The sequence below is a fragment of the Phacochoerus africanus genome, chromosome 11, assembly GCF_016906955.1.
Source record: "Phacochoerus africanus isolate WHEZ1 chromosome 11, ROS_Pafr_v1, whole genome shotgun sequence".
In the NCBI taxonomy this organism is placed as follows: Eukaryota; Metazoa; Chordata; class Mammalia; order Artiodactyla; family Suidae; genus Phacochoerus; species Phacochoerus africanus.
The window spans coordinates 45904527-45967826 of record NC_062554.1 but is presented as its reverse complement, the minus strand read 5'-3'; the positions used below and the strand labels follow the sequence as shown (position 1 = coordinate 45967826).

The following is a 63300-nucleotide window of genomic DNA, read 5'->3' as shown; positions in this document are numbered from 1 at the left end:
CCCAGATTTCACTGTAAGGAATGGGGTGGGGGTAATGGGGTAACCTTGCTTCGGTCCTGTCCATGCATCATCACTGGATTCCAAAAACTAGAGGAGATACCTGGCGTGTGGAGTTTTATTTTTATTTTTATTTTTTTGTCTTTTTAGGGCCCCATCTGTGGCATACGGAGGTTCCCAGGCTTGGGTTTGAATTGGAGCCACAGTTGCTGGCCTACACCTGTGGGAGCTGCAGAGCTTTGGGATCTGATCTGCATCTGCGACTTACACCACAGCCCACGGCAATGCCGAATCCTTAACCCACTGATCGAGGCCAGGGATCAAACTCGCATCCTCATGCATACTAGTCAGGTTCATTACCGCTAAGCCACAGCGGAAAGTCCATGGAGTTTTCATCTTGAGGGGAGAAGACATGAAATGAAGGGAACAGAGAACTCAGGGATGCAGAAGGAAGCTTTGAGTGGGCAGAGCCGCTAGAGCTAGGGGAGCAGGTTATGTGGGAAGGTGTCCAGCTACAAGTTCACTATGAAGGCCCTCTTCCCCCAAGAACCCTTCTTCAAAGTTCATCTCAGTTCTCTGAGTTCCTGAGTTTCCTTCAGCTTCTCCACTGAGCACTTGGTCCTGTGCTGCCAGATACTACTTCACAATTCAGTCTTGCATGAGTCTCCTAGCTAGTCCTCCTAATCTCCCATCCACGTGTTACTCATTTCATTCTGCCTTATAGTCTAGATGGTTGTTTATGTGTCTGTTTCTCTCACTTAAAAGGAAGCTGCTTAAGAGTAGGGACCCTGTCTTATTCATCTCTCTACCCTCATTTAATCAAGATTTAATGTGATGAAGTAGACTCCTTGGGGGGAAACCATTGCATTTATATCACTTAACTTAAAAGTTTCCCATGCACATAGTAGGGATTAGCAAATTCTTTGGAACTTTAAGAAGTCTAACAGAAAATATTCCAATATACATGTAAACACTGAGAATTTCTGTATTGTTTCCATCTTTTCAAAACCCATTCCTGTCACCCCAATGGGATGGGAGATCTTGGGGCTTGCTTTCAGCTAACAACTTTTGATAAACTGATGGGGAAGAGGCAGGAGGAAATGGAAAAAGGGTAACTCAGATGCCTGGAAAGAGCCACAGTCCTGCAAGGGTCATAGCTTCAGATTCTCCAAAGCTGTCTCTCGGACTTTTTAGGAACTGTGAAACATTTCTGAGACAGGCTTTGCCACGAAATTAGACTTAATAGTGCATTGGCCTTGCTCACTGGGAGACCCTCAAGGCTCTCTAATAGGAGATATGCATCTCAGACTTTGTCTGCTCAGCTCAAGAAACCAGCTGAAGCCACTGACAATTCACCTGGTCTGTGCGTCCTAGGACCAGCTTCAGCATTTAAGCAAATGCTTTTCTTTTTCTTTTTCTCTTTGGCTGCAACTGCTGCATGCAGAAGTTGCTGAGTCAAGGATCAAACTGGCGCCATAGCAGAGACCCAAGACACAGAAGTGACAATGCTGGATCCCAAATCCACCACACCATCAGGGAACTCCTAGGCAAAGGCTTTGAATTTGTACCAGGACAGGCACAAAATTTCAAGTGCGACCACCTCATGTGTTTGTTTCTCCTGGTGAAGTCTGATAATCAGCTGGGCATTTGCCATCATGAGAACAAAAATATTCAGATTATATGACAAGTATCCAAGTAACCATGTTCTGATGGTAACACGTCTGTGCAGATGATGAATCCCCAGTGTCTTTTTTCTGAACGAGTCCCCCACCCTCTTCCAGTGGGGGTTGCAGGGGAAGGCTAATGATCTCTGGAGAAGAAAGAGACAAAGGTTTTTTCCTGGGAAGGCTTATTTGGATTGGCCTCCTAATAAAACAGGAAATAGATACAGACTGTCCCCCAGACCTCCAGGGAGTCTCAGCCTGCTCCTGATCAACAAGATAACTGAATGCTGCCTCCTCTGGGGCTCCCACAAGCTCCTCCTTTCCACCTGCTCCTGCTGTCTCACTTTCCCTGTTCATAAGGCCCTTCCACTCCTGCCACCTGCTGAATTCTTTAGAGATACTCCTCTTCCTCAAGCTCATCTCACTTTCCCGGTCACAACTAATTGCTCTCTCATGCTCCTTTTGCCCTCCGTACCTCTTTCAGATCCAGACTGATTATGAGTGATGATGCCTTGTATACAGAAATCTGTGTGTCCTTAGCCCTGTGAGGACACCCTGTGGGACAGAAAACACTTGCTTCTAGGGAATTCCAGTCTAAGAGGCACAGATGCGCACTCGTGTACCCATGTGTGGGTGCATGTACACACACAGACAGAAAAACAATGCCAGTGGGATAATAAGTACCAAAAACTTGGTGGAATAGTACTATCAAGAAAGTTCTGGGATTACTATACATATATAGTATACTATATATAGTACATGTTATGCATATATGATTTTATGTTGCTAATTAGAGCCACATTCTAGTAGAAGGGACATTTCACACCTGGCTTTGAGAGACAGGCGGGACCATCTTTGCCTTAAAAAGGGTCAACCCCACACTGGCTGCTGGAGTTTATTCAAAAAAATGAACAATGAGTCTTCTCCCTAACTCCCTGGTGACGATTTCTTCTCTGAAGAATAGAAATCATTTGCCATCTAAGAACCTAGATGAGTGAAAGAGAATGAAGATGATAGTGAACCATTATTTGCAGGGAAACAGGTACCAAGGAAAAGGCACCTAACCTGGAGAAAAAAAAAACCTGCCTGGGAATTCCTCAGGCTTACAGGAAGATACTTGTGGGTTTTGTTCTCCTACTTGCTTAGTTCCTTCCAGAGTCTCAGTCTCACCTTCTCGGATTGGGAGCTTGGCACAGTGCAATGATGCAGGACCAAGGAAAGTCAAATACAGGACCTGAGGGCACACCCAGCCCCATCAGCTGTGAGGTCCCCCGCTGTGTTGCCAGGCAACCAACTGCTACAGCCGGAGCAGAAGGTGGGTGGGATGAGGAAGGAAAAGTACCTGGATCAAGGACACGGAAAAACATTGAGTGGGCGGGGCTTTTCAAGTGTCTACGCTTTAAAATTTACATCATCTTCAAAACTGTAGGTGTGTTTCGGAGACCTGAGTTGTGTTTACCTTGGCTTCCTTCCCAAAGTTGACTACGTTGGCAACAGGTTTTCTACAAGGAGCTGGCGCTGCTCCACATCTCCATCCCTTCTGCCCTCCCCTCTGCTTCCAGTAGCCATCTTCCCGGTTTCGGGGGCGTCCTGGAATAAACTCAGGGTAATGGCCCTTTAAACATGACCTGCGGAGGCCTACGAAGCTAAACCTGACGTGGAATCAAATAAGCGGCGTCAGACACGTGGTACAAGGAGGCGTTCATCTTGGAACCGGGCAAGGGGTTTTTCCGCTTTGGTCTATACATTTTTAATATGATGTTATGAAAGTATCCGCTTTTGTTTGCCCTTTGTAAATTCCTTTTCCAATCCCCTCGTGAAGACTCTGCTCTCGAATAAGGATGCAGTTCAAAACCACACTTCTGTCCGCAACTCTTATGCCCATATTAAAAATGGCCGCGCCGTCCACAGCGATAGTTGCTCTGCTAACTACACCCGGGCGGAAACAGTAGGTAGGTAGATGCAGTGAGGCAGAACCTAGGTTGACTTTACTGAGGCTCCGGAGAGTTCCCAGGGCGGCTCAGGTTGGAGTTGTTGGTTTTGCTCAGGCCAGTGTCCGAAGACTCAGCCTGTGGGGAGCGGCCACTTCTTACTGCTAGGGGCCGTTAGCTAAGGAGGCGGCCGAGAGGGCCGCCTGGCCAGTTACCATGTGGGCCTTCCCGGAGTTGCCGATGCCGCTGTTGGTGAATTTGATCGGCTCGCTGCTGGGATTTGTGGCCACACTCACCCTCATCCCTGCCTTCCGTGGCCACTTCATCGCCGCGCGTCTCTGCGGCCAGGATCTCAACAAATCCAACCGGCAGCAAATGTGAGGGGCCGCGCGCTAGTCTGGGGACGGGAGCTGGGGAAGGGTTGGGTAGGGCAGAGGTGCCGAGTGGAATGCTTGCTTGCGCGCGGAGAAGCGCGAAGCGCGATCCCAGGAGCCGCCTTGGGACTCTGGGAGGTGGAGGACAGTTCTTGTTACCTCGGAGGACTGAGACTCCAGCAATGGGACTTGGGTACCCTTTTCCACCCCCAAGTTAGCTTACTGTAGTGTTCGCACTAGTGAGTGACCACGCCCCCTTTCCTCTTCCCCCTCCCTCCACCCCGCTTGCTGATGGGCCACAGCCCAGAATCCCAGGGAGTGATCAGCGGTGCTGTTTTCCTTATCATCCTCTTCTGCTTCATCCCTTTCCCTTTCCTGAACTGCTTTGTGGAGGAGCATTGTAAAGCCTTCCCCCACCATGAAGTAAGTGGGTTAGTGAGGGCGGCTGCCTGGGGCTGGGAGCTACCTGGGAGAGTTGGGGTTATTTGGGTTGGGGAGGGTGTGCTGAGAACAAAGGAAAGATGGGAGTTCTTGAAAGGAAAAGCGAAGTGGGAGTAGGTTGGAGCCATGACCTTCCCGAGCCTCCCCCAGTTTGTGGCCCTGATAGGTGCGCTCCTTGCCATCTGCTGCATGATTTTCCTGGGCTTCGCGGATGATGTTCTCAATCTGCGCTGGCGCCATAAGCTGCTGCTGCCCACAGCTGCCTCACTACCTCTCCTCATGGTCTATTTCACCAACTTTGGCAACACGACCATCGTGGTACCCAAGCCCTTCCGTCCAATTCTTGGCCTGCATCTGGACTTGGGTGAGTCCCACCACTACCACCTCTATGCTTCTACTTCAGGGCACCCTTGCCCCATGAGATATCCAGCAGAGCATCCTTCCTGGTGTTCCACATTCTCCTCCAAGTATCCCTGTTTTGTCCCTACGTCTCCTTTGGTCCCTTCCGTTGGCCCTTCATCCTATCTTCTGTCCTCACCACTTTTCTCAGAATATCCTTAAGTCCTCGTTCTATAGATGACACTGCTTATTTTCTTACGGTCTTCCTTCCCCAGGAATCCTGTACTATGTCTACATGGGGCTGCTGGCAGTGTTCTGTACCAATGCCATCAATATTCTAGCAGGAATTAATGGCCTAGAGGCTGGCCAGTCGCTAGTCATTTCTGCTTCCATCATTGTCTTCAACCTGGTAGAGCTGGAAGGTAGGTGGGATTGGAGGTCAGAAGAGAAGTCTGTTGCCCATTTGTGGCTTTAGGGAATTCAGGAAAAAAGAAGTGAGTAGTTATAGGAAATAAGATAAGCAATAGCAAGTAAGACATTAAATGTGAGAAAGAAAAGTAGCAGCTTTGTGATTTATAAAGGGATTGCCACTAATTGGTAGGCCATTTCTTCCTATTGAACAAAAACAGTTTTATAGACTTCCAAAATCAGACAGGCTCACTCTGTGACCATGATAGAGTAGGACAAAAACCAGACCCTTTTATAACCATGTCTGAGAAGCACAGATAAAACACCTCCACAAAAACACGGTGCATGTCACAAAAATGACCAAGATTCCCTCTCTTTTGGCTAACATGAATAATTTTTATTTGCTTTTTAGGGCTGCACATATGGCCCATGGAAGTTCCCAGGTTAGGGGTCAAATAGGAGCTGCAGCTGTTGGCCTACACTACAGCCACAGCAATGCAGGTTCCTAGCCGCATCTGCAACCTGCACCTCGACTCACCAGATCCTTAACCCACTGAGTGAGGCCAGGGATCAAACCTTCATCCTCATTTTTACTAGTCAGGTTCATTACCACTGAGCTACAACGGGAACTCTCTACTTTTTTTTTGTCTTTTTGCCTTTTCTAGGGCCACTCTCGCCGCATATGTAACTTCCCAGGCTAGGGGTCTAATCGGAGCTGTAGCCACTGGCCTACGCCAGAGCTACATCAATGCAGGATCCAAGCTGTGTCTGCGACCCACACCACAGCTCATGGCAACGCCAGATCCTTAACCCACTGAGCAAGGCTAGTGATTCAACCCACAACCTCATGGTTCCTAGTCGGATTCGTTAACCACTGTGACACAACGGAAAGTCCGGGAACTCTCTACTTCTTAGATACAAAGATGCTCAGGAGTTCCCTCATGTCTCACTGATTTAAGGATCCAGCATTGTCATTGGCTCTGGTTACAGCTGTGGTGCAGGTTTGACCTCTGGCCTGGGAACTTCTGCATACTAGGGGTGTGGCCAAAAAAACCAAACCAAACAAAAAATTAAGATGCTCAGTTATAGCATTACCCCTGCTGATAGCACCTAGCCCAAGGTAAAACTCAGGTTCCTTGCATCATCCCTAGAATTAAATAAAACAAATTCTATAACAAGTCCTCCTAACACCTCCTTGGTGTGTGGGTTCCAAAGTCCCCCTTGTTACCCAGCTTTGAGTATAGATATAGTTCTGGTGATCTTTGGCTGATGGACATTAGTAAGTGCTTACTAAAGCTCAGCACTTGAGAAGGGTTATCCTACTTTACACTTGTAACAGCTCTATGTGGCAGGTATTTTTTCTTTTCTTTCTTTCCTTTTTTTTTTCATGCCTGCACCTGTGGCATATGTAAGTTTCCCAGGCCAGGGATTGAATCCCAGCCACAGCTGCAACCTGTGCCCAGATGTGACAACACCGGATCCTTTAACCCACTGCTCCAGGCCTGGGGTTGAACACTCGCCCCTATAGCGACCTGAGCACTGCAGTCGGTTGTTGTTTGTTTGTTTGTTTTTGTTTTTTTCAGGGCCACATCTGTGGTATATGGAAGTTCCCAGGCTAGAGGTTGAATCGGAGCTGCAGCTGCCTGCCTTTGCAACATGAGATCTAAGCCGCATCTGCAACCTACGCCACAGCTGACCACAATGCCAGATCCTTAACTCAGTGAGCGAGGCCAGGAATTAAACCTGCCTCCTCATGAATACTATTTGGGTTCGTAACCCACTAAGCCATGATGGGAACTCCCTGCAGTCAGATTCTTTACCCACTGCATCACAGCAAGAACTCCGTGGCAGGTGTTTTCATCAAGTTTTTTTTCACAGATAGGAAATTGAGGCTCCAAGAAGTTAAAAGTGTTATGACCAAGGTCACACAGTTTGGAAGTAAAGCTGGTGTTCAGGAGTTCCCATCGTGGCTCAGCAGTTAACAAGCCCGACTAGTATCCATGAGGATGTGGGTTCAATCCCTGCCCTCACTCAGTGGGTTAAGGATCTGGTGTTCCTGTGAGCTGTGGTGTAGGTCACAGATGTGGCTTAGATCTGACATTGCTGTGGCTGTGATGTAGGCCGGCGGCTCCAGCTCCAGTTGCACCCCTAGTCCGGAAACCTCCATATGCCTCGGGTGTGGCCCTAAAAAGCCAAAAAAAACCCCAAAAAAACCAAAAGCTGGTATTCAAACCGAGGTCGGAATGGTCTAAACCAAACGTATACAATAACAAGTTTAGGAAGCGTTCATGAAAGAGTTACAATATTACAAATTGCCTGGGTGACAAAAAAGGGGTAGTGAGTTCTTCAGACTTGGAAGAGGTGGACAGTACAGCTTAGGCCAGAATTTAGGGGCAGACAAAAACAGGAGCCAGCTGTGCAGACGAAGTGGCTATCAACGTTTCCTTCTTTTCCCCCTGCTTCTAAAGGTGATTATCGGGATGATCACATCTTTTCCCTCTACTTCATGATACCTTTTTTCTTCACCACTTTGGGATTGCTCTACCATAACTGGTAAGTAGCCCTGTGGATAGGGTGACAGCTGTTTGAACAAGTGGCCAGTATGGTCCTGATTGTGGCCTGTCTTCTGATGGAGAGGCTAAACTTGTGCATCCCTGTATTGAGTGTTTTCTGGGTTGTCAGTTGGTAATATTCTTAAACCTTATTCTCTCCCCAGCAATAGCTGGGGCCAGGTGCTCTGGGGCCCCAAGAATAGTTGGAGTCAGAACCTTGGGTCCTGGAATTGCTGCTGGGAGAGCTAGCATCTCTTCTAAGCCAGAACTAGGGTCAGGGTTAACCCAGAGCCCAGGGTGTGCAATGTGAGAGAAAGGATTAGTTCTGCTTCTGGCCACTGGCTAAGATCCCCTCCCCCCCACAGGTACCCATCCCGGGTGTTTGTGGGAGATACCTTCTGTTACTTTGCTGGCATGACCTTTGCCGTGGTGGGCATCTTGGGACACTTCAGCAAGACCATGCTACTCTTCTTCATGCCTCAGGTGTTCAACTTCCTCTACTCACTGCCTCAGCTCCTGCATATCATCCCCTGCCCGCGCCACCGTATGCCCAGGTAACCGCTTTGGGACTTGAAAGGCTATTTCACTTGGGATGCCTTAGACATTTGCTGTGCAAAGGGAGTGGGCCTAAAGGAGGGCTAATGCCGTCCACGTGGTCAGCCTTTTATACATTACAGAGCACATTTAGTTACATGATCTCATTTGATGTTCACAGCAGCTCTGATTACAGGGAGCTAACGAGGAGAGCCAGAAATAGATCTCAGGGTGTTTGACTCCACTTTCAGTGCTCTTTTTATTAATTAACCACAGTGAGGAGAGTTCGTTGAGTAGTGGCCCAGTCACATGAAGGTCTCTTCCCCTGCAGACTCAATACCAAGACAGGCAAACTGGAGATGAGCTATTCCAAGTTCAAGACCAAGAGCCTCTCTTTCTTGGGCACGTTTATTCTAAAGGTAACAGGGTAACAAGGAGGTAAGGCTCTAGGCTGCCATTCTGAATTCAGGGAATGGGGAACCTAGGCCTTCATCAGCTCCATGGGGAGCTTGGAAGCATTAAGCAGATCCCCATTCCTGAAGCATGCGTATTAGCTGAAATCCTCTCCACTTCTGGTCCCTCCAGGTAGCAGAGAGCCTCCGGCTAGTGACCGTTCGCCAGAGTGAGAATGAGGATGGTGCCTTCACAGAGTGTAACAACATGACCCTCATCAACTTGCTACTCAAAGTCTTTGGGCCCATGCATGAGAGAAATCTCACCCTGTTCCTGCTACTGCTGCAGGTGCAGTGCTGTTGGGAGTGGGGTTTACACCTCCTTCTCTCCCTTTCTCCATGGTTCTGATTCTAGTTTGTTTCTCCTTGCAGGTCGTGGGCAGTGCTGTCACCTTCTCCATTCGTTACCAGCTTGTCCGACTCTTCTATGATGTCTGAGTCGCCTAATCATTGCCTTTTGCTTCATAACCACTAGGGTCCCTGACTCAGGCTCAACTCTTCTGGACCAAGACTGCCTCCTGGTCCAAGCCTCTCCCACCCTTCATTCTCCAGATTTTGTCCTCAGCATTTCCTTTCCCCTATGATTATTGACATCCTTGGGCCTTTCTTGCCCTCTAGGGCTGTTGATTGAACTTTGCTTATGGCTTTCTTCAACTTGCCACTCTCCCTCTCCATCCCACTTTTGCAGCCACCTAAGCGGGGAATACTGTAGCTTTTATGCAGTTACCCACAACTCTGACACTCAAGGAATATGCTGGGCCTGGGGATAGAACCCTGGCTGCGGATAGGGTCACAGGCTTGAGGATGACTTGACATTTGACTATAATTAAGTATTCTGATGATTCAGAGCAGACTGGGGGGCCAGGTGCTCCCAGTGGCGACAATAAAAAGTTGTCTTTTTCTTGTTGTTTCTGTAGGTGTATTTCCTATGTGGGCATTTTAAGGTAGATTGGGAGTGTTGGTGGAGGCATTTCCTCTAAGAGTTTGCCTATCTCTCTGCCTCATCCTTTTTCTTTCAGTACCTCAGGCCACTTCTAGCAAGAAGTGAACACAAAGAACAAACCAGGTAGAACATGTTGAGTAAATATTGAAATCCTGCTGCTCCGTGGCGTAGAGAGCCATAAGATTGGCATTATCTGGTATGGGGTCAAACTTGCAGAGGGTCTCTAATTCCTTCCCTTTTTCATGCCCCTTTTGCCAGATAGGAGGGCGTGGCCAGACCTGGGAAGTGAGGCAGAGTGGTCAATAGTGCTGACCCCTTTTCTTTAAAAACCATAAGTCCCACACACATTTCCCTGAGATGGCTTCAGACCTCACTCTCTCTGTCTTCCGGTTCTGGAGTCTGGCTGTAGTGTTTAAATCTGGCGCGCTTCACATGGATTGGCTACACCGGAGAGTGGTTTGCTGTCGGCTCGCCGCAGCTCCTCCTCTCCTCTTTCCCCGGGCAGAAGGTTTTCAAATTCTACCAATCGGAGGGCGCGTTCTCTCAGCCGGGGCGCGCCACCGATTGGTTAACTGCAGCCAACCGGAGGCGGGTATTAAAGAAAAGAGCCAATCAGGAGGGCGCGGGGGTGTGCCCTGGGGGGCTTATAAGGGCGGCTTCTGGGCGCGCGCGGCACCAGTTGGACTGCGGCGGCGGCTGTTTTTCGTCCTTGCGACAGGCGTTCTCCTCAACGTTCATCTACCTCACGCAGCATGTCGGGCCGCGGCAAGACCGGCGGCAAGGCCCGCGCCAAGGCCAAGTCTCGCTCATCACGCGCCGGCCTCCAGTTCCCGGTGGGCCGCGTGCACCGCCTGCTGCGCAAGGGCCACTATGCCGAGCGAGTGGGCGCCGGCGCGCCAGTCTACCTGGCGGCGGTGCTCGAGTACCTCACCGCCGAGATCCTGGAGCTGGCGGGCAACGCGGCCCGCGACAACAAGAAGACGCGGATCATCCCTCGCCACCTGCAGTTAGCCATCCGCAACGACGAGGAGCTCAACAAGCTGCTGGGCGGTGTGACGATCGCCCAGGGAGGCGTCCTTCCCAACATCCAGGCCGTGCTGCTGCCCAAGAAGACCAGCGCCACCGTGGGGCCGAAGGCGCCCGCCGGCGGCAAGAAGGCCACCCAGGCCTCGCAGGAGTACTGAGGCCGCCCGCGCCGCCACGGCCGCCGCCCGGTCTTCCCTTCGCCACCACAAAGGCCCTTTTAAGGGCCACCACAGCCCTCACGGAAAGAGCTGGGCCACGACGGGCTCCCGGCCGCGCGCTCGCCCCCTCCCCAGCCTCGCCGCCGCCTGCCCGCCCCTCCCCCGCGCGGCCCGCTCCCGCTGTGGCTCCGCCGAGGACGGCCGTTTGAAAGCCGCTCGGCCCCGGGGTCCAGCTCGTGACTGCTGGCCTGGCCGCAGACGCTGATGGGCTGCGGGGAGGACGCGGCGCCTAATGGAAGGCTGGGCCGGCCGTGCTGACGCAGGGCCGGGGAGCGCGGCGGGAAGGTGAGTGGGTGCGGAGGCCGCCGGCGGGGCCGCGCGCGTTACTCTCCAGCCCGTTGCTCTGGCCGCGACTTCTGACGGAACTCGATTTCGGGCGGCGGCGGAGTCGGTCACTTAATTTGTTCCGGGGCCCCTTTGCTGCCGGGTCCCGGGCCTTGCACGTCCGCGCTCCATCCATCTCCGCTCGAAGGCCCGTGCGCGTCCGGGACGAGACACTTGGCGGTGTGAGCGTCTCCCGCGGTGGCCGGTTCGGGCGGGGTGGGGGCCGCGCCCCCAGGCCCGCTCCCCTCCCGGAGGGTCCACTGGGCAAGCCAAGCACCTAGATACCAGCACTACTAGTCCATTAACCCCCGTCTGGACTGAGCCGCCGTTGGCTTCGGAACTGGAATTTTGCAGCTAACCCATCCGAGACTAGTACTTTAGGTATTGGGGAGTTTCAGATGGACTAATTTTGTTTATTAAAGGATTGGTTTTTATATATATGTATATGTATGAGATGTCTCTTCATTTTACAAAAGGGTTGTAGGATCGCTGACCTGTAGACTTCTAAAGGCAGTGGGGGAGGGGGGATATGAGGCAAGGCTGCACCGTAAACGGGACAAGTCACAGATTACTACAAGATTACGATGTTTCCTGGGAGACAATTTATTCCGTTGGAAAATGAGAAGTATCGAGACTGAAACAGCATGTTCCAGAAGAACCTGGACAGGGGTCCCAGCCTCTGAGGTATGGAATAAAGGGTTTTGTGTGTGTTACCTTTCCTGCAACCCCGCTAGAATCAAAATCTAGTTCAAATCTGGTTTATTAGTAGAGGTGGTTACATTCAAAGACTGTGGCTTAGAGGATTTTCTCTAGAAGTGAAGCCCCAACGTACTGAGGAGGCAAGGCAGTCACCAAGGCCCCAAAGTGAGACAAGATTCTGGAAGTGTCTGCCCCTGCAGTTCAATCTCCTGGGGTAATCACTCCCTGAATAGCAGTGAGAATGGGGCACTGAGGCCCTGGGCAGCCCTGTGCCCCGCAGACCAGTTAGTGGGCATCATTGAGTTGCCGTGCAACATCCAGGATGTTCTTGGCACCTTTGTTCAGCAGCAAGGTGGCCAGGCTGATGCCCAGGTTCTCAGCAGCCAGTTGGGCTTCTCGAGGAATATTCCGGGCAGTGATGCCCACAAGCTGTGGGTCATCCTCAGGGCCATCTTCGTGCTGTGTGAGGGAAGGAGGTAGGATTTGGTGAGCACGAAACTGGAGGTAACGAAAGTGTTTCTTACCCTCTCCCTCACTCTCTAGCCCTGGCACCTGAGCAGGGACATGGATGGTGGCCTGCATAGTCTCTTGCATGCTCTCTGCACCATTCAGACTCCAGACTCCTCCAGTCAGGTAGAGCTGGAAAAGAAAAGTTACCTCAGCGTATGGTGAGAGGGAACTATTTTGAAACCTCGGCTCTTGCTGGCAGCTCAGAATGCACAGGAGAAATGCCAGAGTCCCGTCCCATCCTGTCCTGCCCCTCCCACCCATCTTCCCCTGCTTACTTGCCCATCCTTCATAGCTGTATGCACTGCTACTGGCACACTGCAGCCTCCTTCCTGCAATGAAAAGTTCTCCCTGTGAGCGCCAAAGATCCTTAACATCCCCCTGTAGCCAGAGCCCTCAGAGATACACAGATCCCTCTGAGGACGTAACTGAAAAAGGCAGGGTCCCAGACCTGGGTCCTGTCCATACATTCAATAATAAGTTACCACTAAATACAAGGCATTAGTTTGAGAAATCTCCCCACAACCCTTCCAGATCCCCAGATCCCCACCCCTCCACAAGAGCACAGGCCCTACCAGGTGCCTCAGGAAGGCGCGTTCAGCAATGCAGCGAAGCAGAGTCTCAGGATCATGCAACACACCCACCAGATCCAGGATGTCCTGGTCCTTGGCTCGGACTTCCACGCCCAGGGCCCCCTGATGGAAAAACAGCCGAAGATGTCAGGCCTCATCTTTTCCCCAGCAATGCAGCTAAGGATGGGAACCAGCCTACCTCCACCTGCTCCCAAGGCCTTTTGGGCCAGGAGCCTTCTAAGGCCTGCCCCTCCCTGGGAGTGTTGTTCTTGGTTGAGAACAAAGGAAAGGAACACATCAATACTCAGCTTCCCTGGTCAAGCATACCTGACCCACAGCATACATACACTCCTCAGGGTGCAGGATCTGTGGGGGCAGAAGAGGCAGTCAGAAGGGTAGTGGTGGGGGTGGCTAAAAGCACATGGCGGTGAGATGGGGCTTCCCTAGCATATAGAAAGCCTGGGTAGGCAAGAGTGGGAGTCAGGCCTCTGATCCCCAGTCTTCCCAAACTGGGACTCTTCCAGCTTGCAATGTTAGAGGTAGGTGTTCAAAAAGAGAATACAGGCAGGAAGGAGACGAAGACCAACTGGGGAGGGAAGAGGGGCAGGCCCTACCTGTCCCACCCGGTTCTGCCACCCCATGCGCTGCAGGCCAGCTGCAGCCAGGATGATGGCACTGAACTCTTGCAGCTCATCCAGCTTCCGAAGCCGTGTGTTGAGGTTTCCCCGCTGAGGAGAGATGCTGAGGACCACAAGCGCTGGACAGCATAGAGCTTCATGCTTTCCCTCTGCCCGAGGCCCTCTATCTGCTAACTTCTCACCTTTCAGTTCTCACCTTAATAGCAACAGCTAACTCATCTCATACTTACTACATGCCAGACACTGCTCTCAAGTGTTTTCTATATGTCAATTCATTTAACTTTCACAACCCTATGAGGTAGGTAGTACTACTGTTATCTCCATTTCACAAATGAGGAAAATGATAGGTTTTTTGGAGTTTGGTTTTTTTTTGGTCTTTCCAGGGTGACACCTGCAGCATCTGGAGGTTCCCAGGCTACGGGTCCAATCAGAGCTGTGCCACAGCCACAGCCACATCAGATCCAAGCCTCATCTGCAACCTACACCACAGCTTGCAGCAACGCTGGATCCTTAACCCACTGAGGCCAGGGATCAAACCCATGTCCTCATGGATACTAGCTGGCTTTATTACCACTGAGCTACAATGGGAACTCCCTAGAGAGGTTTTAAGTTATTTAATAACTTGCCCAATGTTGTAAGACCTCAGAGTCTTCCCTGACCACCAAATGTGGTTGGGCTTTTTTGGGTTTTTTTTTTTTAAGCCACACCCACTGCATGTGGAAGTTCTGGGCCAGGAATCCAACCAGTGCCACAGCAGTAACCAGAGCCGCAGCAGTGACTAACACCAGATCCTGAACCCACTGAGCCACGAGGGAATTCCCAAGCCTGCGTTTAGATGTTCCAGCTAGAAGCTTCCAGAGAACTCCCTACTTGCGCATTGGACACTTAGCAAATGCTATTTTGAAAATTAATTTTAACATTATAAAAGTTAAAACAATAGGAGTTCCCATCGTGGCACAGTGGTTAACGAATCCGACTAGGAACCATGAGGTTGCGGGTTCGGTCCCTGCCCTTGCTCAGTGGGTTAACGATCCGACGTTGCCGTGAGCTGTGGTGTAGGTTGCAGACGCGGCTCGGATCCTGCATTGCTGTGGCTCTTCGTAGGCCAGTGGCTACAGCTCCGATTGGACCCCTAGCCTGGGAACCTCCATATGCTGCGGGAGCAGCCCAAAGAAATAGCAAAGAGACAAAAAAAATAAATTAAAAAAAAAAACAATATAGTGGAGTATAAAGTAAAAATGGGGAGTTCCTGTCGTGGCTCAGTGGTTAAGGAACCTGACTAGGAACCATGAGGTTTCAGTTCGATCCCTGGCCTTGCTCAGTGGGTTAAGGATCTGGTGTTGCCGTGGGCAGTGGTATAGGTCAAAGACGTGGCTCGGATCCCACATTGCTGTGGCTCTGGTGTAGGCTGGAGGCTACAGCTCCAATTAGACCCCTGGCCTGGGAACCTCTATATGCCGCAGGAGCAGCCCCAGAAAAGGCAAAAAGACAAAAAAAAAAAATGGAAGTACCCTCCAACACTCCTGCCCCAAAGTAATCATTGTTCACTCTCACTCTGTGTTATCAAGGTCTGGTTATCTTTCTCCAGAACTAAAATGTAAACTCTGTATAAGCAGGGGCAATACTGATCTTGCTCATCATTAGCCCCAGCACCAGGCACTTCCCTGGGGCTAAGAAAACATGAAAGGATTACGAATGGATGGATGGAAGGGAGGACAGGGAGTCCACTGCCATCCATGGTCTACTTCCTCTGGAAGCCCCTTCCACTCTCACAACTCTCAGGGCCTTCTGGACCTCATCTTCCTTCTGGGCTGCTGCCTCCTCTCTCCTCTAAAAGGATACAATACTCTTGAACTCCAGATGTGGGAACTTTCTCTGAAGCTGGGCCGCTCTCCGCAGGGAGCTGGTTCCTACCACACTGCTCAGAGAAATGATTTAAAATGAGATTTAACCCTAGGCAGGCACTGTTCCTTTCCTCCTCCCACCCCTCCAGCTTCTGTGCATTTCTCACCAAGATGCCTACCAAGGCCCCACTCACCTCTTCTCTGGCAAGGTTTCTAGGGTCTTCCCGACAAATTTGGGGTGAAAGACAACAGCATCATAGGGGCACTCTCGCCTGGGGGTGGAGGAAGGGTCACAGAATGGGGGCGAGATCTCAGTTGAGGTCACTTCAAGGCTCTCTCAGTAGTCAATTAACTGGCATTTTCTGAATTTTCTATCATTCTTGACATTCTTCAGGGTAGGGGAGACAGCCTTGGGGCAGAGGGCCAAGTCCCAAAGGGAAAAGCCAAGGTTAACATGATTCCTAGCCCATGCCCAGGCCCCCTGCCTCGCAGGACTCATACTTGCAGATGGCTCCAATGGTGAAGCCAGGAGGAAGCATCGTGGGCAGGTCCTTGAGGGAATGAACAACCAGGTCCACTCTGGAGAGATGGGAGAGAGGCAAGGAAAAGAAATCTAGTCGGCAGGCCCCCGGCCCTTCTCCACCCATTCCTGCCTCTTGTCAGTGGCAGAGCCTAGTGCAGTTCAGGAAGCAGGCCTTTCTAAGACTTTGGCGCCCTGAGATCCATTCCCCTCCTATCTTCCCTTTCGCTCCCATCCCCCAGCCAGTCCTGCACCCCAGGCAGCCAGATGGCTCAGAACCAGGAGACTCTCCTTTTCTGAGGCCTGAAAAACTCACATATGAGCCCCTCTCCAGAGTATCCAAGCATTTAAGCCCAAGAGTCTAGCTGGTACCCAAGTCTGATGCACACTGGGGTCCTAGCGAGGGCCAGGGAGGGTATCTGGCTCCCCTCTTTCACCTACTCATTCCTCTCCAGCGCGTGCTCCAGCTCCTTGGTAAACAGGCTCTTCTCTCCAATCTGTCAGGCAAGAAAGAGCCTTAGATCGAATCTTTTGGGGGAAAGGAAGTGAGGGGAGGGAGGACTGGATGGAAAATATTGTTACCTTAGAAAGTGCAGTGTCGAGAATCTTGTCCCCTGTGGTGGACATAGCAACTGAGGAGAGAGTCAACCAATCAGATGCCCAGCAATCAGCATTTATTGAGCCCCTACTGAGCCCAGCAAAGTGCTAATTCACAGTGGATACAGGGGCACACAGACCCCAGTCCCTACCCTCTGGGAATGTACCATCCAGGAGGAAGACCAGATACGCTCATAAAAAGACCCAAAGCAGAGGATGTTAAATGCCAGGCTAGCCCAGGTAGTCAGAGCTGGAGGAAGAAAGGGCCCTCCAAACTGAGGACAGCCAAGAAGAATTCTCAGAGGCAATGGGACCAGGCTTTGGTCCAAGGCAAAGCCAAAAGCCCTGTGCTCTCTCCTCCAGGGGATAAAGGCGTGCCATTAGCTTCCATTCCTGTCCAGAAAACTTACTGATTTCAAACTGCAGGCCTGGGTATAAGGCTTTCAGCGTTGCCACCACACTGTCCGTTTGTATGCGGGCCAGCTAGGGGTAAAAATTCAGTTTAGTCCTGTCCTCTGGTCACTGCCCTAGGCTAGGACCCTCACAGGGTCAGGGAGAGCCTTGAAGGGATTGGAATTCAGAGAGGGGGTTATATGCCCACCTAGGAAAGAGGGGGGCCTGGCCGGGGAGTCCTCTGTACTCCAACCACCTCCCCAGCCCGGGGACTAGCTCTTCACAGAATGCAATCTGCAACTCTGTATAGGATTTCATATCCAGTGGCCCCATTTCCCCCAACCCTGAGCTGCTGGGAACCCTCTGGGCCCCCCAATTTATAATGCTGGTAACACAGAATTCCTCTGATAAACCTCTTCCACCCTGGCACCTGCACTCACCTGGCTCTTGCGGGTACCCACACGAATCACTCTCATCTTTGGGCTGTTTTCTTCCTGCAGAAAAAGCCCCCAGGTCACAGTCCCCGCTATTCTTCATGTTCCTCAACATGTTGTCCAAGAACCAGAATCACTGGCTTGGAAGGAAGGAACTTCAGCCCCTGGCCAGCTAAGCCACAGAGTGGGGAACCCCCCAGCCCACCAAGACTGGCCCTTTTACCCTCTCCACTACCTTCTGCTTCCTCACGGATCCAGAGAAGCAGAAAAGACCAGAGAGAAGTGGCAGGAGGACCCACTGTTGCTGTTGCTGCAATGACCAGATCACAGCTCTGAAGCCCATCCCAACTAAGGCAATGGGGGTGCTGCCCTCAGCCAGGTGGAGAGAGAGATAAGGCCCATCAGCCTGGCCCCAGAGAAGGTGGGGCCTGCAGCAGGCAGGAGCAGGGCAGCTGGGGCCACACAGGGGAACCTGCGCTGAGTCATTGAGGGTAAGTTCAGCATCCATAAGAGAGCGGTACTGAAGAAAGTTTCAGTGCCACTTAGATGCAGACCAGCCACCCCATAGCTGCCATAATATGGATCCCATAATCTGGTTGGAACGCATAAGGACAGGGGTCAACGGATTGATGTATACTCCTGCTCAGCCTCTTGGCTGGGTGACCTTGAACACATTATGTCATTTGTTCATCTATAAACCTATTTGTTCACCTATGAAATGAAAAAGTTCGCACTCAACTATCTTCTGACCATTTTTTTTTTTTTTTAGAGCCGCACCCACAGCATATGGAGGTTCCCAGGCTAGGGGTGGAACAGGAGCTATAGCTGCCAGCCTATGCCACAGCCACAGCAATGTGTAATCTGAGCTGCGTCTGTGACCTACACCACAGCTCACAGCAACGCCGGATTCTTAACTCACTGAGTGAGGCCAGGGATTGAACCCACAACCTCATAGTTCCTAGTCAGATTTGTTCCCACTGTGTCAGGATGGGAACTCCACTTCTGCCTATTCTATATGACCAAGAGACTGAGCTGCCTAATGTCCATTCACCTTGAGTTCAGCCTCTGGTTTCACCAAAAAAGAAACATTGGACGTCAGAGACCAAGCCAAGAATTTAAAATGGATATGCCTCTTCTTCTTGCAAGGGCACCTTGGACAATGGTATTCAGTGCCAAACAGGTAGAACTCAGTTCTCCAGTCTGAGGTGCTATTTCTTTCTAGATCAGACAGTAGCCATCAATTTTCTCTATTCTGGGATCTTCATCCTATGGAGTTCTTCTGCAGTAGGCGCTTCTGTTGCTGGAGAGGGTGACAGCTGGCAGCTCTTGGACTCTATAGTCTACTCATGGTTATCACTTCTCCAATAAATAAAACCTAGGGGACCCTGAGCAAACTAGGCTAGGCCTGAAATGCTAAAAATTCTGGGCTACAGGGAGCCCATAAAGAATCCAAAGTCCTAGAAATTGCTAGGTTTAAACAGTCCCTTAATTTCTCTGATTTTTGTTTTTTTGGTTTTTTAGGGCTGCACCTGCAGCATATGGAAGTTCCCAGGCTAGGGGTCAAATCAGAGCTACAGCTGCTGGCTTATACCACAGCCATAGCAACAGCAACTCAGGATCCAAGCCTCATCAGCAACCTACACCACAGCTCTACAACACTGGATCCTTAACCCACTGAGCAAGGCCAGGGATCCAACCCGCATCCTCATGGATACTAGTTGGGTTCTTAACCGTCTGAGCCATGACAGGAACTCCTGATTTCTTTGACTCTGTACAGCATATTCAAGTCAAATTGTTCCAATGAAAACTTACCTAGTGAGCATGTATATGCTAGAACTATTGTTTTTAATCTTCATAACAACCTCTGAGGTAAACAGGGCAGGCATCTCTGGGAATACGTTACAGAAGCAAAGATTGGCTCTGAGAAGCCCAGCGATCTGCTCAGGGTCACATGCTTAATCATGGGCAGAGAGCTGAAACTAGAATCCAGACCATTCCTAGTCCAGCACTCAGGAATGTCTGCAATGGCAAAGAATCCTGCTACCAGCAGGTAGGACAGGGAGAGATAAGCCGCTAGCCCACCCCTTTCTTATCTCAGGTTGAGGTGGGCCTCCACAGGCGCCAGCCAGTTTGCCTCTGCACAAGCCCAGTGGTGGCACCAGAGGTTGGGAATAAGAAGATCCAAGGGAGCTCCCACTCCCTTACATTGTAGTAACCTACGATGTGTCATGGATCGGGACTTTGAGAGTAGGCTGGGGCAGGGTGAACGTGAAAAGAGAAAAAGGGAAGGTGCACTTCTAAGACGTTTGTGTGCAGATTTCAGATTTCAGTGTATGCTCTCTTCTCTGGATTCAAAGTGGAACATCTTCCCAAAGTGGGTGAATCCCGCCTCAAACCTGTCTCACGTGAAAAGATCCAGGGAGGACAGCACCCTTTCTCGTGCAGACGAAGTTTCCTGGGTTGGGTAACTAAATCTAGAGCCCGAGGTTGCCAAACCTGATGGAATCCCATCCAGATCGCTGCGGGAACAGAGCTCCGTTCGAGACAATCTCTCTACTTTTAAGCCCGCCCCGATCAGCAGTGATTTCCCCCGCTAAAGGCAACCCAGCCGCTGGCCCTTTAAAAACTGTTCGAATCAGAAACAAAAAAAAGAGAGAGATAATCGACCCGACCAATAGACGACAGAGGGTGGCAACTTGGGGCCAATCGTTGCACCGCTAGTGCGGAAGCCCGAACTTGCGAGGGTCACCGGCTCAGGACTCACCGCCGTTGCGGCTGCGTTGCCGTTACCAGACATGGCTGTGCGCGGGAAGTAGGCCGGGAGCTGCCGCCAAGGGTGCCCTAAGGTCCGCGGAAGCCGAAGGTCCCGGCTGGCGGACTCTGGGCACACACCGGGATCAAGCTCCTTCTCCAACCACACACTCCCGGCGCTAAGGCCTACGTAACTTCCGGTACCGCCCCCTAGGGCGGGGCCTCCTCTGGGCGCGAATTAGAAGGGTTGCACCAGAAAAGACCATACCGTGGGTTACCGCCCCTTCTCTACCAGACTGGCCCCCGTGTCTTCCTCGTTTGAGACCTAGGCCCGCCAACAGTTCGTTTCTGCTTTCGCCTAGACCTCGTTGTGAGCCAGAAACACCGATGGTCACGGGTTAAGATATGCTCCCTAAATGTAGCCACAAAATTAGTTCTTTGAGTACCTCCTACCACCACCCAAAGGGATCAGTTAAGCCAAAGGTAGGCGGACCGAGAGAAGGATTTTAACCCTACAATGCTGCGTTGGAAGTAAAGGCTCCTTGAACAATTTATGAGGCCCCTAAGCTAGATTCAACAAGGGCAAGTAAAAGAGGCCTGCTCCTGAAAGCTATTCATCCAGAATTCTACAGCTTGACCTCTTCAGCTGTGGCACCATTAGTGCAGTTTGTGTGATACTGCTTCTGCTACAACCTGAAGTAGGCAACATTTTTGGTCTTTTTGCCTTTTCTAGGGCCGCTTCCCGTGGCATATGGAGGTTCCCTGGCTAGGGGTCGAATCAGAGCTGTAGTCACCGGCCTATACCAGAGCCACAGCAATGTGGGATCCGAGCCGCGCCTGCGACCTACACCACAGCTCACAGCAACGCCGGATCCTTAACCCGCTGAGCAAGGCCAGGGATCAAACCCGCAGCCTCATGGTTCCTAGTCGGATTCCTTAACCACTGCGCCATGACAGGAACTCCCCAACATTCCTGTTTTTAAAATGAGGAAACTGGCTCAGAAGTCAAAGGTCATGACAAATAACTGAATTGGGGACGTAACACATTGTTAGTGTTATTGAGAACAGGGCTTGTTAGAAAAGTGCTCAACTCACTAACATTACTAATAGCCACACATTCACTACTGTACAAAGAACTGGATACCCGTCATTCATACCAGCCCCTGAGAGTTAAAGGATTCCAGCCTTGATTTATCTGCTGCTTTCAAAAGCACCTGGTATTTGACAGAAACGTTCTGCAGGTATGCTTTAAGAAATATGCAGTGGTCAACAGCCCCGAACCAGCTCTGACTTGACCATAGGAACGTGCCTAAGGCAGATGAGACCTGAAAGTGTCCTAAAGTTACCTTTGCTTCATTACCCACCATGCCAAGATCTCTGCCCAAGGAGGGGTTTTGTATTCTGCCACGGACAACTCCTGCCATGCCCAAAAAAGCATGAAAGACTGCACACGCCCCAGCTGCACCTCTCCTGGAACCCTGATGATACATTTGCCTCCTACCCCTTCAATTCCCTTACTCCCCTCCCTTTGGGGAGAAGATGTCTTTAGAGCATGTGCTCTCCCCTCTCTGGGTTTTGTTTGGCATTTGGGACTCCAGGCAAGGGATCCACTGAGGGGTCACTGACCCCTGGGAGATCACTAACATACCCATTGACTGGCTCCTTAGACCTTCATAACAGAACAGCTGTACCAGAAAGAGGTTGTCATTCCTTTTTTTTTTTTTTTTTTTTGGCTTTTTAGGGCTGCACCCATGGCATATGGAGGTTCCCAGGCTAGGGGTTGAATTGGAGCTGCAGCTGCTGGCCACAGTCACAACCACAGCCACTCGAGATCCAAGCCAAGTCTGCAACCTACACCACAGCTCACAGCAACACCAGATCCTTAACCCACTGAGCAAGGCCAAGGATCGAACCCACATGCTCGTGGATGCTAGTCAGGTTTGTTACCACTGAGCCATGATGGGAACTCCCCAAGTTAGTTTAAACAACCCCAGAGGAGCAATTTTCCTATAGGCAGTGTAACCCAAATTACACAAAGACACCTAGCCACACAAACTGCAGCTCACAACTTTGAAGAAGGAAAAAAATGTTTCAGTAAAGGACCTTTTATCCTCCTCATCACCTGGTACTAAAAACAGCAAGACAATAACCCACCCATTATGAAGGTAGGCTTAAGCCCAAGGCTGCCTCCTGTTTGAATACCTTGTCCACACAAGAGCCATGGAGACCAGCCACACTACAGAGCAGGGACCTCAGTCCAGGCTCCTCTTGGGACGCAGGCTTTAGGCCTTTACAGAGGTTCTTCACCAAACTGAACTCTACCAGATGCCACAGGTCCCAGTTATTACTAGAATGAAGTCTTATCAATATTATCTTCACGGAACCTTGTAGGAAGGGGAGGGGAGCTCTAGGACAGCAGAGGGGAAAGAAGCACTTTTTGCACAGTTAAGAATCACCAGAAGTCCCCAGGATAGATACTTCAACCCCGAAATCATTATATTCTTTTATTTATAGACTCTGCGAGCCAGGACCCAAGCACAGCCTGGTGCTCTTGGACAGAGAATAAAGTAGCTATTGTCCAGACTCTGAGGTTGCTGAGGTACCCTCCCCCACTGGTCTGGAATGATCTACACTGCTCAAAAAGTCAACAGGGGGAATGGCGGGTTGGCCAATGAAGGAGGCAGGAAAACAAAGTCCCCTTAAGGTCTGAGGACCATGGCATCAGAGGAGAGTGGAGTCCTGGGCGTGTCTGCCTGACTCCTGTGCAAGAGCCCTGCCTCTGTCCCCATGTCCCTGCTGCTGGGCCTCCGCCATCACACCCCTTCCCACCAGCCACCTAGGTGCCCCTCCTGGAGTGCATGAGCAAGTCCCGCTGCAGTCCGGCCTCCAGGCTCGAAGTCAGCCGGGCTGGGGGCGGGTCGGTCAGCAGAGTCAATTTGTTGAAAACACCTCTGCCAAAGTAATCGGCAATCACAGAGAAGCTGTCATTGGAGCACTTGAGCTGCAAGGAAAGAGGAAAGAAGAGGTAGGAGTCAGAAGCCAAAGGGGGAGTTGAAAAAAACAGCAGCCCTTTAGGCTCCCCACCTCCCTGTGAGCTGGAATCAAGGGCCTGCTCATCCCCACCTGGTGCTGGAACTGATCGTGGAGATCTCGCTTCTGTTCCTGGGCCCGGATCATATCCATGACCTTGCGGTTTTCAGGGAGGCAGGTAGGGCAGTCGGCATCACTTTCTGAGTAACTCTCAAAGCAGTGCTGGTGGAAGGAGTGGCCGCAGAGAAAGTGGACAGAGGGCAACTCCAAGGCACTGTTACAGATGCTGCACTTGGTCTTCTGGAAAATCTTTGGACTACAAGCAAGGGAGACCAGAAAGCAGTGGCAAATAGTAAAGGCAGGGCCAGGAGCCATGTGAAGAGACAAGGCAGCTGGACTCGGTGAGAAGAGAGAGGTCATCCTCAAGGAACCACAAGGTCCTGCTCTTCTTACTACCAAATGCTGTCACATGAAGACTCCAGGCTGGGCCCCAGGGAGTCTCAGTACACTCCCAGCAGGGTCACCCAACCTTTGGGGGAATTTTTCTCTTTCTTTTTTTTTGGTTGCACCCATGGCATGCAGAAGTTCCCAGAGCCAGGGACCGAACCCATGCCACAGCAGTGACCCAAGCCACAACAGTGACAATGCGGGAAACTTTAATCACTAGGCCACTAGGGGAACTCTTTTTTTTTTTTTTAAGTCATATTTTTATTTATTTTTATTTTTTTATTATTATTAAAGTATAATTGTTTGTTTTTTTGTCTTTTGTTTTTTGGGGGCCACACCCATGGCATATGGAGGTTCCCAGGCTGAGTCTAGTCAGAGCTACAGCTGCCGGCCTATGCCACAGCTACAGCAACGCCAGATCTGAGCCATGTCTGCGACCTACACCACAGCTCATGGCAATGCCGGGTCCTTGACCCACTGAGTGAGGCCAGGGATCAAACCAGCAACCTCAAGATTCCTAGTTGGATTCATATCCACTGAGCTGTGACAAGAGCTCCAAGTATATTTGATTTACAATGTTTCATCAAGTTCTGTTGTACGACGAAGTGACCCAATCACACACCTCTCTCTCTTTTAACAGCTACTACTGCCACCAAGTTGTCTTTCAGGTCTTTACTCAGATGTGACCCTTTCAACGAGGCCTTTCTTGGCCACCATATAAATTAGATCAGATCTAAGCCAGCTGCCACCTAAGCTGCAGCTGTGGCAACACTGGATCCACAACCCACTGTACCAGGCTGGGGATCAGACCAGTGTCCTAGGGCTCCCAAGAAGCCACCAACCGTGTTGCACCACAGTGGGGGCTCCAATACTTCTAAAGTATCCACTTTCTGTCCAAGTTTCTACTCCCAAGTGCTTCCCACCACCACTGAGATGTGCATTTAGAAAAGTAAAGTACATGGGAGTTCCCATCGTGGCGCAGTGGTTAACGAATCTGACTAGGAACCATGAGGTTGCGGGTTGGGTCCCTGCCCTTGCTCAGTGGGTTGAGGATCCGGCATTGCCGTGAGCTGTGGTGTAGGTTGCAGACGCGGCTCGGATCTCGCGTTGCTGTGGCTCTGGCGTAGGCCAGTGGCTACAGCTCCGATTAGACCCCTAGCCTGGGAACCTCCATATGCCGCGGGAGCGGCCCAAAGAAATAGCAAAAAGACAAAAAAAAAAAAAAAAAAGTAAAGTACAGGCATATACAGAAAAGTACCTGCAACAAGATATATCCTCCAAAGCCCAATAAATCATGTTCTCTATAGTAAGTCATTCCTTAGAATTCCTCTTTAGGAGTTCCCTTCATGGCTCGGCAGTCAACAAACTCGACCAGGATCCATGAGGATGTGGGTTCGATCCCTGGCCTCACTCAGTGGGTTAAGGATCCAGTCGCCATGAGCTGTGGGTAGGTTGCAGATGTGGCTCGGATCCTGTGTTGCTGTGGCTGTGGTGCAGGCCAGCGGCTGCAGCTCTGATTCAACCCCTAGCCTGGGAACTTCCATATGCCACACATGTGACCCTAAAAAAATAAATAAATAAAAAATTTTTTAAAAATCTTCAAAAAAAATGGAGTTCCCATCATAGCTCAGTGGTTAACGAATCTGACTAGGAACCATGAGGTTTCGGGTTCGATCCCTGGCCTTGCTCAGTGGGTTAAGGATCTGGTGTTGCCGTGAGCTGTGGTGTAGGCAGGCAGCTGTAGCTCTAATTAGACCCCTAGCCTGGGAACTTCCATATGCCGCAGGTGCGGCCCTAGAAGAGAAAAAAAGGAGACACACACACAAAAAAAGAAAAATATTCAAGGATGAAATGCTCAACCACACTCCATACAACCCTGTCTGTGAAAAGTTTTTTTTTTGTTTTGGCTGTGCCCACAGCATACAGAAATTCCTAGATTAAAGATCAAACTCCATCCCACACAGTGACAACACTGGATCCTGAACTGCTAGGCCACCAGGGAACTCCATGTGAAAAGTAATGATACCCTGTGAAGAACAAGGTAAGCCCCAGGGCCTCCACACAGCCAGATGCCAAGTACCTTGCCTTCAGCTCCTGGATCTCCTGGCGGATGCGGGTGGTCTCCTCTCGGTAGCGCCGCACCCGGAGCTCATCCTGGGCGATTTGCTGGCTCTGTTTCTGCAGCTTTTGGACCAGGTAGTCCCGAATGACAGACAGGGTGGCTGTGGAATTGTGGGCCAAGGTCTGCACCACTGGAATTGGGGTCCGGGAGGAAATAAGACCATGAACCAGGAGCCCTCTGGATAGAGCTCAAGGGCCCTATCCCAGAGCCTGCACCCTCCACCCACCTGCCCGGTCTTCCCAGTACCTAGAAGGGGTGGCATGAGATTCTTGCTCTCGATGTGCTTGAGCACGGCCGCCACATACTCCTTGCAGTCCTCCTCCTTGCGGGCGAAGTAGCTGAGCGCCTGCTCCCACAGGGAGGGCTCCTGCTCCCCGTGGCGCTCGCACACGGCGATCACCTGCCGGTACTGCTCGTGCTGCATGTGGTAGTGCATGATCTGCTGGAACCTGCATGGGCGAGGCGCCCCTCAGCAGCCGTGCCCAGAAAGTGACGTGGATACCGCGCCCCCCAACCCCACCCCACCCCCCCGGAAAGTCCCCACACTTACAGTTTCCCCTGCTCATAGAGGTAAAGGACCCCATCCTGGAAGTCGTGCATCTGGCAGAGGACCAGGGCTTTGTCAAAGACGTCACAGAAGCGACCACTCTTCAGGAGAGAGATGGCCTCCGCGTGAAGCTTCTCTTTGACCTAGAGGAGGAAGAAACGGGCAGAGCTGCTGGGCATCGGGGGAAATGACAAGGCCAGTCAACTATCTCTTGCCCTCAGTCCAACTTCCTCCTCAGGGTGGACCCTTCAGCCCCCAAGGTGAAGTGTCATTGGTCTAAGGAAACCAGCAAGGGGTTCCTGTCGTGGCACAGAGGAAACAAAACCGACTAGGAACCATGAGGTTGCAGGTCCAGTCCCCGGCCTCGGGGACAATCAGTAGGTTAAGGATCCGGCGTTGCCGTGAGCTGCGGTGTAGGTCACAGACGCGGCTCAGATCTGGTGTTGCTGTGGCTGTGGCCAGCAGCTGTAGCTCCAATTTGACCCCTAGCCTGGGAACCTCCATATGTTGCATGTATGGCCCTAAAAGGAAAACAGAAAAGAAAAGAAACGAAACCAGCAAAAGGCAACCATCATGAAAGGAGTGGAAGCACTGTCTTTTTACCTGCGGATCTTCCTCGTGGGCCCAGTTCTGGAGTCGCAGTTCAAGGAGTGTGTCATAGATGCCCTGTGGGGAGTCAGGCTGTACCTCACTCATGTGCTCTAGGAAAGCTTTCAACTCCCGAGGGTTGTTGGCAAAGATGGGGATGAACTCCTCTGAGTTGGCCTAGGAGGGCAAAGAGGCAGAGAGGAGGCCGAGTGAGTGGGCTCAGTACGTGTGCCTCTAAGGTGAGCCCTGTGGTCCAATGCGGCACCATTCTCCCCGCAGCCTCACCCTGCAGCCGGGAGCCTCCCTATCGCCTCGGCCTTCGAGGCTGGGCTGATAGTCGGTGCAGAGTCCTTTCAGCAACTGGGTGGTCTGCTCTGGTATATGGTGCATGAGGGTCTTGCCATAGCGTTTCATGTTGCTCTCTGCCTGCTCAAAAGGCAGCTTTCCGATGTACCGAAGGGCTTCCTGATAATTCTGTGCGGGGGGGGGGGGGGGGGGGGGGGAGGGCAGAGTAAGCGCACACTCCTGCCTCCCTTACCAGGAAGCACTTTCATTATCCTGGAAACGTCCTAGAAAAAGAGCAGGTCCCTGCCCGAGTCAGGAGGCTCACCTACCTTGATGTCCTCTAGCTGGATCTTCAAGTACCACTCGTGATGTGCGTGGTTCTCAGCCAAGTAGAGGGCGTGGGAGTAGTAGCCGGCCTGCCGGAGAACCTTGATGGCTGTCTCCACATCAAAGTGGACCTCGCTCTCACTCTTTGTCTGCCAGGGAGACGTTACGCCAAACCATGCACATGGAGGTTGTGGTTAGGGAAGAGAAAGGAAATAGGCATCTGATTCTTAAACCTGATTGTCTTTTTCTTTTTCCTCTTTAGGGCTGCATGCTTGGCATATGGAACTTCCCAGGCTAGAGGCTGAACTGGAGCTGCAGCTGTTGGCCTATGCCACAGCCATGGCAACGCCAGATCTGAGCCTGGTCTGTGACCTACACCACAGTTCATGGGAACGTGGGACCCTTAACCCACTGAGCAGGGCCAGGGATCAAACGTGTGTCTTCTTGGATGCTAGTTGGGTTCGTTACCCCTGAACCACGATGGGAACCCCAGATTCTTAAGGTAACATTACAGTTCAGGCTTTTAAAACTGTTTTGCTTCTCAGGAAGTTTCTAAGAGCCAAAATCTTCCTCTGCCTCTACTCTTAGATCCTTCTGGGAACACAGGGCTCCCCCAGTGCTGCTTCCCTGGGCTGATACCACAGGAAATTCTGGCATCAAAAAACAAAAGAGGAGAGTTCCCATTGTGGCTCAGCAGAAACAAACCTGACTAGTATCCATGAGGATGTGGATTTGATCCATGGCTCCGCTCAGTGGGTTAAGGATCCAGCATTGCCATGAGCTGTGCTATAGGCTGCAGACCTGGCTCGGATCTGGCATTACTGTGACAACTCACAGGAAAGCTATTCTTCTTCCCAGTTTATGGACCAGAGAATCCTGGTTCCCAAATAAGGTCGGCTCTTCCCTTTCCCTGCAGCCCTGGGGGAGCCCCTCATCCTGGGTGGAGCCCTCAAGGAACCCCCTGCCAGCACCAGCCTGTACCTTGATGAACTCCTCCAGCTTCGAGCTGTCCTTGAGTTTGGTGTAGCAGTTGAGCAGAAGGGTGGTATGGTCAGCATTGGCCAGGGACTGCCGGTGCAGGGTCTGCAGGTAGGCCGTCAGGTTGTGGATGCGCTGGGCATCCAGAAACTTGCGGATCACATAGGATGGCTCCAACTTCCCAATGGTTCTAGGGAGAAAGACACATGCATCGAATGGCATCTGGATCAGTATACTTCTCAAAACACTCATGTGAACAGTCATTTGCAGATCTTAAAACGGAAATTCTGTTTCAATAGGTCTGGAGTAAGGTCTGAGATTCTGCAACTCTAACAAAAATCTCAGGTGATATTGATGCTACCAGACAGTGGACCATATGAGTGCCAAGACTCCAGAACACTGGTTCTTTTTTTTTTTTCTGGCCACACCCAGGCCAGGGATTGAACCTAAGCCACAACAGCAACCCCCACCGCCGCTGCAATGACAAGGCCAGATCCTTAACCTACTGCGCCACAACAGAACTACTAGAGCACTGGTTCTTAAACCTGGCTGAAAACAGGAATTCTAGAGTGGTTGGGAAAGAGGCTAGACAGGCTCTTAAAACCCCTTATTAGATCAGAAAATTCCAAAAATTTGTACCAAGGGAAGAGAATGTGGAAATGAAATCAATCTGTTCTTCCCTTTAAAGAATTTGGTCAGGAGTTCCCATCATGGTGCCCTGGAAACAAATCCGACTAAAAACCATGAGGTTACGGGTTCAATCCGTGGCCCCGCTCAGTGTGTTAACCATTCGTTGTTGCTGTGAGCCGTGGTATAGGTCACAGACGCAGCTTGGATCCCAAGTTGCTGTGGCTATAGCGTAGGGTGGCAGCTGTAGCTCCGATTTGACCCCTAGCCTGGGAACCTCCAGATGCTGTGGGTGCAGCAATAAAAAGCAAAAAAAACAAAAACAAAAACAAAAACGGGGGGGGGGGGGAGCAATAAATAAATAAGTAAATAAAAAGTCTGGTCAAAATGAATATTAAAAAAGGGTGATGGAGTTCCCGTTGTGGCTCAGTGGTTAACAAATCTGACTGGGAACCATGAGGTTGCAGGTTCGATCCCTGGCCTTGCTCAGTGGGTTAACGATCCGGCGTTGCTGTGAGCTGTGGTGTAGGTTGCAGACATAGGCCAGCAACTACAGCTCCGATTCGACCCCTAGCCTGGGAACCTCCATGTGCCTCGGGAGCGGCCCAAGAAATGGCAAAAAGACAAAAAAAAAAAAACAAAAAACAAAGGCCGAGCTAACATTTAAAATAACAGGTACTCATCAGCTCAATTGCATACTGATCATGTAATATTGAACTGTAAACACTCCCTTTCCAATAAGGTAGACTGTCTTCTCACTTGAGACATCAACAGTTTCTCCTGGAAAAAAAGGGCTCTTCATGGTGGAGCCCATCCCCTTCCCCAAGCACAGGCTTTAGCCTATCTGGCTGCCTGTCTCTGCATTCACAGCTACACCCTAAAGCACCCCCAGACTGACCGGATATACTGCTGGACAGCCCCATCATGGTTGCCCTTGCTGTAGAGGTGGTCCCCATACTGCATGAAGATCTGGGCCAACCCATCACTGTCCAGATGCTGGCTCTTGGCCAGGTTGATGGCCATCTCAAACAGATTCTTCTTAAACAGCATCTGGAAGGGAAGAAAGATTAGAAAACTGGAAGAAGCAGTCCTAAGAAAACCCCTTCCCAGAATGCACCCACCACACACAAGCCAGGTAGTCCTCAAGTTCTGATCAACATAGATCTTAGGGCCAAACCTCTCAGATACCCCCAAGGCCAACCTCACCTCACCAGGTTCTCTGCAGGCAGGCAGAGTGGATCCTGAGAGTGGGCTCAGGCTCCCAGCCACTGCTTCCCTCTAAGGCCTCATCCCAGGCCACTGACCTTGTGATCCTACTCTAAGGGACCTGAGTAAGGCTGTGACCCCAAGGGAAGGAAACACCCTGGCCAAGGCGACTTGGGGAGCCTCTTCCTAGAGCTGCGTCTGGGTGCCCACGGCCAGCTCTGGGAACCTGGTGGCCTTGCCTCCAGTTTGGTCTGTGTGTCCTTCTCCTGCAGTGCGTGGACCCGCCCATCCCGCGTCAGCACGTACAGGGAGCCCCACTCGGCAAGCACATCCACTACATCCTCAAAGACGGCGCTGTAGGCTATGAACTTGTTGCACAGGTCATAGATGTTGAGAATCTGCTTGTCGGAGCTCTGGGAATCCCTGCTGGTAAACTCCGACCTGTGTGGGCAAGAAAAGGCACCGGGTATTTGTACCAGCCCTTTCTTAGCTCCCCTAGATTTCCTATCCCGCAACAACTCTGGTATTGCCCTTTCCACCCAGAGCAAGTCACCACTTTGGCCCCTCTAGCAGCTCATCTTGTAACACCCTGCATAGTCTGGCAGTTATAGGAAAAGAACATACAGGTCTGGTCTCACCCCTTATGATCTTATAATTAACACAGGCAAAATACTGAAAAATTAAGTACTTTCAAACATCTATTATTTTTTGTTTTGTTCCGTTTTTGTTTTTATCTTTTGAGGGCTGCACCCGTGGCACATGGAGGCTCCCAGGCTAGGGGTCTAGTGGGAGCTGTAGCCGCCGGCCTACACCACAGCCACAGCAACATGGGATCCAAGCTGCATCTGCAACCTACACCACAGCTCACGGTATCGTGGGATCCTTAACCCACTGAGCGAGGCCAGGGAACCTGCATCCTCATGGATGCTAATCAAGTTCATTTCCACTGAGCCATGACGGGAACTCCTAAACATCTATTATTTAACAGAAAATTAGTGCCTGATATATATAGGCCACTGTGCTTAGGACTGAATGAAAACAAACTGGCATCTGACAGGGATCACTTTGATCATGTTGAAGATCCTGCTGCCCTTTCTGGTGGCTCAGAGCAAAAAATACCCTGTCATGCACTTTCCAGAATTTTCCAATTGCCGACTACTCAATCCCTTATTCTTCTACCAAATTCATTTTGACTAGAGTGAAAAAACAAAACAAAACAATACCAGGTCCAAAATTCCCTGGAGCATTCTAAGTGCACCCAGGGCTGCTCAGCAAATGTCTGCAGCAAACACACACGCTTTGCAGTAAAAACGTTACACTTGCTTCCAGGTGTAAGCACAAGCTACATAAAGCCAGAGGAGGAAGGAGGCTGACAGGATCCAGGCATTAAGAGTTTAAAATCAGGTTAATTCTATGGAACAAGTCCAGCCCTCTCCCTTCTTCTCTTAGGCATCCTTACTTGGGAGAAACTTTCCGATCACGGGAGACAATGACAAGGTAGCCTCTAAACCAGTGAGCAATGAGTTTATGGCCCTCAAAGGCGAAGCAGGGCCCACGTTCATCCGGCTGGTACAAGTAGACACACTCATCCCCCGCCACTATGAACTGCATGTCCTGAGAAGGGTCGCTTAGAGCTGAGCAGCGCAGGCCACAACCATGGGTGTCCAACTCCACACGAGGGTAGTCCTTTCCAGAAACTATGTACGACTGTGAGAAGTAAGAAAGGGGTTAACAGGCTCCCTTTGAGGAGGTGGCATCTAAGCCTTCCCAAAGGCTTCATACAGACTCTCTCTTCTTAATTCTTAGCACCCTAAGACTTTCCCTCGCTGCTTGCATTTTCCAATTAACCATCGCCCACCTAGTAAGTATATAAACAGAGTCTGCGTTTTCTTTCTGCGTATACACTACAGGCATTCGGCAAGTCTGAGCTTTTTACTGTTTTATCAAGTAACTCTTGTTGAGAGTAAGCTGGTATAAATAAGGAGCACCAAGAACCAGAAAAGTAAAGCAACATGTGCACTGTCACTTCGCAAATTAATTAGAAAAACTCAGGTCTTTTCCTAGAAGCCCAAGAGTTCTTTTCCTAGCTCTAACTCTTCCCAGTTTCCTAAGTGAAGAAATAAAAGATTAAGCCTGGCAACTTATTCAAGACCACACGATGAAAAACTGAAAAATCCTACCTCTCTCTACAGTTGCTTATCCTAGTCCCCTGAGCAATAGAGAAGCCTTTACTGCCTGCCCCTAACAGTGAAGGCTCTGGTCATACCTGAACATTCTCGGTTGTCACAACAAACAAGTGAGTGGTCTTTCCTGCTTGGCGAAAGGCCAGTCCCGTAACAGGATAGTTGCCCTTGTGCAAAATCTGGGTCTTGCTATGCCGGTCCCGGGTGATGTCCCCTTTGTTCAATGTAACACTGCCATCTGTAAAACCTATAGGAAAGCAGGAAACTATTTTGTTGAGGCTAAAAGATCAGGAAGCACAGAAGGGGAAAAAGACCACTGCAGTCGCTCATTAGAAATAAAAATCTTGGAACTCCTGTTGTGGCTCCAAGAGGGATAGGGTTTGATCCCTGGCCTTGCTCAGCGGGTTAAGGATCTGGCATTTCCACGAGCTGTGGTGTAGGTTGCTTATGTGGCTCAATCTGGTGTTGCTGTGGCTGTGGAGTAGGCTGGTAGCTGTAGCACCAATGGGGCTCCTAGCCTGGGAACTTCCGTGTGCTGCAGGTGTGGCCATAAAAAGAAAAAAAAATTGATGTAACAATCTTTCTCCTCATACCCAACTTCTCCAGGGATTACCATGAAGATCAGGGCTCAATGACTCATTATCAAAGAACAAAATTAACGCTTTCCAACTCTAAACTTTAAAATCTCAAAGGCCTCACCTCAATACAAGTGGACTCATAAGACCAGTGAAAACGAGCTGCAGAAGCAACTTGGAAGAAAATCTATAAAGAATCACGGGATATTAGCTTTGCCTTCTTTCTGCTTACCAATGGCCATAAAGTTGAGATTTTCATGGACAGTCAAACAAGACACGACAGTTGGCTCTGTCCCTGGAATGGCAGGGAAGATCCGAGTGCAGAGTGGATTGCCACCATCTCTCTTCTCCAGGTTCCAGATCTTTACCTATAGACAGACCTTAGATGTGTGAATACTAGTCACCCTACAACAACAACCATTCAAAGGATTCTGGGTCTTCCCCATCTTCTATTTAGTACTCACCAAGGGGTTGATGCCCTCTTCATCCTCACCAACAGATGCCAAAATATTGTGCTGTTTCAGTTGGTACAGGTGTGTCACCCGTAATTTGTAGGCCTGGAAACCCGTAAGCTGTAAGGAGCGGGGCAAGAACCAGATCTGGCCTTCCATATGTGCAGAGTAGTCAAGGAGCCTCCTTTCCAAGGAGATAGACTTATCTTATTTAGGCCAGAACCCCAAAAACCACTAACATACATACAACCCCTTAAACTTTTCAAGGGTTTTTCCACATATTATCTCTTGGAACGCCCTATCTTAAAAAAAGTAGAAAAGAAGGCCAGAGTTTAGCGACAGCAATACAAAGAACAAAGCACCAAACTGATGGTCTCATTTGACTCCTTGCCCACATTAGGTAGGGAAGATAATGACACCTTACATACACAATTTTTTTTTTTTGGGGGGGGGGGAGCATATGGAGCTCCCAGGACAGAGATCAGATCTGAGCCACAGTTGCGACCCAACGCTGGATCCTTTAACCCACTAGGCCCTGGGGAATTGAATCTACCACCCATGCCACCAGTCCAGTTGTGCCACAGTGCAAACTCCCATATTCAACTTTTAAAGCCAACGTGCAAGCGTTCTTTTGATAGATCTTAAAAACCTTACCAAATTGTTATTTTACACCCCTTTTGCAGATAAAGAACTTGAAGCCCATAGAGATTAAATGACTTGCCCAAGACTGCTGCTCAGCTGGCAACAAGATACAGAACGGACTTCCTCCTTTTCTTGCCTCTGACCACAGAGCTAGCACTGGGCGCGCATCTAAAGGAAAGTGGCACGAAACAGGAAAACCTCTGACGGACATATTTCATCCAAGCTGGGAAGGGAAGAGACAGCTCCAGAGGAAGGATATCTCCAAAGACTAGGCTCCCTCGGCCTGAGTCGCAGACAGTGATGCCAGGAGGGAGGCAAAGGAACTTGGAAGCAGCAGGTCCAGAGGCAGGTGCGGGCCCGGGAGCAGCTCCATCATTACCCAGCGGCTCTTTCACCAGCTCCTTGTCGAAGAAAACGAAGCGCCGCCACTGCAGGTAGGCCGCCATCTTGGCCGACGGCCCCCGCCTCCGCGAGAGAGGTCACGTGAGAAGAGGCGGTGGATCACGTGACCCGACAGCTTCCTGGAGCCTGGGTGCACTTGCGCTTTTCTGTCCCGGGACAGGTTCCGGCTACTGGAAGAGTGGGCTGGGCCGCGTGAAGCCGGGTTCCCGGACCTGCGGCTGGCAGCTAGCTCGGTTTGCGGTTTTGCTGGCTGTGTAAGTGCGCTAGCCAGGATGTTTTTTGAGAGCTGGACCTTCACGTCTTTGCGCAATTACGATTTCGCGAGCAATTACGGATCAAGATGAGGACTTGATTGTGAATTTGTAACCCGCTGTGCCTAGATGAATTACGTTCTACCGTCACAGGACTCTTCAGGCAAGAGCCTTGAAGCAGAGCACTGAGTGATTTAACAAATGGCAAATGCCTAAGACACTCCCTGGTACCCACCAGGCCGAACCTGGGTTAAATCAACTGTGAGTGTGGAAAACTGCAGTTTCACGCAACAAGAAACTACAAATAGAAATACCCTGGGAGTTCCCGTCGTGGCGCAGTGGTTAACGAATCCGACTAGGAACCATGAGGTTGCGGGTTGGGTCCCTGCCCTTGCTCAGTGGGTTAACGATCCGGCGTTGCCTTGAGCTGTGGTGCAAGTTGCTGACGCGGCTCGGATCCCGCGTTGCTGTGGCTCTGGCGTAGGCCGGTGGCTACAGCTCCAATTCGACCCCTAGCCTGGGAACCTCCATATGCCGCGGGAGCGGCCCAAGAAATAGCAAAAATAAATAAATACCCGAGTCATTTGAGATAGTATGGAACATGGCAAAAGTGGTCATATTTTTAGTATTTGTATGTATAGTTAGTATTTGTGAAGTTTATTTTTGCATCCTTGCCCCCATAGGTTTCTTTTGGGGGGGGGGGAACCCCTGAAGCACGTGGAAGTTCCTGGGCCAGGGATCCAACCCATACCACAGCAATGACTCAAGCCCTATAGTGACAATATCGGAATCCCCAACCTACTGTGCCACAAGAGAACTCCAGCTTTTTATTTTCTAGAACATTTTATTCTTTTTTCCCTTCGTGGAGCTCTCAGAGAGTAGGAGCTGTATCTTGGTTACCAAGAACCAGGTCTAACAGCCTGGTAGATGCTTCATGTTTGTTGAAGCAAGAATGAGGATGGTCTTCCTCTTCTCTCCGCTCCTTGATCTGACGGGAAAGGTTGTGTACGCTTGTCTAAAGAAACGAATGAGGGGAAGGCACACAGATTTCCTAATTGCCAGCCCAGATTTTTTTTTTCTTTGTCACACAAGTATTGGAACTGTTTCAGGATCTCAATCCATGGGCAGAATCACAAGTGGGGAGTAGATGGGACCCACTTTGGCCTGCCGAGTATATTCTGTACTATTAGAATTTTTAGATAATGTGCCATGTCAGTTGTTAAGACTATGGATAACATATGTTAAAGGAAGCAATGTGAAAGCCAAGAGCGATGCGAACAGCCAACTGACATCTTTGTTGTTGATGTGGCTGCTCCCCCTACTGCTCAGTCTTCCTCTCCATGGGATCTTCTTGCTGATGAGGGCACAAAGGTAGAAACTGGACCGCCAGATGACCCATGGCACCTCCTCAGACTTGCTTTCCTTCCTTTCTTCTTCTTCTTCTTTTTTTTTTTTTTCCACTGAGCCACAATGGGAACTCCTGTTTTATTTATTTTATGTATGGTAGTTTGTATCTAATCTCAAACTCCCAATCCATCCCCCACTCACTATCCGCTTTGGTTATCATACATTTGTTTTCAATGTCTGTGAGTCTATTTCTGTTTTGTAAATAAGTTCACCGTATTTTTAATTATTTTATTTTATTTTATTTTTTTTTTTTTAGGGCCACACCCAAGGCATATGGAAGTTCCTAGGCTAGGGGTTGAATCAGAGCTGCAGCTGCTGGCCTACACCACAGCCCCAACAACACCAGGTCCTTAACCCACTGAGCAAGGCCAAGGATTGTACCTTCATCCTCATGGATACTAGTTGGATTCATAACCCACTGAGCCAAAGCAGGAACTCCCTGTATATTTGTTTTTAGGTTCCACATATAGGAGTTCCCTGGTGGTGCAGTAGATTAAGGGTCCACTGTTGTAACTTCTTTGGCTCAGTCTGCTGCAGTGGCATGGATTCAATCCCTGGCCCCGGGGGAATCTGCATGCCATGGGTGCCACCAAAAAAACAAAAACACTTAGATTCCACATGTAAGTGATATCATGTGGTATTTGTCTTTCTCTGTGTGACTTATTTCACTTAGTGTGATAATCTCTAGGTCCAACTATGTTGGTGCAAATGACATTTCATTCTTCTTTATAGCTGAGTAGTATTCCATTACATATATATATATGTATATATAGCATATGTGTGTGTGTATATATACATGTATCTACATCATTTTGTGTTTTTTGGCCAAGGCATGTAGTGGCTTGGTGTGGGAACTCATTTCCCAGACCAGAGATTGAACCCAGGTGAAAAGTGCCAAGTCCTAGATCACCAGGGAACTCCCTATACCACATCTTCTTTATCCATTCCTCTATTGATAGACATTTAGGCTGCTTCCATGTCTTGGCTATTGCAAATAGGGCTGCTATGAATATTGGGGTGCATGTATCTTTTCAAATTGGAGTTTTTGTCTTTTTGATACCAGCCCTTAATTTCCTGTAGCAAATTATACCTAACAAAGTGCTTTCACTTTCCATGGACTCTTTTTTTTTTTTTTTTCTGTCTTTTGTTTTGAGGGCCACACTTGCAGCATGTGGAGGTTCCCAGGCTAGGGTTCTATTCAGAGCTGTAGCCGCTGGCCTACGCCACAGCCACAGCAACAGCAACACCAGATTCAAGCAGCTTCTGTGACCTACACCACAGCTCAGGGCAACGCCAGATCTTTAACCCATTGAGCGAGGCCAGGGATCAAACCCGCAACCTCATGGAATCCCTAGTTGGATTCCTTTCCTCTGCACCACGAAGGGAACTCCACCATGGACTCTTCATAGCAACTATCTGCAGAAGTATCATTATCTGTTTTTCTGATAAGAAACATCTCAAAGAGGTGATTCTCTCTGGGCAAAAACATCAAAGTCCTTTGGAAATAAAACACCAGTTCTTCAGTTCCCTAACTTTTAATTAGATGGTTTGCTGGGGTGTGACGCTAGGCTACACTTGTCAGAACATACACCAGGGTTTGTCTTTTACTTATGCTTGTGTGCATTCAGGAACTTCAGTATAGCAAGGAAGATAAGAAAGTAGACTTCACAAAAAATGATCATATGTACAAATTCACTTACAGTTCTGCACTAAGAACTGGAGTTCTGGAGAGATTAAAGATAAAGAAGCAGTTTAAGGAGTTCCTGTCATAACTCAGCAGAAACAAATCTGACTAGCATCCTTGAGGACGCAGTTGTGATCCCTGGCCTCATTTAGTGGGTTAGGATCTGGCATTGCTGTGAGCTATGGCGTGGGTCGCACACGCAGCTCAGATCTGACGTTACTGTAGCTGTGGTGTAAGCCAGAGGTTATAGCTTCAATTTGACCCCTAGCATGGGAATCTCCATATGCCGTCGGTGCTGCCCTAAAGAGACCAAAACAAAAAAGAAGAAGAAGAAACAGTTCAAATCTTTAGCTTGAGGAGCTCCCATTGTGGTGCAGTGGTTAACGAATCTGACTAGGAACGATGAGGTTTCGGGTTCAATCCCTGGCCTTGTTCAGTGGGTTAAGGGTCCCCCGTTGCTGTGAACTGTGGTGTAGGTCACAGACGCGGCTCAGATCCGGAGTTGCTGTGGCTCTGGTGTAGGCCGGCAGCTGTATCTCTGAGTAGACCCCTAGCCCGGGAACCTCCATATGCTGTGGCAAGCAGCCCTAGAAAAGGCAAAAAGACAAAAAAAAAAAAAAAAACTTTCGCTTGAAATTAAAGAGATCACAACTCAAAATCAGGAATTGCCTAGCAGAATTTCCTGCTGTGGCACAAAGGGATCTGTGCTGTCTCTGCCAGGCCAGGTTCCAGGTTCAATCCCTGGCCCAGTACAGTGGGTTAAAGGATCCAGTGTTGCTGTAGCTGTGGCGTAGGTCACAATTATGGCTCAGCCCAGGAACTCCATATGCCGAGGGGCAGCCAAAGAATTGCCCTTCAGCAAACTGCTGCCCCTGATGTACCCACTGGAGAGTCATACCCACTGGAGCAAAACAGAAAGACTTATTGTTTCAGCTCCAAGCTTTCATTCTCTCTCATTTCCCCCCCCTCATTGGCTTTCTGGGTAGAAACCACTTTCTAGACTACTGAAAGGTCTGTGTTTTTTGTTTTGTTTTGTTTTTTCCTCTTAGCCCCTAAAAAGACTAGCAGCAGTTTCTACTTTACGAGCAAGATAAAATAAATTCAAAGGTCTTACACTGAAACAGAGACCAGGGCCCCCAGACTACCATGAAACAGAAGAAGTGATTACCCGATTATAGATTGTGAAAACCTGGCCTACAAAAGAGAAATGAAATTCGCCATGAACTTGATAAAGCACTTCACCAAGCTTTTATTTATTTATTTATTTGTCATTTTAGGGCTGCACTCTCGGCATATGGAGGTTCTTAGGCTAGGGGTCCAATCAGAGCTTCAGCCGCCAGCCTACGCCACAGCAACACCAGATCTGAGCTGCGTCTGCAACCTACATTACAGCTCATGGCAATGCTGGATCCTTAACCCATTGAGCAAGGCCAGGGATTGAACCTGCAGCCTCATGATTCCTGATCAGATTCGTTTCTGCTGCGCCATGATGGGAATTCCTTTTTTTTTTTTTTTTTTTTTTAAAAAAGGGCCACACCTGCAGCATATTGAAGTTTCCAGGCTAGGGGTCGAATAGGAGCTGTAGCTGTCTGCATACACCACAGCCATAGCAACTCCAGGTCGGAGCCACATCTGTGAACTACACTACAGCTAGCAACAGCACCGGATCCTTAACCCACTGAATGAGGCCAGGGTTGAACCCAAATCCTCATGGATATTAGTTGGGTTCTTAACCTGCTGAGCCACAATGGGAACTCCTACTTAACCTTTGTTCTTTGGCTTCTTTCACTCGATATTGTTTGTAGGATTCATTTAAGTTGTCAAATGTAATAGCAGACCAGTTATTTTCATTGCTGTATAAAATTCCATTGTGATTAACCACTATTTATTTATCTATCCAACTTTGATTGGCATTCAGGTTGTATTCAATTTTGGGCCATTATGATTTAAGCTATTACAAACAGTTCTTTGCTTTTTTTTGGCCACACCCATGATATATAGAAATTCCTGGGCTAGGGATTGAATCTACGTCACAACTGTGGCAACAATGAATCCTTAACCCACTGTACCACAGCAGGCGCTCCACAATCTCTTAGTGAACATATTATACATTTGTTAGGTATAAACCTAAGAATGCGGTTGCTGGGTGATAACCAATTTTCAAAATTTGGAAATGCTGTTGTGGCTCACTGGTAACAAACCTGACTAGTATCCATGAGGACTTGGATTTGATCCCTGGCCTTGCTAGGTGGGTTAAGGATCCACGTTGCTGTGAGTTGTGGTGTGGGTTGAAGATGTGGCTCGGATCCCACACTGCTGTGGCTGTGGTATAGGACGGCAGCAACAGCTCCAATTGGAGCCCTAGCCTGGGAACATCCATATCTGGTGTGCCCCCCCCCAAAAAAAGCAAATAGGTCTTTAATAAATCCATGAGGGAGTTCCTGTCGTGGCGCAGTGGTTAATGAATCCGACTAGGAACCATGAGGTTGCAGGTTCGGTCCCTGCCCTTGCTCAGTGGGTTAAGGATCCGGCGTTGCCGTGAGCTGTGGTGTAGGTTGCAGATGCGGCTCAGATCCAGCGTTGCTGTGGCTCTGGTGTAGGCTGGTGGCTGCAGCTCCGATTTGACCCCTAGCCTGGGAACCTCCACATGCCACGGCAGCGGCCCAAGAAATAGCAAAAAAGACAAAAAAAAAAAAATATATATATATATATAAAATAAGTCCATGAAACCATGAACATAGTTGTTTCCCAAAAGACTGACTTTTCTGAAGGAAAGGACAAGGTCATGCACATCTCTGGAATCCCAGCACCTAGCAAAGTGCTTGCATACAAATGAGGCCCGATAAATGTTGAAATGCATACCCTGAAAGGGATGGAAATAATCTCCCTTCCAGATACCTGGCCTAAAAGTACCTTTTTTCTTTCTTTTTTTTTTTTTTTTGGTCTTTTTTCCATTTCTTGGGCCGCTCCTGCGGCATATGGAGGTTCCCAGGCTAGGGGTCGAATCGGAGCCATAGCCACCAGTCTACGCCAGGGCCACAGCAACGCAGGATCCGAGCCGCATCTGCAACCTACACCACAGCTCACAGCAACGCCAGATCCCTAACCCACTGAGCAAGGACAGGGACTGAACCCGCGACCTCATGGTTCCTAGTTGGATTCGTTAACCACTGCGCCACGACGGGAACTCCTAAAAGTACCATTATTGAGAAACAAAATCTTTCTCTGTGGAATTGAAATGGCAGCTTTTTTTTCTTCTTTTTGCCATTTCTTGGGCCGTTCTCACGGCATATGGAGGTTCTCAGGCCAGGGGTCTAATCGGAGCTGTAGCCACCCACCTATGCCAAAGCCACAACAATGCAGGATCCGAGCCGTGTCTGCGACCTACAGCACAGCTGATTGCAACGCCGGACCCTTAACCCACTGAGCAAGGCCAGGGATCAAACCCAAAACCTTATGGTTCCTAGTCGGATTCGTTAACCACTACGCCAGGATGGGAATTCCAAAATGGCAGCTTCTCTGTCCACTATTATGGCTAAACAACTTCCATGCTATGGAATGTTCTGTGGCATTAAACAATTAGGTGAGTCTTTATGCACTGACAAGGGAAAACAATCATTTACTGTTACAAAAAAAGCAAATTGTAAACAGTCCAATTGTATAACATTTTAATCATCTAAAAAAGACAAAGAGCTACATGTTTCAAGAAACGAATATACAAATATACCAAATACAAAGGAAAAGGCCTGGAATGTTAACACACCACTGTTACCTGCTAACAGCAGATACTTCCAGAGGAGAGAGTGAGGTAGCAAATGGTATCAAAGGGATTTTGCTTTATCTAGAATATTGGAACTTCTATCAAGATTATATTGATAATCTTGGCCTCGCTGGCCTTGCTCAGTGGGTTAAGGATCCAGTGTTGCCATGAGCTACAGTGTAGGTCATAGATGCAGCTTGGATCAGGCGTAGCTGTGGCTTTGGCTGGCAACTGTAGCTCTGATTCAACCCCTAGCATGGGAATTTCCGTATGTCGCAGGTGCACCCCCCCAAAAAGTTAAACTTTTAAGTGAATTCCTCTTTATTTCTACCAATTTCTCTTCTACCTGAGGACTAAACTATTCTTTTTTTTTTTTTTTTCTTTTTTAAGGCTGTACCCTCAGCATACGGACGTTCCCAGGCTAGGGGTCTATTCAGAGCTACAGCTGCCGGCCAACGCCACAGCCACAGCAACTCCAGATCCAGGCCTCATCTGCCACCTACACCATAGCTCACGGCAACGCCAGATCCTTAACCCACTGAGCAAGGCCAGGGATCGAACCCACAACCTCACGGTTCCTAGTCAGATTCACTTCCACTGCTCCACTATGGGAATTCCCCTGAACTATTCTTAAAGGGAAGAAAAATAGACCTCTCCCTGGTACTGCCAGGTTTATCTTCTAAGCATAGAAACCTCTGGAGTTTCCTTGCAGAGCAGTGTGTTAAGGATCCAACATTGTTACTGTAGCAGCTCAGGTTAGTGCTGGGGCTTGAGTTCAATCCCTGGCCAGGGAACTTCACACGCTGCCAGAGTGGCCAAATAAGAAGAAACACAGAAATTTAATTCTCTCTCCCTAATCAACAAGAAAAATGTAGGGAAAGGAACAGATAAGGGTTTCTTAACCTAACCCTAGCTGTCACTGCCAGGGCCTTCATGAGAACCTTTTATGAAAGGAGGCCAGACATCAATTTTGTGAGAGGAGAGAAGCAAATGATATTCACATTTAAGAAAAGTATGCTCATCTCAATAAAACTGGGAAAAGAAAATAAAGTGCGCTCTTCAAGGACCAAGCACATTTCTATGGGTCGGTAAAGGACAGAGAGGAGTGAGGAGCGTTGATAATTGCCAAGGTGCTTTGATTCGGAGGAGAAAAAAAGGGACGTGCACAAGTTTAATTGAAGAAAAACAGGAGGTGGTGTATCTAGGCTTAACCAATTACAAGTAAAATTATTTTGTGTATAGCGTTTTGCAGTTTGGAATATTCTTTCTCATACAAATTAGAAAAGAGTTTAGGCCAAATTGGGCCACTAAGACAAGCGTTATCTCCGACCCATCAGCGAGCATCTGTTTTGGTGGTTTTACTTTCCTCAAAGAAACGAAAAGAAAATCAACTATGATGGAAAAATAAAAACCACATTTTAAAAAAATAAACGAAGGGAGGTTGGGGTGGTCTACGCCCGAAGCGCAGCGGTTCTCTGATTTCCAGCTAAAGCCTAGGGCACTTCAATACCGACCAGCTAGAGAGCGCCTCTGCCGCATGGCTGCGGAGGGGATGCGGGTCACTCCTGCTCCTCCGCCGGGGTTCCCAGGTAACCGACCGGAAGAGAGGGCCAAGTGCGGGCCCATCTTTGCGCCCACTTGCTCCAGGTACCGGTTACCCGCGACCCGGGCAGTCAGACGTCCAGCGCTGCAGCCGGAAAGGTCCCGCGATCGCACCAGGACCGACGCTGAGCCGTATGACGTGGGCCAATCGGAGGCCGGCGTCGGCGGTTTTCTTCCAACTGGTTGACTGGCCCCTTCGCTCCCTCCCGGGCAGGGGCTGGAGACGGAGGAGGGGGCGGGCCTAGGACGTGGCCCAATGGGAGCGCGCGCCGGGGCGGCTGGGGGAAGGACAGGGCGTGCTGCGCAGGGCCGGGCGGCGGAGGCTCCAATGAGCACACGCCGCGTCCCGGGCCGGCTCGTGCGCGAGACGCTGCCGAGAGGTGGGTGGCTAATGTAACAGTTTGCAAACCGAGGGGAGTTGTGAAGGGCGCGGGCTTGAGGGGTGCTCTGCCAGCCTCGTGGGTCCATCCGCCAGTGCGTCTGTCCCAGAGCTGGGGCCATAGGAGCGGAGGCAGAAGGTAGAGGGGGTGGGGATGGCGATGGGGACCGACCACCCCTTCTAGGGGAGGTAACGTGCTAGCTCCGGGGGCGGGTCGGTAGCGGGAGTGAGGGCCGCGCGGACGCGGGTGAGCTTGGCCCCGCAGCTCGGTCCTCGGGCCGCCCACACACCTTAGGGGTGGGCCAGGGACGGTTTCCGGGAGTGAGAGCCACCGCCTTCGGCAGGTGAACTCGGGGGACTCGGTACCCGCCCGGCCCGGACCCTTACCGTTCCAGACTCAGCGTCTGTGTAGGCAGCTGGGCCCGGGGGACCCAGAAGAAGGGGGACGGGCCGGACAACCCGAAGGGATGCTGATGAGACAGGCCCTTCTTCCATCTCCTCCTCCCCCAACGTCACCATCTCTCAGTTCCTGTCCAGGCCCGACCTGGCTTGCCCCGCCAGCGGAGGGCCCCCAGGTGTGGGAAGGTAGTTGAGCCCTGGGCCGGGATCTCTGGCCGCCCCGCAGGTGTCTGACATCAGGGACAGTGCTAGAATGCGCTGGTTGCCGTGGGCGGAAGGCCCTGGTTTTCTTCCTCCTGCTCTGTTACCTTCCCTGTTTAGGGATGTAGTGGCTTTAGCTCAGGACTCATGTCATTTCACCTGGGCCTTTGTGTGGGTACTTCTGAGGACGATGAGAGTGCTTGTTTCTCCTTAGGAGGGAGGGGAAGGGATGTAGGCTGCCCTGCCCTGGGTGAGGATGGAGGAGGTAGGAATTTTAAAGCTTCTCTGTTCTGGATGAGGTTCTGCCTCCTTATTCAGGGCATCCAGTTAGTTACAGGTGTTGTTTTTCTCCTCCCCCAGGGACGCAATGGCAGCCATGGTCAGGAGGCAGAGGCCGAGGAGGCTAGCCTGTTGGGCCTTGATGGCTGTGCTCTTGGCAGACCTGCTGGCGCTGAGTGGTGTGTACCCCAACAGAGGCATCCAAAGAGACATAAATGAGTGAAGGATGAGTGATGTGTGGTGGGAAGCCTCTGCACTCTTGAGCTGCTGGACCCACACCTTTGTCTTTCTCTGTTCTACCTTCTCCATGGAAGGTGCTTTAATGAGCAGGCCCTCAGGAAGGTGGGGAAAGGGGGCTAATTGACAAATCTGTTTCCCCTTCAGACACACTGGCAGTGATGTCCGTGGACCTGGGCAGCGAGTCCATGAAGGTGGCCATTGTCAAACCTGGAGTGCCTATGGAGATTGTCTTGAACAAGTGAGGGCAGCCCCAGTGTTGGGTGGGGAAAGAGGGAGTCTGGGCCCCAAGCTGCCGTGTATTCTTTCTGGTGCCCTCAACAGGCCTTGGTATCTGCATGATTGATTGTATGTGGGGTATGGAGGCTCTTGAGAACACACCTTGCCGTTGGGCATCTGATCTCAGTGTCTCTTTTCCTCAGGGAATCCCGGAGGAAAACCCCAGTGACTGTGACCCTGAAAGAGAATGAAAGATTCTTTGGAGACAGTGCAGCAAGCATGGTGAGCTAGCAGCCCACCCCCTTCCCAGAAGCAAGGGGCAGAGGAGAGGGGATGACTGACCCCGGAGCCTGTTCCCTGATTGGTCTCTGGGGTATGAGATTAGTGATGGCGGGCTTGGGAGCCTAATGCTTTGCTTCTCCTTTACCTTTTAGGCCATCAAGAATCCAAAGGCTACACTGCGTTACTTCCAGCATCTCCTGGGGAAGCAGGAGAATAACCCCCATGTGGCTCTTTACAGAGCCCGTTTCCCAGAGCACGAGCTAGGCTTCGACCCACAGAGGCAGACTGTGTACTTCCAAATCAGCCCGTGAGTGTCCTGCTGGGGAAGGTGGGCTCTGTGGGTCTGATGGGATCCCCATTGGCGTGTGCCCCTGTTGTCCTTGCCTTGACGCCTGGCTTTCCTTGCTGCTGACCACCCCCTCCTCCAGGCAGCTGCAGTTCTCACCTGAGGAGGTCCTCAGCATGCTTCTCAATTACTCGCGTTCTCTGGCTGAAGACTTTGCAGGTGAGTGGCCAGAGTGGGGCCAGTGGCAGCCGGGGTCCCTAGAGTCTCAAATGGAGGCAGTTTTGCTTCCCGGGGAGCATTTGGCAATATCTGATGATGCTTTTTGGTTGTCACAACCGGGGAGCTACTGCCACTAGCATCTAGTGAGAAGAAGCCAGGGCCACTGCCAAACATCCTAGACTGCCCAGGACCGCCCTTCAAAATAAAGAATTATCTGGCCCTAAACATCAGTTGTGCTGAGACTGGGAAACCCTTGTCTAAGGTATGAGCTCGTGGGACCCCTGTTCTGTTGGCCCCTGTAGAGCAGTCCATCAAGGATGCAGTGATCACCGTGCCAGCCTTCTTCAATCAGGCAGAGCGCCGAGCTGTGCTGCAGGCTGCGCGCATGGCTGGCCTCAAGGTGCTGCAGCTCATCAATGACAACACCGCCACCGCCCTCAGCTACGGTGTCTTCCGCAGGAAAGATATCAACACCACAGCCCAGGTGAGCCGGGAAGTTCTGACCAGACTTGCAGGATGGCTGAGTCTGAGGATAGAGGCCACTCAGCTGAATTGCGTGGCTGGTCCTTGACAAAATGGGGCAGTGGCCCTCTCTCAGCCCCCTTTGGAGCTGTTTGGCTTTCATTTGAGAGCCAGTGCAGCCCCTTGAAGGCTGGCTGGCAGGCAGGCAGGCATCCTGGAGTTGGATAAGGTTCCTGTGACAGTGACCTTAATGTCTCTGCAGAACATCATGTTCTACGATATGGGCGCGGGCAGCACCGTGTGCACCATCGTGACCTACCAGACAGTGAAGACGAAGGACTCGGGGGTGCAGCCACAGCTGCAGATCCGGGGAGTGGGGTAAGTAGGTGCCCAGAGGAGGCCTGCCTGCTGATATACCCTTGGGTCAGGGCTTTCTCCTTGGAGGGGCAGCCTCACTTTCCTGCCTCCTGCAGGAATGCTCTCCTGTTTAAAGTAGCAGGCATTGTGGGGTTCCTCTCCCAAAGAGCAGGGGGTAGGTGGAGATTGGGCGAAATCAGTTTAGAAAGATTGAAAGCAGGGGACTTGTCAAGCTCCAGGCCATGTGTAGAGTGTCAGATGCATTTTCTTGTTCTCCACCTTTCCAGTTTGCTTAGCACCGACATCTTATTTTGCCAACCTATTCCATCCTGTCCGCCTTTACCACTTCCATGCAGTCCACGCTGCCATCGTCTCTCACCTGCAGAACTGCAGATCTCTCCACCTGTGTGGTCTCTCTCCGGTCCTTTCTCTGCATTTTAGCCAGAGGGTGTTTTATTTTGGCCGCACTTAAGGCATGCAGAAGCTCTGGGGCCAGGGATTGAACTGGAGCCACAGCAGTGACAGCCCTGGATCCTTAACCTGCTGAGCCACCAGGGACGTCCCAGAGGCCTGCAAGGCAGCACCTGTGTGTACCCTGACTCCTCTTGCTTGTCTCGACCCTGAGCCTCTTGCTCTTTGAGGTCCAGCCATCCTTGTCCTTCATGGAATGCACACACCGCACTTTCTCCCATCTCAGTTCTTAGGCGTACTTCTCCTCCTGTCCTCTTCACTTAGCTAACCTCAGCTTATCCTTCGGGTTGCAGCTCAAGCGTCGATTTTTCACAGAACTTTACCTCACATCTCTAAAGGGCTGACATTTCTTGCATACATGTCCTAATGGCATCATCAGGCTCTTTATAGTCATAGCGTGGCTGAACTTTCACATTTATATGATTTAATTGCTAAATTATAAACCTCTGAACAGCAGAGACCCTGTTCTTCTTTTTCCCTCACAATTTCATCTTGAGAGAGATACAATTAGATGCTTAATAGATCGAGTTGAATGAACGGGAAGATGAATTGTCTCTGTGAGGTGTCAGCCAGGTTCCGATGCAGATGAGGGCCTCCTGTGTTCCCCTCTCCTCCCCCTTCTCTCTCTTTTTTGAATGGCTTCACCTGCAGCATATGGACGTTCCCCGGGCAGGAACTGAACCTGAGCTGCAGCTCTGACCTGTGCCACAGCTGCAGCAACCTGGATTCTTTGACCCCACTGTGTCAACTGGTGATGGAACCTTGCCTCCACAGCAACCCAAGCCCCTGCAAGTCAGATTCTTAACCCACTGCGCCACTATGGCAACTCCTCCTTAACACTTTTCCTGTTCCTTTTCCTGCACAGGTTTGACCGCACCCTGGGGGGCCTGGAGATGGAGCTCCGGCTGCGTGAGCACCTGGCCAGACTTTTCAACGAGCAGCGCAAGGGCCAGAGAGCGAAGGATGTGCGGGAGAATCCCCGTGCCATGGCCAAGCTGCTGCGTGAGGCCAATCGACTCAAGACTGTCCTGAGCGCCAACGCAGACCACATGGCACAGGTGCCCACATTTGGCTGCGTGAGGGCAAACATTCCCCACCCGGAGGGTAGAGGACCCCACCACCCTGAGCTAGACTCCTTGTGTCCAGTTTGGCCCGTCCCTTCTTCCCATGCTTCCTGCCATTCTCCCGACATCCTATTCCTTGGTGTGTGACCTGACCACCCAGAGAGCAGGACCCAGGCAAGAACTCTAACCCTCTTTGTCCTCCCCCAGATTGAGGGTCTGATGGATGATGTGGATTTCAAGGCGAAGGTGACTCGAGCGGAGTTTGAGGACTTGTGTGCAGACTTATTTGAGCGGGTGCCGGGGCCGGTGCAGCAGGCCCTCCAGAGTGCGGAGATGAAACTGGTGAGGAGTCATCAAGATGGGCTTTGCAGGGGGCGGGGGGAGGGGGGGCAACAGGTGGGATAGAAAGGAGGGGAAGTTTCTGTTGTGGCTTAGCAGGTTAAGAACCCAACTAGTATCCGCAAGGATAGAGGTTCGATCCCTGGCTTCGCTCAGTGGGTGAAGGATCTGGTGTTGCCATGAGCTTTGGAGTAGGAGTGCCAGTTCACTCTGTGCTGACCCATCTCCCATTTTTTCTTCTCCTGCAGGATGAGATTGAGCAGGTGATCCTGGTGGGTGGGGCCACTCGGGTCCCTAAAGTCCAGGAGGTGCTGCTGAAGGCTGTGGGCAAGTGCGTGTGGGGGCCGGGCAGCTGGAGGGCTGAGGGGAGGGAGGCCAGGCTGGGAGCTGCACGGACACGCTGATCCTTGGGACGTTGACAGGGAGGAACTTGGGAAGAACATCAATGCTGACGAAGCCGCTGCCATGGGGGCCGTGTACCAGGCGGCCGCGCTCAGCAAAGCCTTCAAGGTGAAGCCGTTTGTCGTCCGAGACGCCGTGATCTACCCCATCCTGGTGAGTAAGTCTGTGTGATGGGGCGACGGGCTCCCTTTGCCTCTCCCAGGCCCATCTCTCTGTCTGCTCTAGCCTGTCCCTTTCTGCCTGTTCCCCACCCCCACCCCCCAGAACCTGCCCTGCTCCTCCACGTGCCTCCCCCTGCCTGCTGTGTAGGTGGAGTTCACCAGGGAGGTAGAGGAGGAGCCTGGGGTTCACAGCCTGAAGCACAATAAGCGCATCCTCTTCTCCCGGATGGGGCCCTACCCTCAACGCAAAGTCATCACCTTTAACCGCTACAGCCACGACTTCAACTTCCACATCAACTATGGTGACCTGGGCTTCCTGGGGCCTGAGGATCTTCGGTGAGGGGGTGGGGCAGGGTGGGGGCTCCGGGGAGGGAAGATTTGGGGTCTGAGGATGACCTAGGGGAAGTGGGCCGTGGGGTTGGGGATCAGGCTGAGTTTCCCCTCCAGAAGGTGCTTCTGCCTCTCGGGTATCCTCGGGGAGGGCCCCAGCATCTCATGCCAGAAGGCCGTGTAGACTGGAGCTGAGGTGTGCTGGGGGGCTTCCCTGAACAGCTCTCTCCTCCCCACCCAGGGTATTTGGCTCCCAGAATCTGACCACGGTGAAGCTCAAAGGTGTGGGTGAGAGCTTCAGGAAGTATCCCGACTACGAGTCCAAGGGCATCAAGGCTCACTTCAACCTGGATGAGAGCGGCGTGCTCAGCTTAGACAGGGTGAGAGCAGAAGGGACCCACCAGCCTTTTCCACAGTGGTTCCTCCTGGTATTAGAACATGGTAAACAAAATGGGTTTTGGAGTTGGTTAAATCTTGGGCTAAAGAGGGAGTTCCCATTGTGGTTCAGTGGTAACAAACCCAACTGGTATCCATGAGGACACAGGTTTGATCCCTGGCCTCTCTCAGTGGGTTAAGGATCCAGCATTGCCGTAAGCTATGGTGTAGGTTGCAGACGTGGCTCAGATCCTGTGTGGCTGTTGCCTAGGCCTTGGCTTCAGCTCCGATTCGACGCCTAGCCTGGGAACTTCCATATGCCGCAGCTGTGGCCTTAAAAAGCAAAGAAAAAAAATCTTGAGCTAAAGAAAGCTAACGGGTGAGGGCCTTTTCAGAGCCTGTACACGCTCATGAATGTTGTAGGTTTCAGGCTCTATGGAATGGATGAGGACCCTATTTTTAAAGAACTGCTTTGGGGGTTAATATCTTTTAGATCATTCTCTGGGCAGTAAGAGCCTATTCTTCTGTTGGGTGAAAAAGTATGAGGGGGATGGAGGAGGAGCTACAGTTCCTTCCTCCAGGGGCCAACAATCAACAAAGGTTGAGGTGACTCCACCCAAGTACCCACAGAAGGAGGCAGGATGTCTGTGGAGAAAGCTTGGTTAGCATGTATGTTTCTTCACCTTGGATCCCTGTTTTTAGGTGGAGTCTGTATTTGAGACTCTGGTGGAGGACAGCCCAGAAGAGGAATCTACTCTGACCAGTAAGATGAGTGTGCACACTTGTGCATGTGTGTGTGAGAGAGTGTCCTTGTGTGCATTTCAGGGAGGCGGTTGCCCTTAGGCTTGGGGGTGGAGTCACGGCCATCATCCCCTCTGAGTGTTTGGGTTTTCTTCTTTCTAGAACTTGGCAACACCATCTCTAGTCTGTTTGGAGGTGGCGCCACACCAGACGCTAAAGAGAACGGTACTGACAGTGTCCAGGTAAGGTGCAGCATGGAGCCAGGGGAGCATGGAGGCTGGTGTGCAGGGCCAGCAGCTGCAGGGGGTGGGGTGGGGATCCCAGCTTCCTGGAAGGTGCTAGACCTCCCCCTCTTCTCAGCCGCAGCCCAGTTAACTCTCCCCGCCCTCCTCTGGACTCTGAGCTGTCCCTGTGCTCAAGCTCCAAGTCTCACCTTCATGTCCAAACGTTTTTCCTTTCTTAACTGCACTGCTGCAGGCCAGCCTGCCGTCCCTTTCCATACAGTCACCGTCTCTCCCAGGCTGTCTCCCGGGCAGTGAGCCTCTCAGAGCCGAGCCAGGGGAACCTGGCACTGCTGAGCCAGTCCTGATCCACAGGCCCCGTGAGTGACTGTTATCGGCAGGTATGTCTGTGATTGTTTCCCAGGAGGAGGAGGAAGGCCCTGCTGAGGGAAGCAAGGATGAGCCTGGAGAGCAGGCAGAGCTCAAGGAGGAAGCAGACAGCCCGACAGAGGATGCCTCCCCGACCCCACCCCCTGAGCCTAAGGGGTCTGCAGCCCCTGAGGGAGAAAAGACCGCAGAGAAAGACAATGGGGAAAAGCCTGAGGCCCAGGTGAGCTATAGGCAGAGTAAGGCCAGCCCAGATCCAGAGGCTGAGGGGACAAGGGCCTGCCTTGCTTCCTGTCCCCAGAGCCCTGCCTGTGGAGGGTTGGAGGGTCCGTGCTTTCCCTCACATCCTCGTCTCTTCCCCCCTAGAAGCCAAGTGACAAGGGGGAGGCCGGGTCTGAGAGTGTCCCTCCAGCCCCAGAGGAAGAAAAGAAGCAGAAGCCAGCCCGGAAGCAGAGAATGGTGGAGGAGATCGGGGTGGAGCTGGTCGTCCTGGACCTGCCCGACTTGCCCGAGGACGAGCTGGCCCGCTCAGCCCAGAAGTGAGTGAAGGCTGCGAGTGTGTGGAGGGTGGGCAGGGTGTGGAGTGGGCCCCTCATGCCCACTGCCCCTTGTCCACAGACTCCAGGACCTGACACTCCGGGACCTAGAGAAGCAGGAACGGGAGAAAGCGGCCAACAGCTTAGAAGCATTCATCTTCGAGACCCAGGTCAGTCAGCTGGGGGCACACCTGCCCCAGGGCCTGGGGCTGGGGCTGGGGCTGGGGAGTGGGCTCCTGCTCTGTGAGCCTTGCCTCCTGGGCCCGCTGCATGCTTGTGCTTGTGTTCACCTCCCCAGGACAAGCTGTACCAGCCCGAGTACCAGGAAGTGTCCACTGAGGAGCAGCGTGAGGACATCTCTGGGAAACTCAGCGCCACGTCCAGCTGGCTGGAGGATGAGGGCTTTGGGGCCACCACAGCGGTGAGGGGCCTCCCTGGACATGGCGGGCAGAAATGGCGCCCTTCCCTCCCTCTCCCGGGGTCAGAGAGGGAGGAGGGCTGCGATGTGAGGCATAGAGAGGGGTGCAGGACTGGCTCCAGCACTGCTCTGTCATCCCCTCAACCCCCTGCCCACCCCCACCCACCTCCGCCAGATGTTGAAGGAGAAACTAGCTGAGCTGAGGAAGCTGTGCCAAGGGTTGTTCTTTCGGGTGGAAGAGCGCAAGAAGTGGCCTGAACGGCTGTCTGCCCTCGACAGTCTCCTCAACCATTCCAGCATGTTCCTCAAGTGAGCGGCCCCTTTCTCTTTCTTGCTCATTCAGTCCTGCCAACCCCACCGACTCATTCTCCACTCCCAGGCCCCTGTCCCTCCTGGCTGATTGTCTCCTCTTTGGCTACAGGGGGGCCCGGCTTATTCCAGAGATGGACCAGATCTTCACTGAGGTGGAGATGACAACGTTAGAGAAAGTCATCAATGAGACCTGGGTAATCCCTGCGTCAGTACATAACCCGGCGCGGTAGGCCGTCCTAGGCAGTGTGGGAGATGCCGAGAAATGGAGGGGGAGGCCAGAGAGTTGCGTTTGAGACCACATCTGGTTAGTCCCAAACTAGGATCACAGCCATGAGTTATTGACAAGAGCCACAGGGCCCGTCCCCATGAGATTGAAGCTGCTTTGGGGGACTTGAGCGGGACGCACAAAGTGGGTCGGGGGTTGGGGAGGTGAGAATGACTTGTCACAAGAAGCAGAAACTTTCGAATGTGGGAACGTCTTTTGAACCAGAATTCAGAAGTGGAGAGGCAAGAAGAAAATAATCAAGAGTTTCAGGTGTAAGTTAGTCTGAAGTAACAGGACATAAGCCAGAAACGTGGTCAGGGACTCCCTGTGGAGAGCCTTGAATGCCATTCTGAGGAGCCGGTCTACCCCTGTGGGACTGATGGCCACGGGTGGCAGAGTGATTTGAGGTCTGAGGGAAGAGCCTGAGGTTGGTTGAGGGTGTATTTCATTTGGGACAGAGGCGTCTGCTGTCTCTGTGGCTGGCTCTGAGCCTGGCCTGGCCTCGCCCACAGGCCTGGAAGAATGCAACCATGGCCGAACAGGCCAAGCTCCCCGCCACAGAGAAGCCCGTGTTGCTCTCCAAAGACATCGAGGCCAAGATGATGGCTCTGGACCGCGAGGTGCAGTATCTGCTCAATAAGGCCAAGTTTGCCAAGCCCCGCCCCCGACCCAAGGACAAGAATGGCACCCGGGCAGAGCCTCCCCTCAACGCCAGTGCCAGTGACCAGGGGGACAAGGTCATCCCTCCACCAGGTGAAGGCGGGGCGCTTGGATCCAGGTGCTGTGGGGCAGGAAGAAGCCTTCTTTTCCCTTCCAGAACTACATTTTCCTCCTGCCCTCCCTCCAGGCCAGACTGAAGATGCAAAACCCATTTCCGAGCCTGAGAAAGAGACACGTGAGTTGGGGAAACTGATTGGGAATGTGGGTATCACTTAGCCGAGGGGTCGGCAAACTGGCAGGCACAGCCTCTCTCCGACGGCCCTCAAGCTCTGATTGGGCTTTCGGGCTCACAAATCCTAAAATATTTACCATCTGGCTCTTTAGAGAAAGTTTGCCAGCCCCTCCGTTAGCCCCTTGCTCGCTCTGCAGATGCTAACCCGTTCCTTCCCAGAAGCAGGTTCTGAACCGGCAGGCTCTGAACCTCTGGAGTTAGGAGGTCCCGGAGCAGGTGAGGGCGGAGTGGGGGGTGTGGCAGGAACCTGACAGGGTCTGGGGCCAGTACCTCCAGTTTCACCTGCTATCCGTTCTCTGCTCTCCCCCGACTCCCGCAGAATCGGAACAGAAGGAGCAGCCGACAGAACAGAAGCGAACTTTGAAGAACGATGAACTATAACCCCCGCCTCCCAGTTCCCCCCTCGTCCGCCCCCTTCTCCTGCCACCACCTCTATTTATTAAACACCAAGGGCTGGGGGAGGGGTCGGTCCTGCCCTCAGAGGCCTGAGTTCCTCTTCTCACCTGTGATCGGAGATGTGGAGAAGGGGACGGGAAGACCAGCTCACCAGTTCCTTCCAGAGTAGTTCTGTGGTTAAAACTGAAATTGTTCTGTTCCCAATCCCACCCCCTGGTTCCCTGCCCATCCAGGCCCTCATTTGGGAAAAATCACTAGTATGTCTTAATTCTTTGCCTGTGGGTAGGCGAGAGAATGGCCATTTGTGGCTGCTAGGCCTGGTAGAGGAAAGGGTGTCCTGGGGTATTAGAGGGTCTCTGGTCTTCTCTGGTCCTCTTCCTTCCTCCCTCCCTCTCCCACCTCGAGACTGATGCCACACGGGCCAGTGTCTGCAGAGCCTTGGTCACCAGGTTTGTTTCTGAGTGCTTGTGCTCTTGCCTCGTCTGAGATCTTTCCCTAAAGACCCCCATCCCCATGCCTCCTCTCCCTAGTTAGTCTCCTTGGCTTTCTGCACGTTGGGCAGTCCTCTGCCTCTTGCTCAGAGCCCTTCATCTGGACTGAAGTCTTATCTAGATGGACTCCCACCCACACGTACCACCCCCAGCGGCCAGAGTTGGCAGGGAGAAAGTGAAGAAGGAAATCCAGCTGCCTCTCCAGGAAGTGAGATGTGTGAAAACCCTGTGGCTCCCCCACCTGTGGACTCTTGGGCCTAGGAAAGCCATGTGGAGTGGCTGGCACAGGATGCCAGCGTCCGGCAGGCGCTCAAAATCTGCATCTTCCCAGGAGCCTGGTACTCCGTGTCCCTTTGATTTCCTGCCCCTTTTCTCCCCGACTGTGTGGCACCCCTAGACAGCCTTTCCCTCACCCTTGGCCCCCTGGGCTGACCAAAATGTGCTTTCTACTGTGAGCCCCTATCCTGAGGCCCTGGGGGGCAGGAGACACCATGGCGTGAATGTAACAAAGCCACCTCGCTCTCTTAGAGGCAGACCTTGCGGCGGAATGAAGAGGGTACACGCTGGCCTTTTGTGTGCTGCCCTGCGGGGATGGGGGCCCTTTACCTGCCACGCAGATATTGGGCAGCTTCCTCTCCTGGATCCCATCTGTAGCAGGAGTCAGGGCTGCCACCCCAGCTCCCAGGGCAAGAGGGAGCCTGGTTTTGTCTTGTCCTTTTTTTCCTTTTTTTTGCCACATTGGCAGAAATGAGACCTAAGGGTCCTACCCCGTCCTGTATGTTTTGAGTTGTTTCACTTGCAGTTAAGGCTGGTTGGACAGGTTTGAGTCAAATTGTACTTTGTTCCATTGTTAATTGAGAAACTGTTTCAATAAAATATTCTTTTCTACAGTTTTTTGTGCTGTGATTTTTTTTTTTTTTTTTTTTTTTTTTGCTTTTTAAGGCCTCACCTATGGCATATGGAAGTTCCCAGGCTAGGGGTCAAATTGGAGCTACAGCTGCCGGCCTACACCGACAGTAACGGCAACACCAGATCCAAGCTGTGTCTTCGATCTACACAGCTCACAGCAACGCTGGATCCCTGACCTGCTGAGCGAGGCCGGGGATCGAGCCCTCATCCTCATGGTTACTAGTTGGATTCTTTTCCACTGCACCATGGTGGGAACTCCTGTGCCGTCATTTTTTAAAATGTATCTCTTGAATATAAACGCTGCATTTTAATAGGGAAAATTTGAAAAATAAAATTACCTGTAGTACCATTAACATCTTGGACTTAGTTCATGTGTGTAATTTTTCTTCATGAAAACCAAATTGTGGTTTTAATTTTTCCCTTGACATTATTTGGACTCCAGGTATTTGTAGGTTACATCCATGTTTAAGGTAACAACCTCACTTTACAAATAATAAATCAACACTTGATAGAGGTTCAGTAATTGGTGCAAGGAATCAGATATTAGGTGACTCAGCTGAGTTGGAACTTAATTCTGACCAATCAGCCCTTTGGTTGACATTCTGACACAAGAATGTTAGTGCATTCTCACGCGTAGCACAATTTGGGTGGTTCAGTTGTGATGGAGCCATGTTTTATCAAAGGAAAATCACTAGTCATTCATCATTTACATATCAGAGCAGTTTAATTAATATGACCTTTCGCTAAAGGCTGTACAGGTCCGACAAGTTTTGAACCTGAAAGTCTTATTTTTTTTCCCCAATGTTTCAAGGCCAATTTTATGTTCACAGCAAAATTGAGCAGAAAGTACAGAGAGTTCCCATATACCCTCTGGCTCCATACACGCCCAGCCAACCCAACATCAATATCCATATGCTGCAGATTTGGCCCTAAAAAGATAAAAGCAGGAGTTCCCGTCATGGCTCAGCAGTAACGAAACCAACTAGTATGCATGAGGATACGAGTTGTACCCCTGGCCTCCCTCAAGTGCGTTGAGGACCCGGCCAAGAGCTGTGGTGAAGGTCATAGATATGGCTCGGATCCTGCGTTGCTGTGGCTGTGGTGTAGGCTGGCAGCTGTAGCTCTGATTTGACCCCTAATCTGAGAAATTCCATATATTGCAAGTACGGCCCTAAAAAGTAAAGAACAAAAAACCTTGAGTTCCTGGTGTGGGTCAGTAAGTTAGGAATCCTGCTGCAATGGCTTGGGTTCCTTTGGAGACATAGGATCCATCCCCAGCCTGATGCAGTGAGTTAAAGGATCCAGCATTGCCACAGCTGCAGCATAGATCACAGCTGCGGCTTGGATTCAGTCTTTGGCCTGAGAACTTCCATATGCCACAAGTGTGGCAAAAGCAAAAAAATATATCAAAAAAAGCAAAAAACTTTTATGCCTCAAAGTACATTAGCAAGAGAGTGAAAAGGCAGCCCACAGAATGGGAGAAAATATTTGCAAATCCTATATCTGATGAAAGGTTTAGTATGCAGAATATATAAAGAACACCTACCACTTAACAAAAAAGTGGATGCATATAGATTCTCATACTAAGTGAAGTCAGAAAGATAAAAGACAATTATATCACTTACAGATGGAATCTAAAATATGGCACAAATGAAGCTATCTACAAACAGAAACAGACTCACGGACATAGAGAACAGACTTGTGGTTGCCAAGGGGTTAGGTGGGAGGAAATGGGATGGATGAGGAGGTTGGGGTTGGTAGATCCATTACATTTAGAATGGATAAGCAGTGAGGTCCTTCTGTACAGCACAGGGAATTATATCCTATCTCTTGTGATAGAACATGATGGAGGACAGTATGAGGAAAAGAATGTATACATTGGTATGACTGGGTGGTTGTGCTGTACAGCAGAGATTGACACAGCACCAAAAATCAACTGTGATAAAATTACCAAAAGACAATCCAAATTAAAAAATGGGCCTGGAGTTCCCATCGTGGCGCAGTGGTTAACGAATCCGACTAGGAACCATGGGTTCAGTCCCTGCCCTTGCTCAGTGGGTTAACGATCCGGCGTTGCCGTGAGCTGTGGTGTAGGTCGCAGACGCAGCTCGGATCCCGAGTTGCTGTGGCTCTGGCATAGGCTGGTAGCTACAGCTCTGATTCGACCCCTAGCCTGGGAACCTCCATATGCCGCGGGAGCGGCCCAAGAAATGGCAAAAAAGAAAAAAAAAAGGGGGGGGGGGGCGCCAGGTATTTGAATAGATGTTTCTCTAAAGATATACCAATGGCCAATATGCCTATGAAAATATGCTCAACTGCATTAGATCTCAGGGAAATACAAATAAAAACCACGTGAGATACCAATCTTGTATCTATTAAAATGGCTATAATAATTTTTTAGAGGCAAATAAGCGGTGTTAGTGAGGCTGTGGAGAAATTAGATCAAGGGTGCTTGTCATGGCTCAGCAGAAATAAATCTGCTAGTATCCATGAGGACACAGGTTTGATCCCTGGCCTCACTCAGTGGATTAAGGATCTGGCATTGTAGTGAGCTGTGGTGTGGGTCGAAGACGTAGCTCGGATCCCACTGTTGCTGTGGCTGTGGTGTAGGCCGGCAGCTGCAGCTCTGATTTGACCCCTGGCCCGGCAACCTCCACATGCTGCAGGCGTGGCCCTAAAAAGAAAATAAAATTTTTAAAGAAGGACTTGGAACCATTACATATGGGTAGTGGGAATGTAAAAAGGGCAGCTGCTGTGGAAAAGTTGGATCCTTAGCCCATTACGCCACAGTGGAAAACACTGGGATGTCTTCTTCATCATGATTTAAATTATATATGTGAAGGTCTGCTTCTAGTACATTTTGTTCCATCTAAATGCCTGGCTATGCTCTAAACCACATAATTACCATAACCTTAGAACTGTTAATGTTTGGCAGTGGAAATTCTCCTGTCTTTTTTTTTTTTTTTTTTGGCTGTGTACACAGCATATGGAAGTTCCCCAACCAGAGATCAAACCCATGCCATAGCAGTGACCTCAGCCACTGCAGTGACAGTGCTGGATCTGCTACGCCATAAGAAAATTCCTCCTCTCTACTCTTTTTTTAAAAAAATTGTCGTTTCTCACTCTGATGTGTTTTTTTCTTACAGATGATCTTTAAAATACTTTTGCCCAGGAGTTCCCGTCATGGCTCAGCAGTTAACGAACTCGACTAGTATCCATGAGGACTCAGGTTTGATCCCTGGCCTTGCTCAGTGTGTTAAGGATCCAGCCTCACTGCGAGCTGTGGTGTAGGTCACAGATGAGGCTTGGACCCCACATTGCTGTGGTTGTGGCTGTGGCCAGCAGCTTCAGCTCTGATTGGACTCCTAGCCTGGGAACTTCCATATGCTGCAGGTTCGGCCCTAAAAAGAACAAACAAACAAAAAAAAATTTGCCCAGTTTCCAAGAAATCCTCTTGGAATTTTGATTGGAATTTCTTTAAAACTTCAAATGAATTTGGAAAGATTGATATTTTTTCAGTATCAAAATCATAGCTATTTTTTTTCAGGCATATGATCTGATTTGCATTTATTCACATTAGGTTTTAGTACCCTGTAGTAATGTCTACTTGCTTTTTTTTTTGTCTTTTTTGTTGTTGTTGTTGTTGTTGCTATTTCTTGGGCCTCTCCCGCGGCATATGGAGGTTCCCAGGCTAGGGGTTGAATCGGAGCTGTAGCCACCGGCCTATGCCAGAGCCACAGCAACGCGGGATCCGAGCCGCGTCTGCAACCTACACCACAGCTCACGGCAACGCCGGATCATTAACCCACTGAGCAAGGGCAGGGACCGAACCCACAACCTGATGGTTTCCAGTCGGATTCGTTAACCACTGCGCCACGACGGGAGCTCCTCTACTTGCTTTTTTTTAGATATTGTCTTCTCATTCCTTTCCTTAATTTTCTTGGGAAATAAAGAGTAAGAAGATAAGTGTTTGCATCTCCTCAATGTCCTGACCATAAGATGCTTTACAGCGTTTTCTCATTTAATTCCCACAGCTATGCCGAGGTGGGTTAGATAGCCCAGGTTTTATTCAAGGAAACTGAAATGGGAGAAGAGAAGGAAAAAACTTAGTGTCATCTGTGGCTGAAAGGAGGTTGAGGATTATAACTAGGTTGGTGCTATAGATGCCAAAGGCCTGTTATTTTATTTATTTGCTTATTTGACATATGGAAGGTGACATATGGAAGTTCCCAGGGGGGGATTCCAGGGGGATCCGAGCCTTGTCTGCAACCTACACCACAGCTCACAGCAATGCCAGATCCTTAACCCACTGAGCAAGGCTAGGGATCGAAACCGCATCCTCATGGATACTAGTTGGGTTCGTTACTGCTCAGCCATAATGGGAACTCCTTGAAGGCCTGTTAAACTTTATTTCTGGGCCATTTTTAGGGCTCTTGTCAGGTGTCTGTCCTCACTTAAGTAGCCAAGCAAAGCTTTCTCAGACTTTCTAGCTCTGGCTGACCTCTGAGACTCACTCCCTTCCCCTCCCGGCAAGTTAGCTGCATCAACAGAAGCCAAGGCAAGATTTCCGTGCCTCCCCCTGCCTCTGTATTCCCACTGTTCTCTCTCTGGTAGGAACTCCAGTACTTCCTGTGGGACCTCAAGTCTTCTCCAAGGAGATAAAACTGAAAAACCCTCCAGCCAAGATAAGCCCACCTGTGCCACCGTGATTGTCACAATGTTCCTAAGGATGTCCCCACCCCAGCAACTTGGCCCACTCCTTTCTGCCACCCACTAGAAAAGGTAGGCAGCCAGCCCACTCCTTACCCCGCCCCTATAGGGGCAACATATGCCCACAACAAACCAGCAAGTATACCCAAAGACCCCATCCTTCTCCAGCCAACTAGCAAGTGGATCAGAAGACCCCATTCTTCCCCAACCAATCAGCAGGTCAACAGGTATATGGCAAGACTACACCTCACACTCCTTTGTCTTTGAGCTATAAAAGCAGACACAACCATGCACCGAGTCAGCTCTCCCTGAGTATCAGGATGCTGGCCCACTGTGTTAACAGTGTGTCTTGCCTCAATAAACTTGTCTTTTTTGGTTTAAATCCAGAAAAATTTTTTTTCCATCCATATGCAGAGACCACAACACTTCCCATTGGAACTAGAATTCTGTCCAGTGCCCCTTGCGTCCACTGCATCTCAGTGGCAGGCTGATTCTTACCAAAGAGTACTTTGAGTGTTTCATTCCTTAACTCTGAAAAACATGTTTATGCTGTGATAGAAAAAAAAAATCAAGATTTGAAGGTCTTCAGGAGTTCCCCTCGAGGCTCAGCAGTAATGAACACAACTAGTATTAGGTGAGGACATGGGTTTGATCCATGGCCCCGATCAGTAGGTTAAGGATCCAGCACTGTCGTGAACTGTGGTATAGGTTGCAGATGTGGCTTGGATCTCTTGTTGCTGTGGCTGTGGTATAGGCTGGCAGCTGCAGCTCCAATTTGACCCTCAGCCTGGGAAATTCCATATGCTGTGGGTGCAGCCCTTTAAAAAAAAAAAAAAAAGGAAGAAGTCTTTAGATGGTGTGAATGATATTATTACTCATCCAGAAATTTACAAAATATTTGCTTTTTGTTTTTGCTTTTTTTTTTTTTTTTTTTTTTTTGCTTTTTAGGGCCGCACCCGCAGCATATGGAGGTTCCCAGGCTAGGGGTCTAATCGGAGCTACAGCTGCTGGCTTACACCACAGACACAGCAACACAGGATCTGAGCCACATCTGCGACCTACACCACAGCTCACGGCAACGCCAGATCTTTAACCCACTGAGTGAGGCCAGGGATTGAACTAGTAACCTCATGGTTCCTAGTCAGATTTGTTTCTGCTGCACCACGACGGGAACTCCTGGAATATTTGTTTTGTACGAAACACTGGCTGGATACAGTGGTAAAGGGGCCATAGTTCATTCTCAGGGAATATATATATAGTTGTAGAGGCTAACAAGTAAATGGGCAATTTCACCTCGGTGGAAAAATTATAAGGTTATATATTCTAAAGTACACACATATATGAATATGGAAAAGAGTAAAAATAGAAACACTCAATTTTAAATGGAAAACATCAGCTAATTTTTTTTTTCCTTTGGCCATGCCTGTGGTATGTTGGAGTTCCCCAGGCCAGAGATCCAAACTACTCCACAGCAGTGACCCAAGCTGCTGCTGTGACAACACCAGGTCCTTAACTAACTGTGCCACAAGGGAACTCCCCTTTACCTTGTGTTTAAAACCTGGAGTTCCCGTTGGGCTCACAGGTTAAGAACCTGACCAGTGTCCATGAGGAGGCAGGTTCGAACCCTGGCCTCACTCAGTGTGTTAAGGATCCGGCACAGCCATGAGCTGTGGTGTAGGTCACAGATGCAGTTCAGATCCTGAGTTGCTGTGGCTGTGTCTCAGGCTGGCATCTACAGCTCCTATTCAACCCCTAGCCAGGAACTTCCATATGCTGTGGGTTTGGTCTAAAAAGAAAAAAAAAAATCCAGTGTTACATACATATAACCAAAGTGTTGGAGAAATAATTTCTTCTATAAAAGTTGGCCAAATTGGGAGTTTCCACTGTAGCACAGTGGATTAGAATCCAGTGTTGCCATAGCTGTGGTATAGGTCTCAGCTGCAGCTCAGATCCCTGGCCCAGGGACTTCCATTGCTGTGCATGTGGCCATTAAAAAAAATTTGGCCAAATTTTATTTTTAAAAGTCCAAGATACAATGTAGAAAAGTGAGATTAAAAGTATGATGATGCTGGAGTTCCCATTGTGGCTCAGCAGTTAGCGAATCCGACTAACATCCATGAGGACGCAGGTTTGATCTCTGGCTTCACTCAGTGGGTTAAATATCTGGTGCTGCCATAAGCTGTGGTGTAGTACGGTCGCAGACGCTGCTCGGATCCGTGTTGCTGTGGCTCTGGCATAGGGTGGAGGCTACGGCTCCGATTGGACCCCCAGCCTGGGTGCAGTCCTAAAAAAAAAAAAGAAGCATGATGATGCTAATGTGAAAGGGAATTGAGAATTATATCACTTTTATTTTATACAACTCTTACTCCTTACAACAATGGTTATAGTCATACCCATAGAAGTGTAACCCATGGTATAAATTTTTATAATTATTATTTTTCTTTGCCAGGAAAAAAACTTTGAAAACACTCTTTGTAATTATTTAAAGGGTCTTTTAAAAATTATAATATAAAGGTCTGTGGTCTATGAGAAGTCCTCTACTGTGCATTGTCACAGGAAGGCTTACTTTTAATATAAAGACTAAGTGGGAGTTTTGAATGACTGGATTTAACAAACATCATTGTATAGTTGCTTTTTTGCATCTTTTTTGTTTTGGAGATCCTCTACATCATCGGGGCGCACAGTAGCTTCAGCAAAGTCTTCTTTTTTTTTTTAATTTTTAAAAATTTTTTGTCTTTTTGCTATTTCTTGGGCCGCTCCCGTGGCATATGGAGATTCCCAGGCTAGGGGTCTAATCGGAGCTGCAGCCACCGGCCTACGCCAGAGCCACAGCAACGCGGGATCCGAGCCGCATCTGCAACCTACAACACAGCTCACAGCAACGCAGGATCATCTCGGCAACACCAGATCGTCAACCCACTGAGCAAGGCCAGGGATCGAACCCGCAAGCTCATGGTTCCTAGTCGGATTCGTTAACCACTGCACCACGACGGGAACTCCAAGTCTTCTTTCTTAATAATCAGGTGAATCATCAGCAGCAGCACCATCTCCAGCCACATCACCTGCTCCATCGTGATCTTCTACCTCATTGAAGCTACGTCCACAATGTCACAGATATCTTCCAGATAATTTACTGTGTATACTTTGCTGAGACTGAGACTCCAGCTCTTCATTTATTTTCTCATCTTTTCCCCCTAAATTAGTTTTCCCCCAATTGCTAGATCCAA

General features: G+C 50.3%; 5 protein-coding genes across 13 annotated transcripts; 3 read left to right on the top strand and 2 right to left on the bottom strand.

Moving 5' to 3' along the window:
- Positions 1-3602: 3602 nt before the first annotated feature.
- DPAGT1 (dolichyl-phosphate N-acetylglucosaminephosphotransferase 1) lies at positions 3603-9593 on the top strand. Its single transcript, XM_047752223.1, has 9 exons — positions 3603-3969; positions 4269-4389; positions 4558-4771; positions 5022-5168; positions 7623-7707; positions 8072-8260; positions 8572-8659; positions 8826-8981; positions 9065-9593. The coding sequence occupies exons 1-9, from the start codon at positions 3809-3811 to the stop codon at positions 9128-9130; spliced, it is 1227 nt and encodes a 408-aa protein (XP_047608179.1). The 5' UTR covers positions 3603-3808; the 3' UTR covers positions 9131-9593.
- A 71-nt stretch (positions 9594-9664) lies between these two features.
- LOC125110724 (histone H2AX) lies at positions 9665-11643 on the top strand. The gene has a single exon (XM_047752224.1). It carries the CDS (start codon positions 10388-10390, stop codon positions 10817-10819), a length of 432 nt encoding a protein of 143 aa, XP_047608180.1. The 5' UTR covers positions 9665-10387; the 3' UTR covers positions 10820-11643.
- Positions 11644-11782: 139 nt separating this feature from the next.
- On the bottom strand, positions 11783-20366 carry HMBS (hydroxymethylbilane synthase). 3 transcript variants are annotated; one of them, XM_047752221.1, is made up of 14 exons: positions 20172-20366; positions 17414-17467; positions 16991-17063; positions 16566-16615; positions 16425-16480; positions 15965-16042; positions 15658-15735; positions 15462-15537; positions 13596-13709; positions 13309-13347; positions 12985-13104; positions 12688-12741; positions 12455-12541; positions 11783-12361 (listed from the first exon to the last, which is right to left on the bottom strand). In XM_047752221.1, exons 1-14 carry the CDS (start codon positions 20202-20204, stop codon positions 12188-12190), a joined length of 1086 nt encoding a protein of 361 aa, XP_047608177.1. In that variant the 5' UTR covers positions 20205-20366; the 3' UTR covers positions 11783-12187. The 3 variants fall into 3 exon arrangements, with proteins under 3 accessions (XP_047608177.1, XP_047608178.1, XP_047608176.1); XM_047752222.1 differs by lacking the exon at positions 20172-20366 and adding an exon at positions 19904-20030; XM_047752220.1 differs by lacking the exon at positions 20172-20366 and adding an exon at positions 17643-18147.
- A 2283-nt stretch (positions 20367-22649) lies between these two features.
- On the bottom strand, positions 22650-34655 carry VPS11 (VPS11 core subunit of CORVET and HOPS complexes). Its single transcript, XM_047752802.1, has 16 exons — positions 34427-34655; positions 33538-33686; positions 33306-33441; positions 32582-32745; positions 31775-32022; positions 30555-30756; positions 30008-30159; positions 28486-28672; positions 27507-27653; positions 27178-27366; positions 26908-27069; positions 26308-26447; positions 26004-26206; positions 25716-25887; positions 23282-23504; positions 22650-23159 (listed from the first exon to the last, which is right to left on the bottom strand). Exons 1-16 carry the CDS (start codon positions 34611-34613, stop codon positions 22995-22997), a joined length of 2826 nt encoding a protein of 941 aa, XP_047608758.1. The 5' UTR covers positions 34614-34655; the 3' UTR covers positions 22650-22994.
- An 8893-nt stretch (positions 34656-43548) lies between these two features.
- HYOU1 (hypoxia up-regulated 1) lies at positions 43549-55344 on the top strand. 7 transcript variants are annotated; one of them, XM_047752492.1, is made up of 26 exons: positions 43549-43653; positions 44613-44710; positions 44916-45009; positions 45191-45269; positions 45422-45576; positions 45698-45774; positions 46077-46258; positions 46499-46614; positions 47930-48122; positions 48336-48470; positions 48716-48798; positions 48890-49022; positions 49179-49366; positions 49602-49740; positions 50438-50498; positions 50639-50718; positions 51122-51307; positions 51454-51623; positions 51703-51790; positions 51919-52041; positions 52214-52347; positions 52460-52544; positions 53128-53368; positions 53463-53510; positions 53727-53783; positions 53887-55344. In XM_047752492.1, the coding sequence occupies exons 2-26, from the start codon at positions 44620-44622 to the stop codon at positions 53946-53948; spliced, it is 3000 nt and encodes a 999-aa protein (XP_047608448.1). In that variant the 5' UTR covers positions 43549-43653; positions 44613-44619; the 3' UTR covers positions 53949-55344. The 7 variants fall into 7 exon arrangements, with proteins under 7 accessions (XP_047608448.1, XP_047608449.1, XP_047608447.1 ...); XM_047752493.1 differs by having other exon boundaries at positions 51451-51623; positions 53733-53783; XM_047752491.1 differs by having other exon boundaries at positions 51451-51623; positions 53730-53783.
- The last annotated feature ends 7956 nt before the right edge of the window (positions 55345-63300 follow it).

Coding starts and splice junctions, on each gene's coding strand:
- HYOU1 (XM_047752489.1), top strand. CDS start 44,620: ATGGCAGCCATGGTCAGGAGGCAGAGGCCGAGGAGGCTAGCCTGTTGG. Junction 48,471..48,715: donor AGAGTGCGGAGATGAAACTG/GTGAGGAGTCAT, acceptor CTTCTCCTGCAG/GATGAGATTGAGCAGGTGAT. Junction 51,308..51,450: donor GGGAAAAGCCTGAGGCCCAG/GTGAGCTATAGG, acceptor CTTCCCCCCTAG/AAGCCAAGTGACAAGGGGGA.
- DPAGT1 (XM_047752223.1), top strand. CDS start 3,809: ATGTGGGCCTTCCCGGAGTTGCCGATGCCGCTGTTGGTGAATTTGATC. Junction 5,169..7,622: donor CAACCTGGTAGAGCTGGAAG/GTAGGTGGGATT, acceptor CTGCTTCTAAAG/GTGATTATCGGGATGATCAC. Junction 8,982..9,064: donor TGTTCCTGCTACTGCTGCAG/GTGCAGTGCTGT, acceptor TTCTCCTTGCAG/GTCGTGGGCAGTGCTGTCAC.
- VPS11 (XM_047752802.1), bottom strand. CDS start 34,613: ATGGCGGCCTACCTGCAGTGGCGGCGCTTCGTTTTCTTCGACAAGGAG. Junction 27,654..28,485: donor AGCTGGAGGAGTTCATCAAG/GTACAGGCTGGT, acceptor TCTCCCTGGCAG/ACAAAGAGTGAGAGCGAGGT. Junction 23,505..25,715: donor ATCCAGGAGCTGAAGGCAAG/GTACTTGGCATC, acceptor CCTTGCTTGTAG/TCCAAAGATTTTCCAGAAGA.
- LOC125110724 (XM_047752224.1), top strand. CDS start 10,388: ATGTCGGGCCGCGGCAAGACCGGCGGCAAGGCCCGCGCCAAGGCCAAG.
- HMBS (XM_047752220.1), bottom strand. CDS start 17,915: ATGGATGCTGAACTTACCCTCAATGACTCAGCGCAGGTTCCCCTGTGT. Junction 16,481..16,565: donor TCGACACTGCACTTTCTAAG/GTAACAATATTT, acceptor CTTGCCTGACAG/ATTGGAGAGAAGAGCCTGTT. Junction 12,542..12,687: donor CAGCTATGAAGGATGGGCAA/GTAAGCAGGGGA, acceptor TTTCTTTTCCAG/CTCTACCTGACTGGAGGAGT.